Source organism: Pinus tabuliformis, chromosome 3_2, assembly GCF_031772625.1.
Source record: "Pinus tabuliformis cultivar Carrire ecotype Pingquan chromosome 3_2, CPIR1, whole genome shotgun sequence".
NCBI lineage: Eukaryota > Viridiplantae > Streptophyta > Pinopsida > Pinales > Pinaceae > Pinus > Pinus tabuliformis.
This window is the reverse complement of record NC_142302.1, coordinates 805731969-805804057: the sequence shown is the minus strand read 5'-3', so window position 1 is coordinate 805804057 and position 72089 is coordinate 805731969. Positions and strand designations below refer to the sequence as shown.

General features: G+C 37.0%; 2 protein-coding genes across 11 annotated transcripts; both read right to left on the bottom strand.

Annotated features, from left to right (window-relative positions):
- Window positions 1-37165: 37165 nt before the first annotated feature.
- On the bottom strand, window positions 37166-40490 carry LOC149183044 (cysteine-rich receptor-like protein kinase 2). Of its 5 annotated transcripts, none has more exons than XM_089417040.1 (7): window positions 39652-40489; window positions 39302-39490; window positions 39080-39207; window positions 38781-38997; window positions 38355-38586; window positions 38176-38263; window positions 37166-38009 (listed from the first exon to the last, which is right to left on the bottom strand). In XM_089417040.1, the coding sequence occupies exons 1-7, from the start codon at window positions 40403-40405 to the stop codon at window positions 37692-37694; spliced, it is 1926 nt and encodes a 641-aa protein (XP_089273166.1). In that variant the 5' UTR covers window positions 40406-40489; the 3' UTR covers window positions 37166-37691. The 5 variants fall into 5 exon arrangements, 4 of the variants coding, with proteins under 4 accessions (XP_089273166.1, XP_089273164.1, XP_089273165.1 ...); XM_089417038.1 differs by having other exon boundaries at window positions 37169-38009; window positions 38113-38263; window positions 39652-40488; XM_089417039.1 differs by having other exon boundaries at window positions 37170-38009; window positions 38113-38263; window positions 39302-39454; window positions 39652-40487.
- A 15156-nt stretch (window positions 40491-55646) lies between these two features.
- On the bottom strand, window positions 55647-59026 carry LOC149183043 (cysteine-rich receptor-like protein kinase 2). 6 transcript variants are annotated; one of them, XM_089417032.1, is made up of 7 exons: window positions 58192-59026; window positions 57842-58030; window positions 57620-57747; window positions 57321-57537; window positions 56882-57113; window positions 56703-56790; window positions 55647-56536 (listed from the first exon to the last, which is right to left on the bottom strand). In XM_089417032.1, the coding sequence occupies exons 1-7, from the start codon at window positions 58943-58945 to the stop codon at window positions 56219-56221; spliced, it is 1926 nt and encodes a 641-aa protein (XP_089273158.1). In that variant the 5' UTR covers window positions 58946-59026; the 3' UTR covers window positions 55647-56218. The 6 variants fall into 6 exon arrangements, 5 of the variants coding, with proteins under 5 accessions (XP_089273158.1, XP_089273156.1, XP_089273157.1 ...); XM_089417030.1 differs by having other exon boundaries at window positions 55649-56536; window positions 56640-56790; XM_089417031.1 differs by having other exon boundaries at window positions 55650-56536; window positions 56640-56790; window positions 57842-57994.
- Between the last annotated feature and the right edge of the window lie 13063 nt (window positions 59027-72089).

Below are 72089 nucleotides of genomic sequence, written 5' to 3'. Positions count from 1 at the left end.
AGTCATGAAAATATTTCTTATCAGGTGTGGCATGGAATGAGACCCTTGAATCTACCACCCAGGAATCGGTAATATTTTCGAAAGAAAGAATTAAAGCATATTGTAACACGTCACCTGTCACATTTGCTTCATGATTGTTTTCTTGCTGTGCATCTCCTTCTTTTCCCTTCTGAGATCTACACTCTTTCTTTAGGTGTCCTTTCTTTCCGCATTTCTGGCACACTATCCCCGATCTAGACTTGGATCTGCCTTTCCTTGATTTACTGCGATATCCTGAGCTCTTTCCTCTTTCCATTTTTCTTCCCTTAGACTCTGCACTTAAAGGATTACCCAATGTCCCACCAGAGCCTTTCCATTGCATTTCCTCACTAAGGATAGCACCGACAACATCATCAAACTTAAAAGTACTAGATCCAAAAATAGAGTTACTAATGGCCATTACTAAACCATTCCAACTTTCTGGCAATGAGCACAAGAATAACAAAGCTCTAACTTTATCATCAAAGTTTACCCCTACAGAACTTAACTGACTTGTAACTGTATTAAAATCATTTAAATGGTCTACAATAGATCCACCTTCCGACATCTTCATATTAAATAATCGTTTCATAAGAAATACCTTGTTTGAGGCCGAGGGTTTTTCATATAGTTTCGCCAACGCATGAATCAAACTCTCTATCGTTGTTTCCTTTGAAATGTTGAGAGTGACCAACACTAGGAGGCACAACCGTACTATTCTGAGTGCCTTTCTATCGAGAACGTTCCATTCTTCATCTGTCATAGTTGTCGGCATCTTTGTTTTTCTACTCAATGGTAGGTACAGATCTTTATGTTACAGATAATATTCCATCTGCATTTTCCACAGTGGGAAGTTTTGGCAGTTAAATTTCTCGACCCTAAACTTACCATCTTCCACCATTGCTCCCACTCGAACGAGAAACCCTTCTTTCTTGCGAGTTTATCAGCCAAATAGACCTTCGGCTCTGATACCAGTTGTTAGAAAAATATTATATATGACAGAGAAATGCAAGACATATAATATGCGGAAAAACACAAACACATAAAACCAGAGAGACACAGATATACGTGGTTCACCCAATTTGGGCTACGTCCACCCCGAATAGCCAATCCTTCCTTTCTATTATCCAACAAAATGAAGAGACACAACCTACAATAGATCCACTATAATATCCTCTGTTTTCTCCCACAGTCTCACCTCTCTGTTTCTCACTCTGAGAATACACATATATTCAACAGCCTCAATACAATACCCTCATAAAAATAGAGGGGTTTCCTTCTAAACTAAACATAAATTCTACTGTGAGATCATCTGCCTAATGAACGACCCAGATTGACAATCTTCCTGGGGCAGACATCTGGCTGAAACAAAGACCTTTAAATTAGGATGATAATCATGCTCCACACCCAACTACTCTAACATTCATTTAGAGATTATGATGTGTTCATTGGGCTTTAGGTGGAGGTTACGTTTGAATAGGTTTCTAGTATGGTTTGGAATATTCTCATAAACTAACCAAGAGTTAGAACATAATAACATTGACTGGATTTGAGTATACATGAATCAGGGATGGATGGAGTTGTTAGGAGTCACAAGCTCACATAAAGAATTAGTCAGATCAAAACTAATGTTGATGTCATTTATTTATCTTTTATACACCAAAGAACTATTTTTTAGTTCCTAGGAACGAGATCATAGGTTGTCCAGAAGAGGTTAATAAGCTCTATTTTATTCATAGAGCCAGTCATTACATTATGAATCTAGGGGACTGAGTTTTCAAGGAACTCACAACATTAAGGATTTAGAGCTATACTGTTGCAATCAATGACATTGGGATATAGTCAGAACTTGATGTTTTTTCCTTGAGATCTAGTTCCTTCATCCTCAGTCTGGTTTTCTTCTGTTTCTCTCGGTGGGATCGGTTTTCACGATTTTTTTTTTTTGGTTTCCTTTACTAGTCACTTTGTTTTGGTGAGAAGTTACTATTTAGAGGCGTTGTAAATTATTAGATGGGACCTTTCTTGAGAGGTTGTACTACCCTCATATAAACTCGGGGGTCATTGTGTACCTCTAAGATGTCTATCTCCTCTTCCCTTTCCACCACCTACAGAGGAGTCTTAAGTGTAATTTTACACTTTTACTACCTATCCATTAAGATTTCGGCTTTTGATCTAAGGTGGCACTATTTTCTTGGTGACATTCTGACTGATGCTAGGTTAGCTCACTTTTCTCTAACATCTGTCGTGGTCAATTATGGTACCTCAACGCATGTCCATCATGTAGCTGCCCTCCTCTCCATATCCTAAGGCCCTCATCACCATTATGATTGAAACAGAAAATCGGGTCCAGACTTACCGACAAAGTGACATTTCTCGAGGTATTGGGACTAATCGAATCTCTCGCAATTCTCTTGAGGTTCTTGTGGTTGATTACAACACAATAAAATCATCGAGGAAAGGTGGTGGTAAGTCCTCTAAATCCTTTAAGGTGATTTATTCTTTGAATCACTTAACTTTGAGAACTGAGTCCATTTGGGATAGCATAAAACATTTGAGGTTACATGCCCTCCTTGGGCATTGGAACTTCACTCATATAATAGGAGATCAGAATAAACAATAGATGTCAAAATTTTGGATTCCTAAGATTGGTTACCAGCCAAGGATAGGTATGATGCAAAATGGTTGGGTTTGTTTCCATTTTCTCTACCCAGAAGATTGATCTGGTGGATCAAAATAGTGCTCAAAATTCAAAGTGTGTGACAGAACTCGAAACTTGAATGACTGGATAGATCTCGACGACTTGAATCTAACACAACTTATTTCACTCAAATCCAACGTCAGATGCTCCCAGAATCACGTTCTGTTAGTTTTGGGAAACAACAAAAAAAATTGAAATTTGGGTTGCAGGGATGCCCGTCAGTAGTCTGTACGGTGACTAGGCCATGAATTGGCAAGTTGACTAGTCCTCCATCATCCAATGAATGGTCGACACTTGGCACAACATGGTTAGTTCCATTTGGTTATTTTCTATTGGTTGATGATTTGGTGTGGTGGCCCAATGAGGGAGTGCCACATGGGCCAACTAGTGGCTACCATGTGGCCTCCTCATGGCTGACCAAAATTTTGTTATGAGGTTGAGTTGTCCCTATGGGGTTCAAAAATGATACCTCACACATATTAACCAAGGCTAGCACCACCACACCACTATGTTCCTTATTTAAATAAGATTGAATGGTTCTATTTAAATTGTATGAACACTCATATGGGGGAGGGGCTCAACTAAGCCCTAGCCACTGGCCACCTGTGCGCCACAAGACCACGGATGGGGGGCTAAGGGTGAAGGCCTAGCCCAGCCCTCACGACCCTTTGCATACTCATATTCCCGCAACCATAACCGGGAGCGAAAAAGAGACAGGGGCCAACCCCAAGGAGCCTTAATGTGACCAAAAATGCATGTGGAGGAGGGGCTGGCGCATGGTCATCACATGTCGTAGAAGACTAGTGGTGCATGTGGAGATAGGGGTTAGAAAGAGCCCCCAATTTTCAGAACATTTTGCAATCATATGGCCGCCATGCGATTAGGAATTTTAGGAATGGGGGCTTAATGACGCCCTTAACAGTCCTACAAATTTACCCACCAAGCAGGAATGTAGGCCAGGTTTGCATACCGGTTTCGTGTTTGGGGCGCTCAAGCTAGGTTTAGGCCGAATTGGAGGATGGTTAGTTGCATAATTTGAGAAAATGAAGAAACAAGCATAACTTTCATAGTTTTTGGCCAAATTAGGTGCAGAAAGAACCAAAATGGGGGTTTTTGACTGCTTTGGAGCCATTGCAGACATTGTTTTAGCATTATTAGCACTGTAACTTGATTTAAACACACATTTTTTTTATAATAATGAAAGATGCCCAACATTGGAAGCTAGACGAGGAGATGTAGCCTAGGAGGGGTGAACTCCTTTATCATTTGTTGTCTTGTGTATGTTGTTATGCTACTAATATCTTATTTATTTTCTGCAAAACTGAGATGAAAATCATCTTTTAGGTGTTTAGTAAATTTATCCTCTACCCAAAACACATATAATTTACACTTGCAAAATTGTTTAAAAAAATCTTCAAGTTTTACATTCATATCATTTTGGTATCAGAGCCCAAGTTATTGTGAAGATTTGATTTGTTTGCAAGTATTTTTCTGATGCTTACAAGGTTGAAGCTCAAAAGAGGAGAAGGAGAGCCAAGATCTCAAATTGTTTCAAGGAGAGAAAACACACCTGAAGCTTCAATAGTCATGGCACATGAAGAAGGTCCTTAAGTGATCTAGGCGGATGTTGGTTGCCACCCACGTATCCCATTTGGACCCCCACAAATGTTTCTTTTAGTTTTCTAGTTTCCTTATTTGTAGCACAATTTACTATTTTTGGCAGTTTTTTGGGTCCTGAACTTCCGGAGCTGTTTTGGGGTCCTAAACGACATTTTTTGGGAAAACTGGGACCAACTTGGGACATACGTTGATGTTGGTCACTCAAAAGTTGTATTCCTCGGATAGATATTTATAATGAGGTATGGTGCGTGTCAAACAGAGATCGTATTCCAAAGTTACGACCCCGGAAGTTGATATACCAATTTATCCAAACAGGGCCCATAGTTTGGCGCTTCATCTCCTAGGGTTAGTTATTTAGATGTTTATAGTTTTCCATTGTTTCTCAACAGTAAATAGGCCTTTGAGCCTCATTGTAACATAGTTCAGAGGCATGTAGCTGCCACATCTCTCCTCAAAGATAGGCTAACATCGCCCGAGCTAGTTTGTTTCTATTTTAGTTTGTAACCATATTTCAGTATTTTACATTAATGAAATGAAGTATTATTTCTACTGCATCTTTGTATTTATGGTTATTTCTATACTTTATTGCGTTCCTTCATAAATCCATATCAGTGGTATCAGAGCGGTCTTCTCTTTCTCTATTTTTCTTTGCATGTCCCAAACGAGGTAAGGATATAAGGAGTTAGGGCTTGAACTTGGTTGAACCTTTGCAATACCAGCCTCGCAAATCCTGACGGCCTCCCATGTTGGAAGAAAAGAAAGATGAGGGGGCAGGGTATCCTATCAAAATCTTGCTCGAAGAATCCCTCTAGCGACAGAGGAATTCTATGATGGACAAATTTTCCCAAATCCTCCAGAGGCTACCCAGGGGTGATGCATCTACTTCCAGCAGCCACTATGGAAACACCACATCCTGTAAGGTACAAGTTAACTTTGAAATCCCCATATTCGACGGTCAGATAGATGCAGATGTCATAGATAAATGGTTAAATCTGCTAGAAGGGTATTTTTTTGTTCATGATTTTTCCAGCCAGGAAAATATTACGTTTGCTCTTCTCAAAGTCATCCACCACGTTAAGGACTGGTGGGAAACCTACTCTGAGTAGAAGGATGAAAGTACAACCTCACTATTTTTGGCCGCACCCACTTGGAATTCATTCCAGGATGCCATCAAGCAGTAATACTACCCTATCGGAAGCCATGGGGATAAATATATAAAGTGGACCACGCTACGACAGGAAAAGGACCAAGACGTGCCAAAGTTTACCAATATTTTTCATACCCTTCGCACAAATTTGGGTATCAAGGATTCTGAGTGGCATTTGGTACTCAAATACCACGGCTTCGTACACAGGTACATCTAGGATGAGATGGGGTTCCTCTACATCTCCTCACTTGGCACGGTGTACTAATACGTTGTCAAGATCGAGAACAAGTTTAAACAAAAGAAGTGAGACTTTGGATCCGTGAATCCGAAGCAAGGGAAAGGCTTCCCCAAACCGCAGAACCAAGGAAAAAGCCAATACGGTGTGACCCAAGACAACTCGTCAAAGCTGCAAGAAAATAACAACACCACGAAGTCAAAGAAGGACACAGGAAAGTGGTGTGAGTTCCATAAGAGCCCCACTCACAACACAAGTGAGTGTCAAACCAAGCAGTCACTGGTGGCCGAGTTGAAGGCTTCAGAATTAGATGCATGTTTTGACCCTGAGTCAGAACCTGACAAGAGGAATGACAAAGGGAAGCAGATCATTGATGCGGAGCCTAGCGCCACTGTTGCCACTACCAAGATCCAGAAGAATGAGCCTGAAGATCTAGAGGAGGGGGAGCATCTTTTCCACTCACAAATGTGGGTGAAGGGTTCGCCGCTGCAATTCATTGTCGATAGTGGCAGCCAAAAGAACCTCATTTCAGTAGAGGTCGTGAAACAGTTGGGCCTGCCGACTACACCACACCCGCAACCATACAGTATCGGGTGGCTTCACCAAGGATGAGATCTCCGAGTCTGCCAACAATGCTGCCTTCCCTACAACATCAAGCCCTTCACAAATGAGGTATTGTGTGATGTTGCACCTCTTGATGTTTGTGATGTATTATTAGGCCAACCATACTTGTGGAAGTGACATGTTGTGTATGAATCAAGGCCTCACGTTGTTATTATTTCTTTGAGAAATGTATTATACACGATACTGGAGGTAGCCCCACTTATCTTCACCTCTTTGATCTCTGCTAAGAAATGCAGTAAGATTGTCTCCCAGACTAGGAAATTCATTTTCTTTCTGGTTCGCTCTCATAGTAAGGGGAAGATCATAGCCACATCCATGGTCCCCAAGAAGGGTTCCTCCACGCAACAGAAGTAGGGGGGATGCAATTATGAAAGAATACAAGAACATCTTCTCCTCACCCATAGGGGTACTATTGCACTATCAACTCAAGCATTCATTCAATTTGACTCACGAAGCACCTCTACCCAACATGCCGATATATCACCACTCCATTGTGGAAAATGTCAAGTACAAGCAGCGACATGATCAACATCAGGTGTCACATAAGTTACAGGTGGGTGACAAAGTCTGGTTGCATTTGTAGAAAGAATGCCTTACAAGAGCCCATTGGAAGCTCAAACCCCTCCGATATGGTCCTTACACCATTACCAAGGCTATGGGAAACAATGCTTTGGAGCACAACATTCCCCCATTCCTTGGCTTGCACCGAGCGTCGATCACCCTCAACCATGCTTCCCACCATTGCTGGACACATCAGAGATTTGCATAATAGCTCACCAGGGACCAAGTTTAGCAAAAGTTTCCCCAGCTCATGGAGGATCTCAGCGCAATGGGGACCATTTCTTCCTAAGGTGGGAGGAATGATTCAGGTGGATCTTGCTGGCCACTCGCCTATCCCATTTGGACCCCCACAATTGTTCCTTTCTTTATTTCAGTTTCCTTATTTGTAGCACAATTTACTATTTTCAGCAGTTTTTCGGGTCCTGAACTTCCGGAGTCGTTTTGAGGCCCTAAACGACTTTTTTTGGGAAAACAAGGACCAACATGGGTCGTACATTAATATTGGTCACTCAAAAGTTGTAGTCCTTGGATAGATCTTTCTAACGAGGTATGGTGTGTGTTGTGTTGTGTTATATTTTTTCCACGATTAGCCCACGTAGTTAACTGGGGGTTTAGAGGGGGGGCAAAGGCCCCCCTTCGTTCCGCCGATTGCGTAGTGAGGGGGTCACAGGGGGTTTAAGGGGTGTAGGTAACCCCACTCTACGGGGTCTAGGGCAGTGCCCCAGAAAATTTTGGTTTTGGAACCTATGTTAGGTTGGGTAGGCCCACCTATGGTTTTGTGCATGATTTTCACACATGTTTTTGGACGCGATGGTTTTTGGTCCATGATATTGGATGCTTCAGCATGTATAAATATGTATTATAACATTGAAAGGAACATAATGAAAAATCAAGCTGGTAGTCCCGATTTTGGGATCCAAGGGAAAATCTCTGTGTATATGTGTTTTGTGTTATGCTGTCGCATTTTTTATTTTATGTGTTTTAGAATTCATATGCAGGTAATTTCTGTACGGGGTTAAAACCTACATTTTGGTATCAGAGCTATTTTGGCTTCAAGGGGATGCCTTTGTTGCTAAGGGGTTTCACTCGGGCCTGTGGTAGACCCTGTTCAATGGGATATCTGTGAGATCGATTCTAGTGGTGAAAGAAGATGGCGAGCAGTGGAAGGATAGAGATCGAGAAATTTAATGGTCATAGTTTTGAGTTGTGGAAACTCAAGATAGAGGATCTATTGGTGGATAAAGATCATTGGATTGTGGTAGATTCGGGTACTAAACCAACGGGAGTGTCCAATGAAGAATGGAAGAAGTTGGATCGGAAGTCAAAGAGCACAATATGATTGTGTGTCTCAGATTCATTACTGCTGAATGTATCAGGAGAAGCTACGACAAAGGCTTTGTGGGACAAGTTAGAGACTTTGTACCAATCTAAGTCTTTGGTGAATAAACTGTTCCTGCGGAAAACACTGTATAACCTAAGGATGAAAGATGGAGACTCGGTGACAGAGCATCTGAACACATTTAATACTGTGGTAAGTCAGTTAGCATCTGTTGATATTAAAATTTTAGATGAAGATAAGTGCATCATTTTGTTGTGTTCTCTACCAGATTCGTGGGATAGTCTGGTTATTACAATAGGTAGCAATGCAACTGCCTTGCAGTTTGATGAAATAGTCTCATCCTTGCTAATGGCAGAGATGAGACGAAAAAATATGGAGAGCCAGAATGGTGATGCCTTGTCTATATGAGGATGGTCCCAGGATAGAAACAAAAATAAGTCATTGAATGGGAGATCTAAATCTAGAGGGAGATCTAAATCTCTAGAAAAACCTGTAAAGGTGGCGTGCTGGAAATGCAGAAAGGAAGGGCACTACAAAAGGGACTGTAAATCTAAAGCTCCTGGTAAAGGAAAGGGATCCGATGATGCTCCTTCTGCAAAGGCGAAAACCATCTCAGATGAAGGTGGGGATGTGTACTTGGCTTCTTCAAGTACACATGTAGATCATGAGGTATGGTTGATTAACTCAAGTGCATCTTTTCACTTCACTCGCCATAGAGAGTGGTTCTGCAAGTATGAGAAATATGATGGTGGTGATGTCTTCTTAGGGGATGATAGGAGGGCTAGAATCATTGGTCGTGGAAAAGTAAAGTTGAAGTTGCAAGGTGGAAGGGTTAGAACACTTTCGGGTGTTTTGCATATTCCTACATTGGTCAGAAATCTGATTTCTGTAAGCAAGCTGGATGATGCAGGCATAAAAACAGTGTTCGAGAAGGATACCTGCAAGATGGTTCGGGGAGCACCAGTATTAATGTGGGGAGTTTGGATTGGAACTCTGTACAAGCTGCAAGGTAGCACGGTTGTTGATGGGTGCAACAGTTCTGTGGTTCCTGAAAGTGGAGCAGAAAATCTAGTGGTCTCTGGAGAGAAGACCATGTCGTGGCATCAAAGGCTTGGACATATTGGAGAGAAGGGCCTTCGAATACTTCATGGTAAAGGTATGGTAGAAGGTATGAGTAATATCTCTCTAGATTTTGATTTTTGTGAAAATTGTGTATATGGGAATCAGAATCGGGTGAGTTTCCCCTCTGGTGGTAAGAGGGCAAAACATATATTAGAGCTTGTGCATAGTGATGTGTTTGGACCTGTGAAGGTTCCATCACTGGGTAAGTCTGTGTACTATGTATTATTTATAGATGACTTCTCAAGGAATACATGGATATATTTCCTTAAGAATAAATCTGAAGTCTTTGACAAGTTTAAAGAATTCAAGGCTTTGGTGGAAAATCAGACAGAGAAGAAGATAAAGGTGCTGAGGACAGATAACGGTGGAGAGTTTTGCAGTAAGGAATTTGAAAAATTCTGTAAGAAGTGTGGCATAGCACAGAATAAGACTACTCCGTATACACCTTAGCAAAATGGAGTTGCAGAAAGAATGAACAAGACATTGATGGAAAGGGCAAGAAGCATGCTTAGTGGTGTCGGGTTAGGACAGGAATTCTAGGCAGAGGCGGTGGAGACAACATGTTACCTGGTCAACAGATCACCTTCATTAGCGTTGTAGGATAAAACTCCACAAGAGGTATGGACTGGTAAGAAACCATCTCTTTTAGATCTAAGGGTATTTGGATGTGATGCATATGTCAATGTTCCAAAGGAGAAACGAACCAAGTTGGATAGTAAATCTGAAAAGTGCATCTTTATTGGGTCTAAGGATGGTTTAAAGGGTTATAAGCTTTGGAACCTAATAACAAGGAAGGTTGTGTATAACCGAGATGTGGTGTTTAGAGAGGTGAAAGATGTTATTAAACATGAAGTCCAACCAAAGCAACCTGAGAAGATAGAGTTTGAGGTAGGAAGAAGAATCAGACTCTATAGTAGAGGAGGAATCAGAAGATGAAGAGCCATAAACTCCAGGTGTGAGAAGATCAGTTCGAGAAAGAAGGTAGCCAGAAAGGTATAGTCCATCTGCTTTCTGTTCAAATTTTGCTTTATCTATTACTGATGATGATCCCAGAACTATGAAGGAAGCAGTAGATTTAGAGGATGGAAAACTCTGGAAAGAGGCCATGGTTGATGAAATGGCATCTTTGCACAAAAATGAGGCTTGGGATCTAGTGGAGTTGCCGACTAGAAGGAAACCCATTGGCAGCAAATGGGTGTTCAAGAAGAAGACAAATGTAGAAGGAAAGGTGGAGAAATACAAAGCTTGGTTGGTAGCAAAAGGTTATTCGTAGGTGCCAAGAATTGATTTTGGTGATATTTTTTCTCCTGCTGTCAAGGTAACTTCTATTATATTACTTTTATCTATTGCTGTTGCTTTTAATTTTGAGGTAGAATAGATGGATGTGAAGACAACATTTCTTCACTGGGATCTGGAAGAGGAAATCTACATGAAGCAACCTAAAGGCTTTGCGGTGAAGGGTAAGAAAGAACTGGTATGCAAGTTAAATAAGTCTTTGTATGGGTTAAAACAGTCACCAAGGATGTGGTATCAGAAATTTGATACATTTATATGGGGACTTGGCCTCACCAGAAGCAAAGCAGATCACTGTGTGTATTTTAAATTAATTGGTGACTATGTTATTTATTTGGTCTTATATGTGGATGATATGTTGCTGGTTGGAAATGACAAAGAAATTATCAAGGATTTGAAGAACCAATTGTCCTCCAAATTTGACATGAAAGATCTTGGTGCTGCAAACTATATTTTGGGCATGGAAATTAAAAGAGATCGGGTAAAGAGGAAGCTCGGGTTAAACCAGAGGAAGTATGTCGAGACAATATTGCAGAGATTTAATATGTAGGATAGTAAACCGGTGAAGGTTCCTATTCCTGTAGGTGTGAAATTATCTGTTGAACAGTGTCCCAAGACACAAGAAGAAGAAGAAGACATGTCTCGTGTTCCATATGTCAGTGCAATTGATAGCCTAATGTATGCAATGGTCTATACTAGACCAGACATTGCACATGCAGTTGGAGTATTGAGCAGGTTTATGTCAAAACCAGGAAAGGAGCATTAGACAACAGTGAAGCAGGTTTTCAGGTATTTGCGTCGCACTAGTGATTATGGTTTTTGCTACCAAGGAAGACTAGGATTGGACAGAGTGTTGGATATTCATGGCTTTGTTGATGCAAACTGGGATAGAGATCTGGATTAGAGAAGATCTACAATTGGATATGTGTTTAACCTATTTGGAGGTGTAGTTAGTTGGATGAGTAAGAAACAATCTGTAGTGGCACTATCAACTACAGAGGCAGAATACATGGCAGCCACTCGTGCAAGCAAGGAAGTAGTTTGGTTGCAGAGATTGTTTTCAAGTATGGGGTTAGTACAGGGAGCTATAAGGATAGACTGTGAGAACCAAAGTGCAATTTTCTTGGCAAAGAACCCTGCATATCATTCAAAGACAAAGCACATTGATGTTCAATATCACTTTGTGAGGGATATGATAGAAGACAAAATGGTGTTGCTGGTAAAGGTGGACACTTTGAAGAATACTACAGATGCATTGACAAAATTTGTGAGCTCTGAGAAGTTCTCTTGGTGTAGAGAAACAATGGGCATTGCAGGGATGGATAAATGACTAAGCTCTCTTGTGGGCCCCTGTGGAAAGAAAACAAGAAGTGGGAGAATGTTGGGTTGTGTTATATTCTTTCCACGATTAGCCCACATAGTTAACCGAGAGGTTAGAGGGGGGGTGGAGCCCCACGTTCATTGCGCTAATTGCGTAGCGAGGGGGTCACAGGGGGTTTGAGGGGTGTAGGTAACCCCACTCTATGGGGTCCAGGGCAGTGCCCCAGAAAATTTTGGTTTTGGAACCTATGTTAGGTTGGGTGGACCCACCTCAACCCATCAAAAAGTGATTCCACCTCATGGCCGGACATCACAAAACCATCATCATACTCATCTCTATACAAGACTTCTAGGGCTCTAGAGTGTTTGTTCCAACCAAGGCCTATGGTTTTGTGCATGATTTTCGCACATGTTTTTGGACGCGGTGGTTTTCGGTCCATGGTTTTAGACGCGATGGCTTTCGGTCCATGGTATTGGATGCTTCGGCATGTATAAATATGTATTATAACATTGAAAGGAACATAATGAAAAATCAAGCTGGTAGTCTCAGTTTTGGGATCCAGGGGAAAATATCTGTGTATATGTGTTTTATGTGCTATGCTCTCGCATTTTATATTTTATGTGTTTTAGAATTCGTATGCAAGTAATTTCTGTACGGGGTTAAAACCTACAGTGCTCATCAAGCGGAGATCGTATGCCAATGTTACGACCCCGGGAAGTTGATGTACCAATTTACCCAAATGGGGCCCATAGTTTGGTGCTTCATCTCCTAGGGTTAGGTTTTTAGATGTTTAGGGTTTTCCATTGTTTCTCAATAGTAGATAGTCCTTTGAGCCTCATTGTAACACAGTTCAAAGGCATGTAGCTGCCACTTCTCTCCTCAGAGATAAGCTACCATCGCCCGAGCTAGTTTATTTCCATTTCTCTTTGTAGGCATATTTCAGTGTTTTACATTAATGAAATGAAGTATTATTTCTGTTGCATCTTCGTATTTATGGTTATTTCTGTACTTCATTGCATTCCACATAAATCCAAATCATTAAGGGATGTTTGAATATGACAAGGCTTTAAAAAAATCATTCTTTGAGATGTCTGAGTTGGTTAAGGTTCTGTATGAGAAGAGGAATTCCAGACTATATGGAGAGAGCTCAAAGCCTCCAAAGGGAGATAGAGGAAAAAGAGACAAGCCTCCAAAAAGGAATGGAGGGAATGGTGACAAACCACAACCTTCACCTCCGTCATCATCCTCATCCTCATCTTCAAATTTTTCTACCCTTTCAAAAACACATCCAAATTCCCCAAGGGGTCATGGTAAAACTCCTTTGCTTAAGCTTGACATTAAGCTTTAATTTCCTATGTACAATGGAGAGGTAAATGCAGAAATATTAGAAATTGGATTCGTCAGATTGAAGTTTGAAGTGTATTGCATGATACAAAGGATCAAAGATGTTGAAACCAAGATTCAGCTTGTTTCTCTTAGATTGGAAGGTGCGACACTAATTTGGTGGGAAGCCAAAACTCAAGAAGACATGAAGAAACATGGTAAGGTTTTGTCCTCTTGGAATGATTTTGTTATTGCAATAAGAAAGTAATTTTATCCATTAGCATACATGCAGGAAGCTATTATGGATTGGTAGAACTTTAGGCAAGCTAAAGGGAAAAATATGCAATCTTATACTCAAGAATTTATGAAAAGATCTTTGATTTTGGGTATATATTTGTCCTCACAAGATACTTCGTTGAAATATATTAGAGGACTGCATAGTTATTTGAGATATACCATTTTCATGTTTAAGCCTACAAAACTAGATGAAGTTTGTATTCAGGAAACTCATTTAGAGGCAAGAGGGAAAAATGTTTCTGAAGAAACTAGTGATATTTCCTTTGAGTCTGGAGAAAGAGGGAAGGATAAGTTCAAAGGAAAAGGGAATAAGAATGCTGCCATCAAGATGGAGAAAGAAAAAATTACCAATAGGGGAATGTTTAGATCTAAAATGGGCCTCCTAAGTAAATTATAAAATAGTAGTGGAAATAATAAAATGAGATTAGATTAGATTACATCATCAAATTTTACGGAAAAAAAATAAAAACAATAATAATAATAATAATTCAACTCGTATTTTTAACTTATCTCTCTATGGGTTTTCTCAAATTTCGAGCGGCAACACTCATTGGATGTAGAATTTGATTCCTCATCCAAGGAGTACCCAAGTTGCATACTTTTTATGGAACCTACTACACAAAAAATTATAAATACATGAAAAGCGTGATTGCAATCACATTTTTCATGTATTTATCATTTTTCGTATAGTAGGGTCCATCAAAAGTATGCAACATGGGTACTCCTTGGATGAGGAAATCAATTTTGCATCCAACGAGTACTCCTGCTCGAAATTTGAGTAAAACCTTAAGGAGATAAGTTGAAAATACGAGTTGAAAAAATAGTTTTACTATTTTATTATTTGTTAATCTTTTCACTTTTTTACTCCAAAAATGGTGAATCATCCCCCATGGTTGACATCATCATCTTGAATCCTACTGGTTCTTATAAATTTTATTTTGGCTGTACATTTTTCTTAGCAGGCCCATTTTAGACTTAAAAACTCCCCTAACGATGTAAACATTGTTCCAAAGAGCGCCACGATGAAGATCATTGCTGGAAACTTCATCCAGAAATGAGACCCAAAATGTTTAAGAACAAGGAGAAGGAAAGGACAACTGCAACTACACAACAAGATTTAGATTCAGATTCTGGAGATGAAACAAAGATCACAACCATGGGTTTGAAAGGTAAGGACATTACAAGTACTATTTCTTCAAATTGTCTCAATGAAACTCAAGATGAAAAAACAAGAATAGATTTTTTCCATATTAGAGTTATTTCAAAACATACCAAGATAGATACACTGTTTGATAGTGGTTCACAAACAAATCTTATCTCAAAAGACATTGTCAAGAAGTTGAATTTAGAAACCATTCCTCATCCTAAACCTTATCCTTTAGGTTGGATATGTGACAGTGCAAAATTGCATGTGACAAAAAGATGTAAACTAGAATTTGCAATCACTGGAAACTTTCTAGCTGAGGTAGAGATTGATGTAATTCCAATTGATATATGTGCTATTGTTTTGGGAAGCCCATATCTATATGATAGGAGAGTTATTTTTCATCGCCATGAGAACAAATATCATTTGTTCAAGAATGGGATTGAGTACATTGTTAGAGCACACAACAAGAAGTTGAATACATCTCTTGTCAATGCTCACAAATGAAGAGGATTGTTAACATGAAGGTGTTGAAGAATATAAAGCCTTTCAAGGATATGAATCAAGCTTGAAACCTTATTTCTTGATGTTTCTAATTCATGTGATAAGATGTTTTAGGAGTCTAACATGTTTCCTCCTAAAAGAGGTAAACAAAATGAAGTAAATTTGCAGCAGGATGCATAATTGTTGAACATTGGTGTGAATAAGATGCTAGTGTTAAAGCACACATAGGTCAAATAGCAACTACAAAAGAAAATTGACAAAGAGAACATTGGTTCCAAAACTTCTTCTTGTGGGTTTCGTAATGGGTTGGCTTTGAAAAGGGATGGTGCATAGCAATGGTGATCACATTTGGTCAAGAGTCAAGCCATGTACAAGCCTAGACATGGTAAGCATCATCATGACGACAATGTTCAAGGTGAGAAGAATTTGAGATTGTTTAAGTTTCCTTTTGTTGGAGACCAAGGAGGAAATGTGTTTATTCCTTCAAAGACATTTTGTTGTTCTGCATAATCTAGGAAATTGCAACAAGATGTCATCTATGACAGCAAGATAAGGACTTTTGAATGAAATTCGGATTTTCCACAGTGTTCATGTTTTGAAGTCGACGTTTCGAGTCTGAAACTAGACTCATCATCAGGACAAATTGTGAGGAGAAAAGAAGGAAAATTTAGGTATAAATATGAAAACCCAGGATGTGAAGCTCAATGGCCGACTCTTGTTCTTATTTGATGATTTAATTTATTTGTTTTAAGCTTTTGATTTTTCATTATACCTATATTTAATAACTACCTTGTAATTTATTTTTAATTCTTATATTAATATTATAATTTTATATGTTGTCTTATTGTGTCATTATGCCTTCTAATTAAATTTTTCTTATTAATTAAGGTTTATGCTTATTGATATTTATGCTGCTCTTCTTAATTAATTAAAATGTGATTTAATTATTGTTGATTATGAAAGTTGTTTATTGTGTCTTCTTATAAATACTATATTTGTTATTAACATCTCTTTATTGTACTTCTCTGATTATTTAGTATTATTTTTATTAGTATTTTTAATATTTAATGTTTCTATGTTTATAATTATTATTTGTTATTGTTAATGCTATTTTAATTCTATAATATTATTTTGCTCGTATTATCTATATTATTATTGATGATATTTACTATGCTATGCTCTTAGTTAAAGCTCCTCTTTATGTTAGCCTTATCATTTGATTAATATTAATGTTATTAATGATTTTATAAACTGCCTCCATTAATGCTTTTTATGTCTTTCTTATTAGATGCTTAATGCTTATTGCGCATCCATTAATGGTTTGGACGCTTAATGTTGAGTCTCCATTAATGGTTTATGGTTTATTTATTATATTAATGTTACACTTTTATATTTTGTCTCATTTTGACATTATGCCTCATAATTAAATTTTGCTTATTGATTATGGTTAATGTTTGCTGAAATTTATGATGCTATTCTTAATTGATTATAATGAGATTTCATTATTATTGTTATGTAAGTAATTTATTATGTCTATATATACCTAAATTATTTGTTATTAAAATCTTTTTTTGTAATTCTTAAAAATATTTAGTATTATTTTTATTAGTATTATAATATTTAATGTTTTTTTGTAAATATTTATTATTTGTTCTTGTTAATGCTATTTAATTCTATATTATTATTTTGCTCCTTATTATCTATATTATTATTAATGATATTTATTATGGTATTAGTTAAAGTTCCTCTGTATATACTTATTGTTATCTATAATTGATATTTATTAATGCTCTACTATGTATACTTAATATTTTATCTATTATTTATCTATTATAATGGATGTTTGCTTATTGATAGTAGTTAATTTATTTTATTCTATATGTTATTTTCTAGGATATTTAAACATGTTCTCATGTACAGGCTTACTATATCTATTATACTTCATATTTGCTTTTTTATTTGCTTTTAATATTAAGATGGTAGGTTAGGAATTCCTAACATTGTTATTAAGATCATTAGCGGGGGTTAGCACGGGGTTCCAATTCTTGCTAATTTCCATGCCACCATCCCTATTGAGGTTTCTAGGATGTTTAATGATTTCAATGGCTTCCCTAACTTTACGCTTGAATTGGTGTTCTACATTAGCAATGACTTTTGTTTCTTCTAAGCAAATATGATGATTAGTTTTACCTACATGCTCGGCTAGGGCTGAGGTCTTGGTTCTTTCGTTACGAATGTCTGCACTATGCTCTTTGAGTCTAATCCTAACCGATCTACCAGTTTCTCCTATGTATTGATCCCCACACGAACATTTGATGATGTAAACTCCTTTTTGCTGAAGCAGCTCTTGGTTATCCTTAACCGATCTCATTCTTTGCTTAATGGTAGACAAGGGTTTGAAAGCAGTTCTTATATTTTTCTTATTGAGGATTTTGGCTATTTTGTCAGTGACTCCTTGGATGTAAGGAAGGCAGGTATTGGAGGTTGGGTTGTCTTTAGTTTTGTTTTTGTTGTTATCAGTTTTTGCTTTTTGAATGGCTTTGTATATGTTTTCCTTGCTGTACCCTAGGTTGGCAAAGGTTCTTTTGAGGTAGGAAATTTCTTCATCAGTATGGTTTATATCAGAGATTCTATACGCTCTAGTGAAGAGGGTTTGTAGAACCCCCATTTTTTGGGCGGGGTGGTGATGAGAGTCGGCATGCAGGTAGTTATCTGTATGGGCTTTTTTTCTAAAAACTTTGTGGCCAATGGAACCATCCTTCCTTCTAATGAGGAGCATGTCTAAGAAAGGAATGCAATTATTTTCTTCAACTTCCATGGTGAATTTGATGTCTTCAGACTGGCTATTGAGGTGATCTAGGAACTTGTTTAGCTCTTCCTCGCCATGAGGCCAATTGACACTGGTGTCATCCACAAACCTAACCCAGGATTTGGGTTTTAGTGGATATGAGTCTAGTGCCTTCTTCTCGAATTTTTCCATGAAAAGGTTTGCCACGATTGGGGAGAGAGGTGATCCCATAGCAACACCTGAAGTTTGTTCAAATATTTCACCCTGGAAGGAAAAGAAGGTAGAGCGGAGACAGATTTCTGCTAATTTAGCGGTCTGGGGATCTGCTACATCTTTGACTACCTGAATAGCGTCATCTAGGGGAATTTTGGTGAAGAGCTGGACAACGTCAAAACTTACGATTTTGTCTCCTGGTTCTAGCTTGGTGTTTTTTATGTGATTTACAAATTGATTGGAGTCTTTAATGAAAGAGCTAGTCTTACCTACAAGAGGGGACAGAATGCTAGCGACGTACTTGGCTAACTCATAAGTGGGAGACCCTATGGTGTTGACTATGGGTCTTAGGGGGACATCTTTTTTATGAATTTTAGGGGCTCCATAGATTCTGGGGGTGATTTCGCTGTTAGGTGTCAGTCTCTTTTTTATTTTATCATCAAGGTTAGTTTCTTTAATGGCTTTCTTTACGAGGTTTGTGATTTTGGAGATGGGGTTTTTCTCTAGCTTTTTGTAGCTACCACTGTTGTATAGGTGGTCTTTCATTTTGCTTATGTAATCAACATAATCCATAACGACAGTGGCGCCACCTTTGTCGGCTTTTAAAATGACAATGTCCTTATTATTTCTAAGGTTTTTTAGGGCTTTAAGTTGATCAGGGTTTAGGTTTTTCCTGGGCGGCTTGGCTTTTCTAAGGATAACAGCGACTTCCTGCCTGATGAGTTCTTTGTCATCATCCTTGAGAGACTTAATTCCATCTTCAAGGTTGCAAATGATTTCTTCATTGGGGATTTTGTTAGGGGCTAAAGCAAAGTTAAGACCTTTGTTGAGGACTTCCATTTCTTCTGTTTTCAGCTCATAAGAGGATATGTTGACTACTTTTCTATTATTCATGTTACTGTTCATAGGGTTATTTTCTATGTTCCCATTATCTATGATGTTCTCTTGACTTGTGCTGGGACATTTGTTTTCTATGCTAATATTATTAATTTCATTACTAATAAAATGTTTATTAACATCAGATTCACATGAAATGGTATTCAGAGCGTACCTGTGTTTATGGGCGCTTTCCACGTTACTTGCTCCCACCTCTGATGCGGCTTTATCATCTTCGTTCCAGCGGTTGTTACCTACAGGGTTGTCACGTTGCGAAGTGGTCACGACTGTTTTTATTGGTTGCTGATCCAACATATTGCTGGGGTCATTGGTCTGAGGGTTTATAATCGAGCTGGCCGTCTTTATGATGCTGCTTTCGCCATTGACTCCGCAGTCTACCTTGCCTCCAGTCGTATGTGATGCTTCCTCTGAAGCGATAACCTCAATGCTGCCGTGATTATCAGACTGTGCTGCGGTTATTTTAGCGTCGCTGATTATGTTTATTAATTGTTTTTCTCCCTTGCTGCCGTGTATTTCATTATTCAAATCGAAAGCAGACAGCGAATGCACCGTAGAGTTATCAATTTTGATGCGTAGCCGTGTTGAACTTCGCTCTGTCCACGTTCTTCCTTGAGTCCTCTGCGCGTGCGAATTCGATTGCTTGGTGGCTGGGGTAGAATCACTTGGGTTGTGCGTTTCTTTGCTTCTCTCACGTTTTACCATGTTATTTAGTTTTCTCTGGTGCTTAGATTCTGCGTTTTCTTTCATTTTATTGGCATTCAGGGCTGCGGATGCATCGATTACCTTCCATAGGTCCTGCTCTATTGACGCTGCTAGTTTCAGGTGCGATTTGAAGGCGGCTGAGGATAATTTCGCCAAGGAGGTTCTGGTTTTTCGAATTTCAAGGCGGACCAGAGTTTTGCTGAATCTTTCAAAAATTCTGTGATATTTTTGGTTATGTAACCTGTGTTTTATGTATGCAAAATTAGGTGTGAGATTTGAGTCTCTGCATTGCTTCAGAAAATTTAGATCAGCTTCTTTTCTCCTTATTTTAACCCTCGCTTTTTCGAGATTACGAATCTCTTTCCAAGTCTCCCCTCCGTGCAGGGTAACTATTTTAGTTTGCAAATTACTGTGGTGTGATTTTTGAATGAAATTCGGATTTTCCACAGTGTTCATGTTTTGAAGTCGACGTTTCGAGTCTGAAACTAGACTCATCATCAGGACAAATTGTGAGGAGAAAAGAAGGAAAATTTAGGTATAAATATGAAAACCCAGGATGTGAAGCTCAATGGCCGACTCTTGTTCTTATTTGATGATTTAATTTATTTGTTTTAAGCTTTTGATTTTTCATTATACCTATATTTAATAACTACCTTGTAATTTATTTTTAATTCTTATATTAATATTATAATTTTATATTTTGTCTTATTGTGTCATTATGCCTTCTAATTAAATTTTTCTTATTAATTAAGGTTTATGCTTATTGATATTTATGCTGCTCTTCTTAATTAATTAAAATGTGATTTAATTATTGTTGATTATGAAAGTTGTTTATTGTGTCTTCTTATAAATACTATATTTGTTATTAACATCTCTTTATTGTACTTCTCTGATTATTTAGTATTATTTTTATTAGTATTTTTAATATTTAATGTTTCTATGTTTATAATTATTATTTGTTATTGTTAATGCTATTTTAATTCTATAATATTATTTTGCTCGTATTATCTATATTATTATTGATGATATTTACTATGCTATGCTCTTAGTTAAAGCTCCTCTTTATGTTAGCCTTATCATTTGATTAATATTAATGTTATTAATGATTTTATAAACTGCCTCCATTAATGCTTTTTATGTCTTTCTTATTAGATGCTTAATGCTTATTGCGCATCCATTAATGGTTTGGACGCTTAATGTTGAGTCTCCATTAATGGTTTATGGTTTATTTATTATATTAATGTTACACTTTTATATTTTGTCTCATTTTGACATTATGCCTCATAATTAAATTTTGCTTATTGATTATGGTTAATGTTTGCTGAAATTTATGATGCTATTCTTAATTGTTTATAATGAGATTTCATTATTATTGTTATGTAAGTAATTTATTATGTCTATATATACCTAAATTATTTGTTATTAAAATCTTTTTTTGTAATTCTTAAAAATATTTAGTATTATTTTTATTAGTATTATAATATTTAATGTTTTTTTGTAAATATTTATTATTTGTTCTTGTTAATGCTATTTAATCAGGGAAAATGATGTATTTTGATGAAAAGCTCAAAATGACAAATTCAAGAAAAGTTCAATGGATTGAGACTGGAAGGGTGAGGGAACTATACCCTCATCTATTTTTTGAATGATAAAGAGCTTTTGGAGGTCCAAAAGCTTCCAATGGGGAGGAGTGATCTGTTGGATCAAAATAGTGCTCAAAATTCAAAGTGTTCAATAGAGCTCAAAACCTAAATGACTAGATAGATCTCGGTGACCTAAATCCAACACAACTCATTTCACTCAAATCCGACATCAAATGATCCCAAAATCATGTTCTATTCGTTTTGGGAAACAACTAAAAAAATTGATACTTGGGTTGTAGGGATGCCCAATCAACAGTCCGTACGTTGACTGATCCATGAATTGGCACACTGAATAGTCCTCCATCAACCAATGAACGGTCGAAACTTGGCTCAGCATGGTTGCTTCCATTTGGTGGTTTTCTATTGGTTGACGATTTGGTGTGGTGGCTCAATGAGGGAGTGCCACATGGGCCAACCAGTGGCTTCCATGTGGCCTCCTCATGGCCGACCACAATTTTTTTATGAGGCTGAGCTACCTCTATGGAGTTCAAAACCAAAACCTCACACATATTAACCAAGGTCGGCACCACCACACCACCATGTTCCTTATTTAAACAAGGTTGAATGGTTTTATTTAAAGTGTATGAACATGCATATGGGGGAGGGGTCGGGCTAAGCCCTAGCCCCCTTTGCCACCCCTGCACCATAGGACCATGGGTGGGGGGCCAAGGGCTAGGGCATAGCCCAACCCTCACGACCCTTTGCACAGTCGTATGCCCACAGCCATAACCGAGAACACAAAAGAGATGGGGGCCAGCCACAAGGGGACAACCCCAAGACATATGGTTCCTCAATGTGACCAACAACCCACATGGAGGAGGGGCCAACCCATAGTCATCAGATGCACCACAAGACTAGGGGTGCGTGTGGAGACAAGGGCTAGATAAAGCCCCCAAATTTCGGCACTTTTTGCAGTCATATGGCCGCCATGCGACCAAGAATTTCAAGACTGGGGGATTAATGGTGCCCTTAATGATCCTACAAATTCACCCAATGAGCGAGAATGTAGGCCAGGTTTGCATGCCGGTTCTGTGTTTTGGGCACTCAAGCCAAGTTTAGGCCGAATTAGAGGATTGTTAGCTATAGAATTTCGGAAAATGAAGAAACAAGCATAAATTTCTCAGTTTTTGGCCAAATGAGGTGCAGAAAGAACCAAAATGGGGGTTTTTTACTGTTTTGGAGCCATTAGAGACATTGTTTTAGCATTTTGAGCACTATAACTTGATGTAAACACATATTTTTGAGCATAATGAAAGAGGCCCAACATTGGAAGCTGGACCAGGAGATGTAGCCTAGGAGGGGTGAACTCCTTTATCATTTTTTGTCTTGTGTATGCTGTTATGGTACTGATGTCTTCTTTATTTTCTACAAAACTGAGATAAAATTCATCTTTTATGTGTTTAGTAAATTTATCATCTACCCAAAACACATATAATTTACAATTGCAAAATTGTTTTAAAAACTCTTCAAGTTTTACATTCACATCAAAGATGTTGAGCTCATCCTTGGCATGCCTTGGGTAAAAGGAAGGGGCTACCTTATATTACAGAAATGACATGCCAAATTTAACCCTCACAAGGAATCCGCTCGTCGGCAGATTGTTTGGGCAAAATTGTTGGGCCTCCCTCTTGAGCTATGGAACTTCTTGGTGATAAATGGCATTGCCAATTCAATCAGTAATTTATACTATTGTGTTGAGGGGAACATCGGTCAGATGGATAAGAAAATTTCCTAGGTGCCCATCAAAGTCAATTTCAGAGGTGGTCTTATGTCGATGCTAGATTTTTCTTGGTGCTTCTCACACAAACTAAACATTGATTACTGGGGGATCCCATACACGTGTTTGTCTTGTCACTCAACGAGTCACCTCCTAGAAACCTGTCCGAATCACCATCTGCATGGTCGACATATATCAATGTGGAGATGTTCTTATTCACTTTTAGCTGAGGCCCGCAAAGGGTTGGATGAAAATAATTTGTATGTTCTAGGTAATTCAAGTCCTCCTTCTGCTAATTTTTCGACCCCTAATATTGTATCTTCTCCTGATTTATCCTCTGGAGTCCCCCTTAATAGGGATTCACTAGGTGGGGACTCATTACACCATCCCCCTGAATCTAGTGCTCTTTCCCCTTTGTTGGTTTTTGACCCGATTCCCCCATCTCCTCCTTTGCACCATTCTCCTTTGAGGACTCCCGCTCCCCCCTCATCTTATTTTCAGTTTGTATCTGCTTCCCTAGATACTAAGAGTTGGAAGCCTTTTCCTTCTATGATTCTATTGGCATGGACCCCCTGTCCATCAAGAAGTCATTTTCCCATCTGAGGGAGGTGCCAAGGAAAGTCACTTCCCCTTCTGCGTTTGCTTTCGATAAATCTTCGCTTCCACAGAAAAAGAAATCCACAAAATACAAAAAACTCACATCTTGTATGACCTCAACTTTGCTTGTGAATGATTGTGCTTCTCTTTCTTCTCTTGGTAGATTATTGACTGCAGATTCTCTAGATACTCGGGTCCTTAGAGAGGACAAGCTCGATTCTTTGGTTTCCACATGATTGTTATGTCCCTTATCATAAGGGGGTTGGGGGTTGGAAACAAATCTCGCTCTCTAAGAGGTCTTATTCTCACACAAAATCGGGACGCCATTCTTCTTCAAGAAACTATGATTCCTAAGGAGAGATATTGGGAAATCCTACTTAGAATCTACCTGGGTGGTTCGTCTGTGACACTAGTTCATGTGGTCTCTCTGGAGGTTTAGTGGTGGCCTAGAAGCCTTCTAGTCTCAACTTTCTTATTTCCTTGATACCTGCAAGTATTCTCTTATCTGTGAATTTGTAGGGCTCTACCTCTCAGCTCTACATCATTAATATATATGCTCCATATATAGGCATAAGATATTTCTGGAATCGAGTCATTTACCTTGGGTTGTTGGAGTTGACTTCCCTCATTGTGGCTGGGGATCTTAATTAAACTCTTGATTGCAATGAGAATTGGGGTGATAAGGCCAAGTCTGACAATCTGGAGACTCATTTTTCTTATCTTTTCAACTCTTTGTCTTTCCGTGATATCACCCCATCTAAGATTGTTCCTACCTTGAACAATGATGAGACAGGGATTGAATGCATTTCAAAGCGTCTGGACAATTTTTTGGTGAAAGATCACCTCGTTGTGGGTCTAGTGGATCTTAAATCCTAGATCATCCCTTCTTTCACTTCAGATCACATCTCGATTCTAATCACTTGGGTTGGGGAATCTTGTCTCAAGGCTCTCCCCTTCAAATTCAACGACTCATGGTTGGCCCATAAGGAATTTTTTGATATTGTTCATCAGGTTTGGAAGGATCCCAATATACAACTGAGTACAAATAATATTTATAATATTTGCAACAAACTTAAAAGTATGAAGCGAGAGGTCTGAAAGTGGGTTTCAACTCAGAAAAAAGTTGAATCATAGACCTTGGAATCTATTGAAGTTTCTCTGAGTGTTCTCTTCGATTCAAACGATCCATCTTTTTCCTCTGAAGTCTGCAAAAACTAGATTCTAGATCTGGAAGCCAAGAAAAGAATAATTTGTAAAGCTCAAGAAGAGGCTTCGTGACTTAAAAGCTGGGCTACGTGGGTAGCGGCTTGAGATAAGAATTCCCAATTTTTCCATGGATTTTCCTCTATGAAGAGGAAAGAAAATGACATTTGGAATATCTGTGATGAAGGGGACATATTATACACTTCTCAGACAAACATTGAATAGGCTGATTTTCGATATTTTAAGGGTCTCGACTTTGGCAAAAATCCCTCCTTCCACACACAAATAGACTTCATCAATAAATTGCCTCTGATGTTCCAAGAGTCCAAGAATGATGATTTGGGTAGACCAGTGACAATTAAGGAATTACATAGTGTCCTTCTTGCATGTGCTAAGGAAAAGAGCCACAGAGTTGATGGGTGGGGGGTTAAATTGCATATACATTTCTTTGAGCTTATGTCCTCGGATCTCCTGGCAGTGGCAGAAGAATCCAGGGTCAAGGTATTCATATCTAGACACATTAATGCAACTTTCATCGCATTAATTCTTAAAAATAAGCATCCTATTTACCCCATATCCCTTTCCAAATCTGTCTATAAAATGATCTCTAAGCTTATTGCTTGTAGACTCAATTTTTTTTGATGGATCACATTTCACTTGAGAAATTTGGGTTTCTAGAGGGGAGACAGATACACGATGCAGTGGCCATTGTGCAGGAATACCTCCATTCCATTAAGATGAGGAGTCTCAAAGCACGTCTTATGAATATTGATTTAAATAAAACATTTGATAGCGTTGACTGGGAACTCTTGAGACTGATCCTACATAAAATCGGTCTCACCATCAAAACATCAATTGGATTATGGCATGTATGAATACTACCAAATTTGTTGTTATTATCAGTGGACTCCCAACTTCCTTTTTCAAAGCTTCCAGAGGTCTTGGTCAAGGATGCGCTTTGTCTCCCATAGTCTTTCTTCTCGTCATGGGAGCACTTAGTAGAAAGATAGTTGAATACAAAGATAGAGGATTGATTGAGGGCATCAAGATGACTTGACAAATCAATGTCTCCCATGTGATGTTTCTTGATGAAATCTTATTTGGTGGAGTGTCTTCTATTCCCGAATGGACCTATTTCCACCACATCGTTACATCCTTCGGCTTTGCTTGCTGACTTATCATGAATATGAGGCAATCTAAACTGATTTTTGTCCACTTGGAAGATGAATTTACAACGCAGATTTGTGACCTTTTCGGGATCACTACTTTGCCATTGGATTCTAGATTTGTGTACTTAGGTTTCAACATAAAACCGAACCATTAATTGAATGCGGACTGGGGTTGGATTATTCAAAAATTTGAACACAAATTGGCGCATTGGTCGTTCAGGTGGCTTTCCATAGGAGGTAGAATTATTTTGATCAGATTTGTCTTATTGTCCCTATTGATCTATTGAATGCACTTATATATGTTTTCGATGGAAATCATACACAAGATAGATGCTATCCTGGCCAGAACACTGTGAACTGGCAATAATTAATCTTAGAAAATACATTTGGTTCGCCAGCCCCTTATTGCCAAAGCTGTAGATGAGGGGGGATGGGGGATTTTGGACATACTGTTTTTCAACCGGGCACTAATTTGCAAGAGTTTATGGGGAAGTTTGTCTGGTTGGGGCATCTGGTCACAAATCATTAGAGGTAAGTATTTGGATTATAAGGAATATGATGTCTGGATCAAAGATGATGCAAGATATGTACATTCCTCCTCCTGCATTTTGTGTAGTATGATGAGGAACAAACATTGGTTATTTGGGGGCCTTTGTTGGGAGGTAGGTAATGGTACTAGAATCGAAGTAGGTTTGGATACCATTAGGGTTCTACAAGGAAATCATACTTTATCTGTTCCTCTCCTACAACATCTTCACGGAAGAGGTATCGTTCATTTTTCTCATATTGTTTCTTTTCGGGATCATTTTCCTAATTTATAGTCATGGCTCAGGGAAGAAGATATTGGAATTTCTGGGTATTAGGCCAAAGAGTGGGAACAATATATTATGCAGGTAAAGGCTGCAAGGATCTTTATTTCAGACGAGATGGATCGGATGTGCTGGGCTGGTCAAACACATAAGAGTCAGATCGTTGTCAGTGAAATATACAAGTATATTTCCAAATCTTCACCTTCAGGTGAGGATCATATTTGCCTACAAAAGTCTTGGACTTGGGAGTTTCCACATAAACTCAAGTGTTTTGGCTCGCTTTCCTGCCACAATAAAATCCTCACTTGAGAGAACCTTTCTCGAAGTGGCTTTATTGGCCCTAGAATATGCATTACTCAGAGGATGTGCTTCACCTTTTATTGAGGTGCCCAATTGCTTCTGAAGTCTAGAACACAGTCCTTCACACCTTAGAGATTGAGGCAGTTTGGAATAACGTTTCACTAGAGACATGTCTTAAACATTGGTTTGAGACACATAAGGATTCATGTACATTACCCTTTTACATCTTCTTGGGCATTTGGCGATGTAGGAATCAAAATATATTTGAACATATAAGGGTGGATGTAAGGACTACAATGTTGGGATTGTGGCCTATTTCTCAGAAATTGGTTCCAAGAAAATCAGAAACCGGGGAAGGTAAAATGACTGGATGTGTGGCAAAAGTTCCTGGTTGGTTTTCTTGATGGTGCCTCCTCTAATAAACAATGCTGTTGTGGCAATCTCATAGTCACCCAGCTTGTCTCCTACTATCATATTGGGAGGGAGGTAGGGGAACCAACAACCAGGCAAAAATCATAGCATTATAGGGCATCCTCCTTACTGCAAAATGGCTCAACATCAACAATATAAGTTTACAGGATTCAAAAGATGATCAACTTTATTCAAAAATAAATATCTATAAATAGAAAGGCAAACGCGGTGATCAACTTTATTCAAAAATAAATATGTATAAATAGAAAGGCAAGCGCTTAATCAAATAATTAACGATAATAATAAAAGCAACGCTTAATCAATTAATTAACGATAATAATAAAAGCAAAAACTATGCTACGTTGCGGCTATTAATTTTTTTCCTTTCAATGATTTAAAAAAGACCATCCGCCGATATTTCCAGAGGCGTAAGCTAAAGCCAACGATTTTACCCTTTCCTGGCGGCTGCATGTTTCTTCAACAACAGCACAACGAACAGTGTGAGCCAAACCGCTGTTAGGACCGCTTACATCTCCGCAGAACTGTGTGGTTAGGATTTTTAACTAAATGGTATTTAAAGAACGCCAATCGATTAGCTTTAACTAAATAATTAATCAATGTAAGTAATTTAGTCGTAGTTGTCATTTAGTATTGTGTAAATGAAGCTCCATTACAATCTTATATATCTATTTGAATGGCCGCTCTACTTACCACCAAAGAGGTTGAAATTCTAGAACCAATTGAACAATGAACTAGTTTTCCACCATAATGGTATTTGATGCAGTAGCATATACCCTCTTGAAAATAAACGCCTTGAATGCGTTCACAATTGTTTTTATGTAAGAAATAACAGTCGTGTTGTCTATCTAGTCTGTGCAAATGTCTGTAAAATTTATGCACAGGACTTATGTCACTCCTCACTAAGAGTAGGATGTGAGATAAAGGCGTTATGTAATTTCTGGAGTTTGAAATTCCGGTTAGGCAATGTCTGAAATAACAGAATAACAGAATAGAGCAACTGTGTTGGTAGAAGTGGTTAGAAAGGTAGAGAGCAACTGTGTTGGCAGAAGTGGTTAGAAAGGTAGAGGAGGTAAAATATAAAGTTCATAAACAAAATGTACCAATTGCTGTTTTTTTTATTGATCATACAAAAATTTGATTATTACAGTGAATAAAGTATTTAAATTTTTTTTGGACTAATTAATAACTTAAAATAATTTAATATACAAACACTTAACTCAGTTAAGTTACACTTTAAATATAAACTACACTTGCGGATTTTTTATTGATCACAGAAAAATTTGATTATTACTTTTTTATTGACCATACAAAAACTTGATTATTGATCACGCAAAAACTTTTATTACAATGAATAAAGTAACCAATATTTAAAATTTTTTGGACTAACTAATAGCCTAAAATAATTTAATATGCACACACTTAACTCAATTAAGTCACAGTCTAAATATGAACTACACTAAACTTTTAATTCATCATTGAACTTCACTTAATAAAAAACGGATTTATTAACTAAATGACTAAATATGAACTACACTAAACTCTTAATTCATCACTGAACTTCACTTAATAAAAAACAGATTTATTAACTAAATGAGTAAACGACTCTCCACGGAAGATACTTAGAAAGTGTACAAACACTCACACAATCTATTACATTCAATCAAGAGAACAACCTAATACATATAGACTTTCTCACAATCAAGTAGTTTGAACCACTCCCTAATAAGTAGGATCTCAATCCTATCTAAAAAATAAACACCTAAACAGTAAACTAAATTTCGCTTTCTCTATTAATTCTAACAATATTTAGGTAACTGACACTTTAATTTTAACTAACTCTGACCTACCATAATATTTACAGTTTCTAACCCAAAAAAATGACCCTCTAGCTTATGCCCTTGCGGTGCCATGTCACTCGCTACAATAGTCCTCGTGCCCTCGTGTACACAGCCTGAACAACCACTTGCAATCATTTTAAGGGGAATATGATATTTGTTTGCTCGATAGGAAGAATATTGCAACCTAGACTTTCATGTTCGAAAACATCCTCCGTTTCTTTCCTCGAATTATTACGCTTTAGAGCAGTAAACTCAATATATATTTTTTTAAAGAGGACTTTTCTAAACATGATATTTGAAAGATTGGCCAGAGCACACAACGCTCCGATACCAATTGAAGGTTCAGAGTAACCAGCTACGGTTGTTGAATAACAAAAGAAAACATTAAAATAAAATCACAGCACAACCAAATCTCCAAGCAAAGAAACCATTAACATAAAATCACAGAACAACCAAATGTCCAACTAGCTACAGCTGCATACAATTAGGACTGTGCGTCCCGACTCTGCATTCTTCTATCCCAGCTCAACTGTCTTTATACAAAACTAAAGTCGGTTACGTCCCCTTCAATTCAAAAGGGTTATGGCGGCGTTGGGTTGTTGGGTATTTTTCATGGGAAAAGTACCAAAAACCAAACAAACAAACACCACAGAGCCAATGCTCTATTTCATTCCTTCCAGGACCTTTGCACAGGGAAGCTATTAAAAAAAAATCTCAGAACAGAGTATTACACAGCCACAGAAACATTTCTATTCATTAAAATATAAAGCCTGAAACAACATTCATCCTCTTTGCTGAGAGGGATTCACCACAAAAATACACTCAACAAAACACTACTCTGTTTTCACCCTGAGAATTTACTGAGCTGGGTTTACTGCTGTAAAACCCTTTTCTTACATTACTGCTATAAAAACAAATTTACATATGAATCTCAAAAACATTAAGAGTCTGCTTCACTACCCGCACTGCTGTGCATTTCCTTTTTGCAAAAAGAAACAAAGTTCACCTCATGAAAATACATGCGCTCCACCCTCTGTCTTCATGCACTACTGTGCAAAACTATATATATATCTTCAGAAAAGTCAACACACATCCCTTTCGCTTCAGCCACACACCTTTTGTTTCTTTGTTGAAACAAAAATTACAGAGCACATTTTTCACTGCTCCTTCATTCCATTTACAATGGTCAACTCCATAAAAAAATTACACACGGCCCCCTGTTCTTTTTCTACACACTACTGTGTGTTTCATCGCAGATCCATGAGCAAAAACCCACGAGCATATATTTCATGGCTCGTAATAAAAAAATATAACACCCATCGTGCGCAGCCACCATGCCCATAAAACTATATCACTTAGTCTTTACACTACAACGTATATCACAATACACAAAAAAAAACATATATAATAATGCGCCCATAACCATATTAAACGTCTCCACCAAAAACTACGAACAACCACCAACTCCATTAAATTCTCTTCTACGGCGGTCAACGGGAATCCTCACACGCCATGCAAACCATTGATTTGCCGCAGGCCGTATGCAGCTTCGGAGATCGACGATGGAGAGCACGGGAGCAGATCTGACGGTGGAGGAAAATATCGGAAGGTCGTTTGTCACAGAACTTTAGCTTCCGATATGTCAGAGTTGATGACGTATGGTGAGAGCCACGCGTCTGCACCATATCGTATCGGAGGCAAATATACAGAAACAACTTTTCGCTGGAAGGCGGTGCGATATGCTCTGGGCGGTTTTGTGGTTTCAATCTGGCGGTTTTGGAGATATGCGCACGGCTGCGTTGAAATTACGACTTCAACACTCCCCTTTAATTTCAACTGCTGGGCATTCAATCTTACCCAAACACTTCCTCACATAGAGGGATTCACCAACTGCTTCTGATGCAGTTCACAAACAAACAAAGTTGTCTTCCTCTTAACAGAGGGATTAACCTAAAACTGTGCTGAAGAGCACCTTCCTCATGACAGAGGGATTCACCATAACAATGTGCTGAAGAGCACCTTCCTCTTGACAGAGGGATTCACCTGTGACTATGCTGAAAAGCATCATCCTCTTGATAGAGGGATTTACCACACTATGCTGAAAAGCATCTTCCTCTTGACTGAGGGATTCACCAAATGACTGTGCTGAAAAGCACTTTCCTCATTAACAGAGGGATTACAAATAGACACTGCTTTACATGCAGTTTCAAAAACAAACAATCATTGCACTGTTCTTTTATGCTGCTGCATATTCTCCGCTGCACTGTTGTGCCATCTTCTTTGCTACGTCTACCCCACACTGCTGTGTCTACACTTGCACTGCTTGTGCATTTTTCAAAGACAAAATACTCTGTCTTTTCTGGAACAATTACTCTGTCCCACCTTACAAATTTACACTGCTGTGTGTAAACATTTCTTACATTCACTGCTGTTGCATATGTTGCATTTCAATTCAATGAACAACAAATTCATTACATTTACCTTTACTGCTGTAAGGAAGATTTCTTTTGCATGTGCTGCTGTTCAAAACTTCTTGCTGCTGCATTTTTCACATTTGCATTGCTGTGTGCTTCTCCTTCTTGCCATCATGCTGCTGTCCATAACTTCTTGCTGCTGCATTTTTCATATTCACTACTGTCCATACCCATAACCATAGACTGTCATCCCTGGGTTTTTATTTGCTGCTGCGTTGCCTCTGCAATTTGCACTGTGGCTGCCGTTTGTTTCATCATACTGCTGTGCCCATATTCTTGGCACTTCATTCTCCACAAAAAAAATAACACAGGCTACTGCCTTTTCTCATGCACCCTTGCTTCACACAATCTTAGTCTTCATTTTTTTACACAATGCACTACTGTGCAATTCCTTTGGCTTTCTGCTACCACACACATTCTTATACATCCAGTGTGCATTAAAAATCTGCTGTCCTTGTTTTTCTTTATGCATTTCTTTGCATGCTGCATTGCATAAAAAAACATTACATTTTTTTTTACTGCTGTGTGAAAGAATTTCATTGCATTCTCAGCCACTGGGCATTTACGTTCTGCTGCGTTTTGCCTTCTTCTCATTTTCTTCTCACCGTTTGCATTTTCATTCCCAATACAAAACATTTCCATCTGCTGTGTATTATACTCACTCTGCTGTGAGTATATTCTCTCACTTTACATAAAAGGAAAACTACATTCCATTGCTATGCATTTTAATGCATGTGCACCACAAAAAAATTTCAAACTGCTGTTCATTCTAATCTATGTGCTCCAAAAAAAAATTTTCCAAACTGCTGTTTTATGTTCTGTCTTCCCACTGCTGTGAGGGTTTCCATGCTTTGCATTTTTCTCTTATCTCGCTGCTGCTCTTTACATTTCAGCGCTGCCATCTTTTCTTCTTTATGCATTTCTGTGCATATTGCATAAACACAAAGCAAAAACATTGCTGATTTCATCACTGCTGCATATTACCTTTCAGAGGGATTAACAAAGATTTCATTTGCAACTGCTGCGCTGCAATACATCCTCCATCAACAAATGACTGTTAATACAGTTCAGCAAACAAAAAATTACAAGCTCCCCTTTAGTGTGTGCTTGTCTTCTTTTGGCAGACTCTTCTCAAAATAAATTTAGATCAGTTGGGGAGTTCAAGGGGTTTTCAGATTGTATTTCCTTCCTTCTCCATACTTGTGTAACTTTCTTCTTTTGCATGGGTCTAGCTTCTGTAAGAGCCCATGTCAAGTTACAATCTCGTGCCATATGCCCAATGTTATGACACTTGAAGCATTCAACTTTATTCATGAATAAGAATTCATGATTTCTTCTTGTGAAATTATTTCTTGGAGATTGTCGGGGACCACAACATCTATCTCCATGAAATGCTCTACAGTCTTTTGCCATATGACCAAAGTTTGAGCAAGCATAACAATAACCATAAAATGAACTTTGGTACCTGGGAGATGGAGGTTTCCTTGATGTACTTTTGAAGCCTTGCTGCCTTGAGATCCTTTGATGATCACCATTGCCTCTTGCCTCTTTGACATCAGCTACATTTCTTCTTGGAGCTGGTTTTCTGCTTGGAGCAGGATTTCTTCTATTGCTGCCTTCATTTTTCTCCTTGCCTTTGCTGGAACTAGGAGCATCACCATCTCTTTCTGGCTTCTTCACATCTCCTTTGCTTAAAGCATCCTCATCCTTGTTTGAGGGTTCAGCTACATACCCAAGTCCTGATTTATCAAATGGAGATCTGTGATAGCTGAGCATGTCATCCAAAGCTTGAGAGCTCTTCATGATCTTGTTCATCCCTTCAACCTTCTTCCTGAGGAGGACAATCTCTTCTTCCAACTTTTCACACTCATTATTCTTCTTTGTAAGCTGTTCCTCTGTTTCTTCTTTGCTACGAGTAGCTTCAGCTACTACTATTTTGAAGGAGTTAAAGTCTGTCTTCATTTTGGAGATTTCTGCTTGACTGCTCTCCATTTTCTTCTCAGCTTCTTGTGCCTGCTTCCTGGCCTCTTGTAGTTCGGACTTAAGGGAGGAGACCTCTACCTTGTACTGTCCAATCTCTTCTACAAGCTTGTTCACTCTCTTGTGCCTTTGTTCAAGTTGACTTGACAAGGCGTCTTCCTACTTCTTTGCTTCATTCAGTTGATTTGTCATGGATATGACTTCTTCATGATGTTTCCTCTTGCTTTCATCAAATTCCTTCTTAAGCCTGATGAACTCTTCATCCCTTTCTTTTACTTGAAGCTTGATGAGGTCAACCTTCTCACATTCAGCTTCTATGATGGGTTCAGAATTTTCTTCTTCACTGATGATCATGGTCAGTGCTCCCTTTGTATGAAGGTCATGCAGTCTGTCCCATATATCCTTTGCTGATGTGTATTTTCCTAGATTCCTCTTCACAGAATCAGGGAGTCCATCCAAGATAGTCTTTGCTGCTTGTGCATCATACTCCATGGATTCTTTATCCTTCTTGCTATCATCAATCACTGATTCCCAGACTTCAATCCCTTGACACTATAAGACAACCCTCATTTTTATTTTCCACATATCAAAATCTCCATTAAACTTTGAAGCCTCAAATAGAATGCTTTCAAATAGACTGTCTTCTATTTTAGTAGAAGAGGGAGACACATTTTTAGCAGGCTTGGAGGCTTTCTTCTTTGACCTTGCCATTCTTAACTAGGCTTTAAATACTTGACTGTGTTTTTTTCTAAAACAACTGACTGTTTTCAATAATAACTCAAAAACTTGAGAAATACCTGAATCCCTTTGGCTGAAACTTCACACTGCTGGAGAAGCTTTTAGTGCTGCAACAAGAATCTTTCCTTCAGCTTCTTTGTCATTTCAAAGAGCCTGAACCTGCTCTGTCACCATCAAAGAGCCTGGACTAGCTCCGATACCACTGTTGGGTATTTTTCATGGGAAAAATACAAAAAACCAAACAAACAAACACCACAGAGCCAATGCTCTGTTTCATTCCTTCCAGGACCTTTGCACAGGGAAGCTATTAAAAAAAAATCTCAGAACAGAGTATTACACAGCCACAGAAACATTTCTATTCATTAAAATATAAAGCCTGAAACAACATTCATCCTCTTTGCTGAGAGGGATTCACCACAAAAATACACTCAACAAAACACTACTCTGTTTTCACCCTGAGAATTTACTGAGCTGGGTTTATTGCTGTAAAACCCTTTTTTTTACATTACTGCTGTAAAAACAAATTTACATATGAATCTCAAAAACATTAAGAGTCTGCTTCACTACCCGCACTGCTGTGCATTTCCTTTTTGCAAAAAGAAACAAAGTTCACCTCATGAAAATACATGCGCTCCACCCTCTGTCTTCATGCACTGCTGTGCAAAACTATATATCTTCAGAAAAGTCAACACACATCCTTTTCGCTTCAGCCACACACCTTTTGTTTCTTTGTTGCAACAAAAATTACAGAGCACATTTTTCACTGCTCCTTCATTCCATTTACAATGGTCAACTCCATAAAAAAATTACACACGGCCCCCTGTTCTTTTTCTACACACCGCTGTGTGTTTCATCGCAGATCCATGAGCAAAAACCCACGAGCATATATTTCATGGCTCGTAATAAAAAAATATAACACCCATCGTGCGCAGCCACCATGCCCATAAAACTATATCACTTAGTCTTTACACTACAACGTATATCACAATACACAAAAAAAAACATATATAATAATGTGCCCATAACCATATTAAACGTCTCCACCAAAAACTACGAACAACCACCAACTCCATTAAATTCTCTTCTACGGCGGTCAACGGGAATCCTCACACGCCACGCAAACCATTGATTTGCCGCAGGCCGTATGCAGCTTCGGAGATCAACGGTGGAGAGCACGGGAGCAGATCTGACGGTGGAGGAAAATATCGGAAGGTCGTTTGTCACAGAACTTTAGCTTCCGATATGTCAGAGTTGATGACGTATGGTGAGAGCCACGCGTCTGCACCATATCGTATCGGAGGCAAATATACGGAAACAGCTTTTCGCTGGAAGGCGGTGCGATATGCTCTGGGCGGTTTTGTGGTTTCAATCTGGCGGTTTTGGAGATATGCGCACGGCTGCGTTGAAATTACGACTTCAACATGGGTCTTCGAAAATCAGGCGGTGTGCAGCGCGGCGATGGCGGTCCGTTGTCGGTGAATTGCCAAGCGGTCATAATTAATCTCCAACAATATTTTGGCTAAATTATAATTTCAGCGACCAACATTATATGCTAAAATATATATATTTTTTAATGAGGACTTTTCTAAACATGGTATTTTAGCCGAATTATAATTTCAGCCACCAACCTTATATGCTATTGTATGGAAAATAAATATTTTTATTTACCCTAAACTTATCTTAGATTTTTGTGTATATACAGATAACCAGTAAATAAACTTATTTATCTCAGAATTAATATAGACAGAATGATATTTTATTCAAAAGGCAAAAGGAAAAACTGAATTACTTCAATCAAAATGTTATATTCGTCAATATCATCACTATTCACAATTTCAAAATTAGCCTTTAAATTGAAAAGTTGTCCCGCAGTTCAAGCAAACCTTATTTTACTACAAGTTGTACTATTCATATTACAAATTTACAGTAAAATTTCAAAATTAACATTTGAATCAAAACGTTGTGCTGCACTTAACCAAAACCTTATTTGTACTGCAAGTTTTGTTACTCATATTACCAATTTGCAATTTTACATTCCGTAGTTCTTTTTTTTTCCAAACATATTTGATGGTGAATAAGATTTTCAAAACTGATAATGGAAAAAAACGAGCTCATAAATTTGAAATCCAATAATTTAAGCCTTATGTGATAATTTTTAATAACTATCTAATGATTTAAGTTATCTCTCATATTGTCAATAGCTAGTTTACAAGTTTAAATGCAGAGGAATCCTTATTCATATGGCTGAACTATATCCAAAATCGTTTGCATATTGGTAGCACTTTATATATATAAGAATTTGTTCTTAAATACAGAGTTTCATAGTGGACAAGTGGTTACTCCCAAATATGAGAATGTGCATTTTCAGATTTTATTCCAGATAAATTTCTTTTTATAGAAGATACAAGCTATCTGTCTTCATGGAAAGAATCTGTGACACAAGAAGTTGTTGTTTACCCTAATTTTAGTAATAAATCGTTCACGGATAAATCCATTTCCCTGCCGTGGCTCCTTACTATTATTTTATGCTGTGCATACACATGCTGGGAACTTGAAGTGCTTGTCTTTTGCATGCATATACTACGAATTTTGACAGTTTTAAACAAAACAAGTTATCATGTTAATATCCTGTAGCTTGCCAAGTTTGAAGTTTTTGGATCTGGTCGAATGTGATCGATCAGCAATTATACACTATTTCTCCAAACATGCTGCATAGCAACGATTCTCCAGATATAAATTATATTTATCCTCAACCCGATACACAGACACCAAAACCGCTGAAACAGTCATGCACTAGAGTAATTTGTTCCCACCGCCAAAACATTTATGTACTACAGCAATTTGCTCTGAAACATTCATCTATTTACAGTAATTTGCCCCGAAATCATGCTTGCGCAAGTAGATCCAGACACTGACGAGGGAACACAGACACGGTCATAGATCCACTAACGAGGAAATAAAGACACGGTCATAGATCCAGAAGATTGAGGAGGTGTGGGAGCAGGAGTTGAGTTTCCGGAGTAGGTTCTGTCGGTGGTACTCACAGGTGGTACAAAACTTGGTTGTGTAGGCTGAACACGAATCTCTATATCGGTGGTTAACATGGAGACAACCTGTGACATCGCCGGCCGCTGTCCCCAAGAACCTTGTGTGCAAAGAAGTGCAATTGTGATCACCCTTAATGCCTGTTCTCTTGGGTACTGCCCCTCTAATTTTGGATCAACAATATCCAAAACATTACCCTGTTTATAGTTATTCCAAGCCTGCAGCATATTAATCGAAGTTTATTCTTTCAATTAATGAGCGTCTAGTTAAAACTATAAACCAAAGTTATCTGAAACATAAATTCTTAAAGAAGAAACGAACCCATTCCAAAAGAATGCGCATAGGTTCCGGCCGTGTTATATCTACACACTTTCTCCCACTCACAATCTCGAGAACCACGATCCCATAACTGTAAACGTCAGCCTTTTCCGTCAATTGCCCATGTACGGCATACTCTGGTGCGGTGTAGCCTCTGCCTTGTAACAAATTCGTGCAAACAATAAATTAACACCAGGATTCTACGCCTAAAAAATATCTATTTTGAGAAGAATTGCACAACTTACATTGTTCCCCCAACTCTGGTAGAAACATGGCTTTCACCTTCTGGGAAGAATCTTGCCATTCCAAAATCTGCTATTTTAGGGTGAAATCTGTCATCTAACAGTATATTTGCGCATTTGATATCTCTATGTATAATGCGCATGTTCGAATCCTCGTGCAGATATGACAGACCTCGAGCTGTGCCCACTATAATGTCTACACGGTTTTCCCAGTTTAGACCATTTCGCATCTCTCCTGCGTACCTCCAACAGTAATAATCAAACCCTCGATACAAGATAAAAGGGGCTAAACACGATATCAGAAATTAAAACTCTTAATGCTGAATTTAGCAGCTCTGATGGGAGCAACCTAGCAAGCAAATGCTTCAATTCAATTAGATACTGGTATACACATGAAACCTGAAATCAAAATTAATGGGATCTACATACCAAACAAATGCTTGTGAAGACCGTTATTTGACATAAATTCATAAACCAGCAAGCGTTGGTTCCCACGCGTGCAACATCCGAGTAGACGAACAAGATTGCGGTGACGGACGCTGGTCAGGAGGTTCACTTCTGTCAGGAACTCCTCCGCGCCTTGAGTATTCTCATGCCTTCCATTCAGTTTCTTGACAGCAACATCCCTTCCATCAGGAAGTCTGCCCTGCTCCCCAAACTCATTAAAGTCGGTGTGCAAACAAGCATATATTTGAACAAACCCATCAAATCCGGGTTCGAAATTATACCTTATAGACTTCACCGAATCCTCCTTTGCCCAGCATGTTGCTTCTGTCAAAGTTTCCGGTAGAGTTTCTCAGAACGTCGTAATCGAAAAGAACGCTATCGAAATTGCCTCTTGCTGTTACATTTTCATCTGCGCAGAGCACCATGACAACAAATTTTCCATAACAATTGAAAGAGACCACGTTAAAGAACTCACCAGAGTGCAGGAAGGAAAATATAATTACCTGTTCGAGCATGGCCCTTTCGATGTCTGATACATCGACGGAACAGTAGCAAACACACTACCGCAATCAGAGCTGTTCCCCCAATGCTTCCTAACAAAATATACACTAGTTTGGATGACGATTTTCTCGAAGACGGTGCCGGATTCATCGATACTGCCATTAAGAGGACAAGAAAACAATCGCCATAGCCTGTATTTTAAGTGATCAACCAAATCTTGCACGAAGTTTTCAACCACAAATCTTGCAACTATATGTCAACGAACTACCCAAGTCCAAATTCTATGAATCGACAAAGATTGCATATGAGAATAAAAGGAAAAAGGTTGCAGCAAAGCTAAGAAATCTCGTACTAGAAGTCTGGTTATCCGAGAAAAATTCGTAAGTTGAGTAGCGCATAAAACAACCCGCCTCGAGACCTCGACCTTCTTGCTGGGGAATACATGCGAGTAAAAGATTCCGAGCTTCTGCCAAGCATGTTTGGCAGCTACTAGTCGTAAGGTAGGGCCAACACTGAGCGAGACCATATAAGGAGCCATCACTGGAACGCCCGACGGCATAACTGTTATTTGCAGCAGCGTCTGATATCAGTTGCGTGGATAAGGCTTCGGCTGTTTTAGAGGTGGTCTGAGGATCGCTGTCATTTGTGGAGGCACAGTAATGGGCAGCCCCTTTATCCACAGGCTTCCTCTCAAAACTACTAGAATTCTCATAGCGGATGAAACAACCGTCAAGATGAATCCGACCACCACTAGATTGCGAACACCGTGATTTTATTAGTTTCGCCGCTTCCATAACGCAATCTGAGCACTCGCCTGTGCTTAAATATTTCCGACACACTGCAATACCAAAGACAGGATCTGTTTTGCCAGATTTGTTTTCAAACGAAATGGCGTAGCCATCTGAGGAGATGTTTGAGTGGAGGGATGCCAAAACACCATTCAGATTTTCCTGAAACGCTGTAGCATTAACATACGTATAACTTTGTTTGTCGCTGCACCCTATCTGATCCGACAGTTCATACTGGGGATTGTCGGTTGCTATAGTTAGAGAAATCATCATAGCCACTGAAATAACCAGAAATGAAAATTTGGCAACTTGAGCCATGCGTTGAGCAAATTATCAATGTGAAATAACCAGAAGTGAAAACCTTGAGCCTTGCACTGAGCGAATAATAAAATTCAATGCATCACTAGTGACGCAATTGTGGAATATATCCCGATGACTAGCCCATTGTATGACTTGTATGTCTAATGAATGACGCCCATGTGTGTTTGAATGGAAATATACATTCAACTTTTTTTTAATAACTTTTTATCATTTTTATTAAATATCTTATTATTATTTCCATCTTATTAAAAAGATAATAAACAAATAGTTAACTTACTATATGTGGTTTATTATTTAGTCATTAATAATAATAATAATAAAGGGCGTCTGTGTCCCGTTTAATATGGGAATTATTTTGGACAGTTAAAAATAGTTGGAATTTGGTTTTTTTGTTTAGAAATTTTTTAAGAACAATGTTTAAATCATGTTTTTTGATGGTGGAAATGGATTCGGCATCATCAAAATTTCTGCCTAATGTTATCAAAATATTGCGGAAATTTCCATGATTTTTAGAGAAAAAACACTCTAAATAAACTAAAACACAATAAAAAGATTAAATACTCATTGATTTCATTTAAGTCTTGTCTAACTATTATACATTTTTAACTTTTTATTAAAAAATTAACTAAACAAATTTTTGTCAAATTATGATAGAATAGTTTTTTAACACAATATATCATTCAACACGTTAAAAAAATATTGGGACATTCCAATTTTGAAAAATTCACAACTTATAATTCGAGTCAATTGAGACTGAATTCGAAATAATTTTGACCTAAAAATACGCTATAAAAATCTCCCAAAACAAGTGAAGTCACTTATAATTCGAACCAATTTAGTCTGATTTCTAAATAAATTTGACCTAAAAATATGCTATAAAAATCTCCCAAAACAAGTGAAGTGAAATATAGTTTAAGTTTAATATAAAAATTTAAAATTTAATGAAAAATTAACAATATAAAATATAAATTTATTAGATTTGTCATATTATTTATGTTATTTTTATCCAATAAATATATGAGGCGAAAATATAATAATATAATAATTAATTTATTATCGGATGCTTATTATTATTCTTATTTATGGTAGAGTATATTATAATTAGTTTTTAAATTAGTGTTTCATTTTTTCTTTATATTAATTTAAATTTTTTAAAGTTTAATCGGATCATATATAAGGTGTGACTAATTTTTTAATTATAGTAATAAAAATTATAAAATTAAATATTTTGAAAAATAAAAAATAATTTTTTATTTTTTATTTTTTGAATTGGTTAATATATAAGATGTGATTAATTTTAGTTATTTTTAGGTATAATTATTAGTAAAAAATATTTACAAAAATCTTGATTTATTAATGGTTAATTTCTCATATTGTAAAAAAAATTCAAAAAATTTCATTGAAAATATTTAAATAATTTTTTTTATAGTAGAGATAAAATCAACATTATCAAAATTCTTTAAAGCACTAAAGTTTCAATGTACTAAAATTAAAAAATTAAAAATAAAAAAAACTTTGTCAAAATCATACCTTAATTTCTATTATTTTCTGGGTCAAGTTATGTTTAAAATAGTAAGTCAACAATCAATTACTTTTTTTTTTGAAGAGAAAAAATCCATATATGACCGCAGCCCTCAGGATTACCAACAATCAATTACTTTATTAATTATGTCTTACTATGATTATTGTTGGTATGGTGTAAAGCCGGCGAATTTGCCTCGTCAAATTATGGCTTTGGAATGACCCAAAAGCTGCCTACAGCTTTTCTTTTCTAGGATGTTGATTGACACAAAAGCTGTAGTAGACGTGGAGTACCAAGGCGAATTTGAGTCGTTAAATTATGGCTTTGGAATGACCCAAAAGCTGAATTTGAGTCGTTAAATTATGGCTTTGGAATGACCTAAAAGCTGTCTACAGCATTTCTTTTCTGGGATGTTGATTGACACAAAAGCTGTAGTAGACGTGGAGTACCAAGGTTGTTTCTTACACCCTTCACCCTCAGCTTACCCTTTATTCTTCTCTAGAGGGATCAGACTATATTGCCCCCTTCCATCAACGTGATGCTCCTGTAATTTTCATTTCCACTATTTCATTGAGACTTTCAACTCAATCTGGTCCATAACATAAAACAAGGTTTAACATAAACCACGTCACGTCACCAACTAACTTTAATCGCAATTAATTCATTACGGACATGCTTAACTTATGCATAACAAGCAATACCTCTGGAAAAGTAATAATACAAACACAACCCATCAAGCTGTAACATGCTCAGCCATCCCACTTTTTTTTTTTTTACTTGTTTTCACATGAATATTTTACCATGTCTACTTACTTATTCATTATTAATGGTGAGTATTATCAACATAGTAAAAAGGAGCATATATTTTTTTTAAATTTTATGAGAACACATATTCATCCGGATGAGAGTCTACTGCTTACTAGTTGGATGAGAGTCTACTGCTTACCAGTTGGTGATATAATCGTTTAATATTTGAGATTATGGAATACCCTTAGTTGATATTTTCTGCAGTTAAACACCAAGCGACTTCTTGTTATAGTTTATGTTCGGTGTGGCCCATCGATATTATCAACCATATTTGTATTTTTTTTACTTTATACTTTTTATGGATATCCCTCCACGCTTTTGAAAACCTTGAGTATTAGTGTGGTTAGAAATAGTAATTATTTCAGCTTGTGGAGTTAGGTAAAATTTAGAGAGTAGTTAACTGAGTATTTGAGTGTTGAGTTAAGTTGAGATAAGTTATTTATGACTTTTAGTGTGTGGTTGCATGTGGATGCATGTCAAGATATTTTAGGCAAGTCTCTAGTTGGAAAAGATTAAATACCCTTCACAGGGTTCATTGTAAAAATCATGTTTAGTGTGATCAGTACAAGAGCCTCAGCTCATGTTTTGTGTATGAATTCATGCTTTGTCTCCTCCTCCTTTCCAACAAGTATTTGTTTTGTGTATGAATTCATGCTTTGTCTCCTCCTTTCCAACAAGTACATATTGACATACTGTTCTTAAAACAATTGGCTCACCCTCAGCCATTGATCTGCCACTGTTGTTAGAAAAATAATTTTACAGGGCAAAGAACTCAAAACGGCAAAGTAGGCAAGGTCCAGGTCAACTTCAGTTGCGGAAAAGTAAATCTTTAGGTTGCGGCAAGGATATCGCAAGGAACTCAGAAAGCAGTTGCAGCAAAGTAGGCAAGGTCACTTCAGTTGCGGAAAGGTAAATCTTTAGGTTGCAGCAAGGATATTGCAACCACACAAAATAACTCATGACAAGATAGAGTAAAACAAAGGAGGATTTACTTGTGAAGGATTAAAATCATAAAGCAACTGACCACACTTTATATTATATGTCAAAACATAAATGGAAAAATAGAGTAAAACAAAGGAGGATTTACTTGTGAAGGATTAAAACCATAACCCAACTACCACACTTTATATTATATGTCAAAATATAAAGAAATTACATTAGTGTGATAAATGGAAGCTCCAACTCCAAGTGAAAATACAAAAAGACTTACTGCAATTTATGCATTACTGAGTAAACTTTTGTAAAAACTTTTGTAAAACTCCGTAAAACTAGTTTTCATGTGCCCACCAATATTTCCTCCACAATTTTCTCCTCACTACCTCTCAAACTCTCTCGCTCTCTAACTTGCCCAATATCCTCAACATTACAAATGACTTTTACATCCATATTTATCTTAAAATACAAATTTGATATTAATTACATGATAGAGAAAATATTTAATACGCAACATGGGCCATTTTACATGGTAAATGATTCTCTGAACTTGCAGGTGTTGTGGAGTGTGGGCAACCATTGAGGAATGAATGTTAGCTCATATCTAATTAATAAACTTCATTAAATGCTTTAACCTTTGTGATGTGTTTCGGAATGGTTCGCCCACTTTTGTTCCGACTTCCGACTTCTATCATTCTCCCTGCAAATAAAGTAGTGGTTGATTGGGAAAACATGATGGCTATTAGTGTGTTAAGGCGGTGGTTGGGATTATTATTTTAAACACCCCCCCTTAATCGCAACTGCCACGATTGACAATTCCCAAACTGTCTCTGAGGTAAACAAAACTTTCATGTGCCAATGACTTTGTGAAAATATTAGCAAGTTGTTCCTGTGACCTGCAATGCTGCAACACAATTTCATCATTGTTAATCAACTCTCTAATAAAATGATATTTAGCATAAATATGCTTGGTCCTCTTGTGAAAAAACGAATTCTTTGACAATGCAATTGTGGATGTGTTATCGCAGAAAATAGTTGTCGCTCACTCTTGGTCGCGACGAAGATCCCCCAATATCCTTCTCATTCAAACTACCTGACACGCTACTGTTGTTGCGAAGACATTTTCAGCTTTTGCTGTTGACAATGAAACTATCGGCTACTTCTTGGAAGCCCATGAAATGGCTTGAGAACCCAAATGAAAAACATAAGCTGACGTGCTCTTTCTATCATCGACACTTCCTTCCCAATCACTGTCAGTGTAACCAACCAGCCTAAAATCATGTGTTGCGGTGTACAAAATGTCGTATTTGTCCCATTAACATACCTTAGCATTCTTTTCACTACTTGCCAATGTGTCTCCTTGGGTGTCTCCATGAACCTTGACACCAAACTCACTGCATACATTATATCCGGCCTAGTGGCGGTCAAATACATCAAGCTGCCTATCATAATTTTGTATAACATCGAATTGACATTGCTGCTACAATCTTCTTTGCTCAACTTCAACCCCATGACAGTTGGAGTTGGTGCGGGCTTGTTGTTCTGCATTTTAAACCTCTCCAAAATGTCTGCCACATACTTTGCTTGAGAGATAAAAATGTCATTTTCTGTTTGCTTTACTTCTATGCCCAAAAAATATCTTAGCAACCCCAAGTTAGTCATTTCAAATTCATTCTTCATGACTTGTTTGAAATCAGTGATGAGAAAATCATCATTGCCTGTAAAAATTAAATCATCTACATATAAGACAACAATGAGAATCTTACCATCATTCTCTTTGATGTAGAGAGTAGGCTCACTGTCACACTTGTCGAAGCCATTATCAAACAAGTAGGCATCTATCCTGTTGTACCATGCACGTCGTGCTTGCTTCAGCCCATAAAGAGTTTTCCTCAACCGATACACTTTGTCTTCTTTGCCTTTTACCTCATAGCCAGGTAGTTGCGCAACATACACTTCCTCTTTCATCACTCCATTCAATAACACTGACTTTACATCCATTTGATACACTTTCCATTTATGTTGCGCGATAATCACCACAACTGTATGCACTGTCTCCATCCTCACGACTGGTGCGAATGTCTCCTCATAATCTCTTCCATGTTGCTGCTTGTATCCTTTGAAAACTAGCCTTGCTTTGTGCCTTTCAATCTTCCCATCGACATTTCTCTTGGTCTTATAGACCCACTTCACTCCAATGACTTCTTTTCCTTGTGGAAGGTTCACTAACTCCCATGTGTCGTTCCTTTCTATTTCTTTTATTTCTTCCTCCATTGCCGCAACCCATTTTTCATCTTTGACTGCATCTTCAAAATGGATTGGGTCATCAACATGACAAAACATAGCAAATAATGAATTCAAACTAGTGCTGCTATCAACTTCATCTTGCTCATATATTTCATTCAAATTTCTGAATTTTAGTCTTCTTATGCTTGCTGAAGATGGGCTTGATATGCCACTTGGTGTTGCGCTTTGCAGCATGCTTGGAGAAGCACTTCCTTGACTACGCAATGTTGTCGTAATATTTGTTGATGGTGTTCCTTGTTGCCTGCTTTGTTGGGCTTGAATACGTGTAGGGAGTAACTATTGGAGAATTACTTGCTGCTGTTAATTCCTCTTTGTCCTCATGCGGTATACATGCTTTCACATTGACTGTCTTCTCTAAACTTCCATCCCATGCTTCCTCTTCTATGAACTGCACATCTCTGTTGATTATGACTTTCTTGGTTGATGGATTGTAGAGCTTGTATGCCTTGGATTCATCACTGTATCCAAAAAATATGCAGTTCTCCCCCTTGCTGTCCAACTTATTTTTCAACTCATCCAGGACATGTGCATATGCCACACATCCAAAAACTCTCATGTGAGTGATGCGATGATTTCTTCCACTCCATGCCTCTTTGAGAACTATGTTCTGGATGCTTTTGGTTGGACATCTATTCAAGATATATGCTGCACAAGCGACAGCTTCAGCCCAATAATCATTTGGCAAATGCTTTTCCTTCAACATTATCCTTGCCATTTCCATAATGGTCATATTCTTCCTTTCCACCACACCATTTTTCTGAGCTGTATATCTTGTGTAAATAGCTTGTGAATTCCATGTTCCTTGCAAAATCAAAGGAAGTCATTTGAGATGTATTCTCCACCTTTGTTAGTCCTAAGGATTTTGATGTAGTGTCCACTTTGCTTCTCAGCAAGAGCCTTGTACTGGAGAAAGTGCTCAAACACTTCACTTTTCTATTTTAGGAGATAAACTCGTGTCTTCCTTGTGTAGTCATCTATGAATGTCAATACATAGTGGCTGCCACCAATTGATGGTGTCTGCATTGGTCCACATAAATATGAGTGGACAATCTGTAAAGGTTCCTTTGCCCTCATTGAATTTCCAGAAATGTCTCTCTATGTTGCTTGCCCAAGATGAATCCTTCACATAGGCTGTTCGATTTTTCTATGAGTGGCAAACCCTTCACCATACCTTTCCTATGCATCAAATTCAAACCTCTAAAGTTGAGATGACCAAATCTCAAATGCCACAACCAATTTTCATCTTTGCCCTCTGGTTGATAGTTTACTTGTATGACAGCTACATCTTTTCTTCCATTATCTTGTGAGTTCATTGATAATTGTGCTTGTGCACCTTCTTCTTTCAAATTTGATCTTATCTTTAGGGGAAACATTCTATTGTTTGTCATCTACACCTTTGCAATCAGTTGTCTACTTGGAGGTCTATCCAAAATTGTGCATACATCATTCCTGAAAAAGACATTGTAGCCCTTTTGCATGGGCTATCCAATGCTTATGAGGTTATGCTTCAGACCGTGGACAAAGTAAACATTCGAGATGTACTCCTTCTCTCCCTTCTTTGTTAGGATATTAACTCTCCCTTTCCCATGAAAAAGACTTGCTATCAATCCCTAATGTCACTTCAGATTTCACACTTTCATCTAGATTGGAAAACATTTTTATGTTCCCTCAGATGTGATTGCTACACCCTGAATCTATATACCATATATCACTTTGTTTTTCTTGTGCTACATTACAAGCTAAAAACATGCTATCATGGTTCTGATTTTCTTTTGTGAAATTTACACTTGGCTTGTTAGTAATGTCATATTGCTTCTTTCTACATTCATTTGCATAATGACCATACTTCTTACAGTAATGACATTGAACTTTAGATTTATCATACCTCTGACCTTGTGCTTGATTTTGGCTTGGGCCTTGACTTGGATTCTTCCTCTACCATATGATCTTCCTCTGCCTCGACCTTGACCAAAGGAAACTTGTGTCTTGAAGGAATGCTCCAATGAGGAGCTTGTTGATCTATTTAGTCTATGTTCATGAGAAACCAGTGATGCATGAAGCTCATCCACTGAGAACTTTGAGAGACCCTTTGTCTCTTCTATGGCCACAATAATGGCATCAAACCTTGTTGGAAAACTTCTCAAGACTTTCTCAACTATTCTTCTTTCTTCAAGTGTCCCACCATAAGACCTGATTTGAGTAACCAACCCAATTACATGTGAAAAAAATGAGTCTACATTCTCAAAAACTTTCATACAAAGTGTTTCAAAATCTCTTCTCAACATTTGTAGTTTTGTTGTCTTGACTTTTTCCATGCCTTGGTAGGCTGTCTGGAAGGTGTTCCATGCTTGCTTGGACTTCGTTCTTGCTGCAACCCCTGGGAAAATACTTTCATGAACTACTTGGAAAATATAAAACATGCCTTTTGAATCCTTCTTCTTGTTGTCCCTTAACAAATCTCTTTCTACTTGAGACAAGGCATTGTATGCGGCTGCATCTGCTGGTTCTGGAAAACCATTCTCCACCAAATCCAAAATTTCTTGAGATGATAACAGGGTGTTCATTGTAATAACCTAATAATCATAATTTTTTCCATTAAATTGAGGTATTTGAGGATTAGTCAAGCTTGTGCTTGATGTTTCCATTTCTGAGTGTAAAAGAAAATTACTGACTGCTGTAAATTTGCTCAAAAACAATCTTCCCTCAAAACAATTTTTAATTGCTAGTAAAATCACTTTTTCTATACTAACAAATTTTAACCCACTCTGATACCATCTTAGAAAAATAATTTTAGGGGGCAGAGGAAATAAAAATAATTTTAGGGGGTAGAGGAAATAAGAAATCAGTTGCTAAAAAGTAGGTAAGATCAACTTTATTTGTGGAAAGGTAAATCTTTAGGTTGCGACAAGGATATCGCAACCACACAAGAACTTGGCAAGGTCAACTTCAGTTGTGGAAAGGTAAATATTTAGGTTGTGGTGAGGATATGGCAACCACACAAGGACTTAATTAAAGGTAGGAAATAACTCATGACAAAACAAAGGAGGGTTGTGGAAATTAACTTCTGAAGGATTAAAACCATAACGAAACTGACGACACTTTATATTATATGTCGAAACATAAAGAAATTACATTCCCGTGATAAAAGTGAAAATACAAAAAGACTTACTGCGATTTACGCATTACTAGGTTGCGGAGTAAACATCTGTAAAACTTAGTAAAATTGGTTTTCACGCGCCCACCAATATTTCCTCAACGATCTTCTTCTCACTACCTCTCAGAGTCTCGCTCTCTAGCTTTCCCAATATGCCCAACATTACAAATGAATTTTACATCCATATTTATCTTAACATACAATTTCGACATTAATTACATGACACTAATATTTCCTCCATGATCTTCTCCCCTCTCAGACTCTCCCTCTCTAACTTTCCCAATATACCCAACATTACAAATGAATTTTACATCCATATTTATCTTAACATACAATTTTGACATTAATTACATGACAGAGAAAATATTTAATACGCAACGAGTGATTTTACATAGTAAATGATTTTCTGAACTTGCAGGTGTTGTGGAGTGTGGGCAACAGTGGCAGAATGAATGTTTGCCCATATATAATTAATAAACTTAATTAAATGCTTTAACCTCTGTGATGTGTTGTGGAATGGTCCGCTTTGAACTTCTTTTCTGACTTCTGTCATTCTACCTGCAATCAAAATCACAACTGTGTAGTGGTTGATTGGGCAAATATGTAGTGGTTCACTGGGGAAACATGATCATTGTTAGTGTCTTTAAGGTGGTGGTTGGGATTATTATTTCGAACAATTGTTTGATCCAACTACGTAGACTATTGTAGGCCAATTAGGGTAACTAACTTCCTCAACTTCCGGGATTCGTTCGCAATTCTATTGCCTCACTGGTGGCTCTCTGGTTTGTATCGCTCCAAGAACGCCATTGTTTGAAAATTTTCCTTGAAAACAGGTATTCTCCTCCTGTGGGAGCTCTCCTCTTTTCCTTTTATTATTTTGTATACTTTCGCACCAGTTGTTTCATATTCTTGTGTGTATTGTACAGGTAGTAACCGACGTCATGGCTCTTTACCGATGGCTAGTCTCAGCTATGAACACCAGGCTAGGTAATTACTATGATGTCGTTACCTCATTTTTCTTTTGATATAACTACATACTTGTTTTGTGCCGACGGTCAAAGGTTGTCCATTTTAGGTTTGAGAATCACACAAGAATCTCTACGATTTCGTCAAGTAGTAACCCCACATTCCCTCTAAATTCATTGCATTTGACATGGGTTGTCTTTTAGCATTAGCTAACTTCATCATCCACTGTCCTACAGGTAGGGTTTCATGTGTTCTTTCTATGGTTCACCAATCTTTCATGGAGGCTTAGACCAAGTTTAGAGAATAATTCCTAGTTATTCTTCTCCTCTCCATGTTCCAATAATTCTCATACTTGATTCATGCGAGGTATTTCTTCATCATTATTTACTCCGCTTATGGTTTTAAGGGTTTGTTCTAATGAAATACTATAAGGGTTTTTCCTCCTTTCCGCTGAGGTCTTAGACAATTCTAAATTGTTTAATATTAGAGATTCCTTTTTATAAATTATTTTGTCTTGGAACACTGTACTATTTTCCTTTATGTAAAATGTAAGTACATCAAGCCTCCTTTCTGATGGCTTCTAAGGATTTTACTATGTAATGTATAGAAACTTGTCATTCCACGATTGTCTTTAACATGAATGTTAGAGTAATACACATTTCTATTTACAATAGTTGGGTTAAATGTTTTCGTTACCCATATGTGTATATAATTTCTTTGTTCTGAACAATTAAAAAAATATTGGTTGTCTTATGGATAATTTGTAGGGTTATTGTTCTGTTAATTGCCTTTATTACAACTCTGGAATGTATTGTGGTTACTATGGTGTTTTCTTGCACCATTCTCATAATTTTCTTAGATTTCTTTAAAATTATGATTGCACTGTTGAAATCAGGTTGAGAACCAATTGGTTCCACAAGTAATGTACTCTTATGGTTTACTCCAGTTATAGTAATTCTTGTTATTTCTCTCTTTTTACTTTTTCTTTTTATTGGCAGTGCCCGACAAAGAGCATGAGCCTTTCACTCGGGGCCTTCTCCCTACCCATGAGGTAGCCTAACTGGAATGTATTATGTCCAACTCTGGATAGTTCCATGCCGAAACCCTTGGTTTCTTAGCTGGAATCTAACTAGATTCATAACCCTGCGTTCTTTTTTAGCTGTTGTTATGATCAATTCAGGTTGGGAAATTATGTTGCAGTCATTATTATCAATGTGTGTTAGTGTGATTATATGTCTGTCCAAACGTTGTTCCCTGTCTCACGGTTATCCTCAATTGTTCATAAATATGGACCACATTACACTTTTATTCATCACAACATACACATGATCGTTACTATCTAACTGAGCCTGAACCCTTAAGAAAGAATTATCCACAGTCGAAGTCGGGGAAAAACCTTTTATTTTTAATTAATAAGAAGGGTACGAACTATTTGGAAAGTTATTAATCACAACATTCCAAAAGCATCTTCTGTTTCACAACAATATTCATATTCACAACATCTCATAACTTAATATTCCTCTAACACACGCAGAGTAATTTTTATGTAACATTTATAGTACTTCTCCTACAATAGTTGCAATAATGCTTTGCATTCCTTTAATATATTTGAATCTACTTGGGAGACAATATAAATACTTATATGTCTAACCTAGACTTGTCCATAAACTCAATTAGGAAAAGATCTCTCCACCCATCCAACGAGAACAAAAATCATGTTTAGTTCTCCCTCCAAGCTCTTAACCTTCCAGGATAGTAATTCGACAGGGACCACTTCAGGTCAGTTCATAGGCATCAAGGTCCAAACCAACCTAGAACTCATAGACTTTTGTCTACATCAGATTTTTCCATTGGCTCAAGTCCAGCTCAAGAAATAATCCTTATGTAGTATCCTTCCATACCCTCACAACATTCTATTCAAGTGTTATCTCTCTCTCTCTCACACATGTTTTCCTCTTCTTTAGAAGAAAAAGAACCCCTTTCCTTTCCCAGTGAGATCTTTTATTTCAAGGGAAAGATGAGAGAGTGATAATTGTCATAAATGTCTGGAATTTTTTAGAATTTGTTTAGGATATTTTCCTAGGAATTTCAAGACTTGTCACTATTTCCTATTAATAAAAATAATAAAAATAAACTTTATCATTTGGAGTTATTTGACTTTTTCTCTAAGACATAACTACCAAAGTTTCACATAGTAAAACAAGTAATTAATAGTAAAATAAAATATTTACAACACTAGGGTGTTACATCTGCCCTCCTTGTGTGAAACACAGTCCTCAGTGTTCTCCCCTCTCTTTTGGTGTAGAAATTCCTTGTAGATTCAAACTACTTATGTATTATGGTAAAAGAAAAGACTTGAATATATTCTACTAATCAGTGGAAATAATTAATCGATCGAGAAACCATGAATCATACAAGAGAAAGAATTAAATCAACACATTACACAATGATTACCTGGGGAAAGCCACAGTTAAAATCCCCTGCTATCTATATATTACATTAGTTAGAAAATATGAGAAGATTACAATGCTTTCCTCAAGCTCTAGCAACCTTCGCACTATCTCTATCTATCGCATAGCTTCCTAGACAAGCATTGGCCAATACTTAATCAATTTTCTACTTACCCAAGTCCCTATTTCCTTGTGATGTTTCCTTGGGAATAAGCCCCTATTAATAAGGAAAATTCCTCAATTGGAATTGTGCATTCCATTATAGTTCTTCCTCTGACCGCATGCACCACCTGTACAATTTGGATGATTATACAACGGAGAGCACACTTATACAACTGATAGCACACTGCCGTTGAACTATAATATCAACTGGGTAACTGATAGATCACCAAAAAGGTTGAAATTCTAGAACCAATTGAACAATGAACTAGTTTTCCACCATAATGGTATTTGATGCAGTAGCATATACGCTCTTGAAAATAAACGCCTTGAATGTGTTCACAATTGTTTTTATGTAACAAATAACAGTCGTGTTGTCTATCTAGTTTGTGCAAATGTCTGTAAAATTTATGCAGAGGACTTATGTCACTCCTCACTAAGAGTAGGATGTGAGATAAAGGCGTTATGTAATTTCTGGAGTTCGAAATTCCGGTTAGCCAATGTCTGAAATAACAGAATAACAGAATAGAGCAACTGTGTTGGTAGAAGTGGTTAGAAAGGTAGAGAGCAACTGTGTTGGTAGAAGTGGTTAGAAAGGTAGAGGAGGTAAAATATAAAGTTCATAAACAAAATGTACCCATTGCTGTGTTTTTATTGATCATACAAAAATTTGATTGTTACAATGAATAAAGTGATCAGTATTTAAATATTTTTGGACTAACTAATAACCTAAAATAATTTAATATGCAGACACTTAACTCAGTTAAGTCACACTTTAAATATGAACTACATTTGCTATTTTTTTAATTGATCACACAAAAATTTGATTATTACTTTTTTATTGATCATACAAAAACTTGATTATTGATCACGCAAAAACTTTTATTACAATGAATAAAGTGACCAGTATTTAAAATTTTTTGGACTAACTAATAGCCTAAAATAATTTAATATGCACACACTTAACTCAGTTAAGTCACACTCTAAATATGAACTACACTAAACTTTTAATTCATCACTGAACTTCACTTAATAAAAAACGGATTTATTAACTAAATGACTAAATATGACTACACTAAACTCTTAATTCATCACTGAACTTCACTTAATAAAAAACGGATTTGATTTATTAACTAAATGAGTAAACGACTCTCCAGGGAAGATACCTAGAGAGTGTACGAACACTCACACAATCTATTATATTCAATCAAGAGAACAACCTAATACATATAAGCTTTCTCACAATCAAGTAGTTTGAACCACTCCCTAATAAGTAGGATCTCAATCCTATCTAAAAAAATAAACACCTAAACAGTAAACTAAATTTGGCTTTCTCTATTAATTCTAACAATATTTAGGTAACTGACTCTTTAATTTTAACTAACTCTGACCTACCGTAATAATTACAGTTTCTAACCAAAAAAATGACCTAGCTTACGGCCTTGCGGTGCCATGTCACTCGCTACAATAGTCCTCGTGCCCCCGTGTACACAGCCTGAACAACCACTTGCAATCATTTTAAGGGGAACTTGATATTTGTTTGCTCGATAGGAAGAATATTGCAACCTAGACTTTCATGTTCGAAAACATCCTCCGTTTCTTTCCTCGAGTTATTACGCTTTAGAGCAGTAAACTCATATATTTTTTTAAAAAGGACTTTTCTAAACATGATATTTGAAAGATTGGCCAGAGCACACAACGCTCCGATACCAATTGAAGGTTCAGAGCAAACAGCTACGGTTGTTGAATAACAAAAAAAAAACATTAAAATAAAATCACAGCACAACCAAATCTCCAAGCAAAGAAACCATTAACATAAAATCACAGAACAACCAAATGTCCAACCAGCTACAGCTGCATACAATTCGGACTGTGCGTCCCGACTCTGCATTCTTCTATCCCAGCTCAACTGTCTTTATACAAAACTAAAGTCGGTTACGTCCCCTTCAATTCAAAAGGGTTATGGCGGCGCTGGGTCTTCGAAAATCAGGCGGTGTGCAGTCCGTTGTCCGTGAATTGCCAGGCGGTCATAGTTAATCTCCAACAATATTTTGGCTGAATTATAATTTCAGCGACCAACATTATATGCTAAAATATATATTTTTTTAATGAGGACTTTTCTAAACATGATATTTTGGCCGAATTATAATTTCAGCCACCAACCTTATATGCTATTGTATGGAAAATAAATATTTTTATTTACCCTAAACTTATCTTAGATTTTTGTGTATATACAGATAACTAGTAAATAAACTTATTTATCTCAGAATTAATATAGACAGAGTGATATTTTATTCCAAGGCAAAAGGAAAAACTGAATTACTTCAATCAAAATGTTATATTCGTCAATATCATTACTATTCACAATTTCAAAATTAACCTTTACATTGAAAAGTTGTCCCGCAGTTCAAGCAAACCTTATTTTTACTACAAGTTGTACTATTCATATTACAAATTTACAGTAAAATTTCAAAATTAACATTTGAATCAAAACGTTGTGGTGCACTTAACCAAAACCCTATTTGTACTGCAAGTTTTGTTACTCATATTACCAATTTGCAATTTTACATTCCGTAGTTTTTTTTTTTTTTTCCAAACATATTTGATGGTGAATAAGATTTTCAAAACTGATAATGGAAAAAAACGAGCTCATAAATTTGAAATCCAATAATTTAAGCCTTATGTGATAATTTTTAATCACTGTCTAATGATTTAAGTTATCTCTCATATTGTCAATAGCTAGTTTACAAGTTTAAATGCAGAGGAATCCTTATTCATATTGCTGAACTATATCCAAAATCGTTTGCATATTGGTAGCACTTTATATATATAAGAATTTGTTCTTAACTACAGAGTTTCATAGTGGACAAGTGGTTACTCCCAAATATGAGAATGTGCATTTTCAGATTTTATTCCATAATTGTGATTTTATTCCAGATAAATTTCTTTTTATAGAAGATACAAGATATCTGTCTTCATGGAAAGAATCTGTGACACAAAAAGTTGTCGTTTACCCTAATTTTACTAATAAATCCTTCACGGATAAATCCATTTCCCTGCCGTGGCTCCTTACGGCACCTTACTATTATTTTATGCTGTGCATACACATGCTGGGAACTTGAAGTGCTTGTCTTTTGCATGCATATACTAAGAATTTTGACAGTTTTAAACAAAACAAGCTATCATGTTAATATCCTGTAGCTTGCCAAGTTTGAAGTTTTTGGATCTGGTCGAATGTGATCGATCAGCAATTATACACTATTTCTCCAAACATGCTGCATAGCAACGATTCTCCAGATATAAATTATATTTATCCTCAACCCGATACACAGACACCAAAACCGCTGAAACAGTCATGCACTACAGTAATTTGTTCCCACCGCCAAAACATTTATGTACTACAGCAATTTGCTCTGAAACATTCATCTATTTACAGTAATTTGCCCCGAAATCATGCTTGCGCAAATAGATCCAGACACTGACGAGGGAACACAGACACGGTCATAGATCCACTAACGAGGAAATAAAGACACGGTCATAGATCCAGAAGATTGAGGAGATGTGGGAGCAGGAGTTGAGTTTCCGGAGTAGGTTCTGTCGGTGGTACTCACAGGTGATACAAAACTTGGTTGTGTAGGCTGAACACGAATCTCTATATCGGTGGTTAACATGGAGACAACCTGTGACATCGCCGGCCGCTGTCCCGAAGAACCTTGTGTGCAAAGAAGTGCAATTGTGATCACCCTTAATGCCTGTTCTCTTGGGTACTGCCCCTCTAATTTTGGATCAACAATATCCAAAACATTACCCTGTTTATAGTTATTCCAAGCCTGCAGCATATTAATCGAAGTTTATTCTTTCAATTAATGAGCGTCTAGTTAAAACTATAAACCAAAGTTATCTGAAACATAAATTCTTAAAGAAGAAACGAACCCATTCCAAAAGAATGCGCATAGGTTCCGGCCGTGTTATATCTACACACTTTCTCCCACTCACAATCTCGAGAACCACGATCCCATAACTGTAAACGTCAGCCTTTTCCGTCAATTGCCCATGTACGGCATACTCTGGTGCGGTGTAGCCTCTGCCTTGTAACAAATTCGTGCAAACAATAAATTAACACCAGGATTCTACGCCTAAAAAATATCTATTTTGAGAAGAATTGCACAACTTACATTGTTCCCCCAACTCTGGTAGAAACATGGCTTTCACCTTCTGGGAAGAATCTTGCTATTCCAAAATCTGCTATTTTAGGGTGAAATCTGTCATCTAACAGTATATTTGCGCATTTGATATCTCTATGTATAATGCGCATGTTCGAATCCTCGTGCAGATATGACAGACCTCGAGCTGTGCCCACTATAATGTCTACACGGTTTTCCCAGTTTAGACCATTTCGCATCTCTCCTGCGTACCTCCAACAGTAATAATCAAACCCTCGATACAAGATAAAAGGGGCTAAACACGATATCAGAAATTAAAACTCTTAATGCTGAATTTAGCAGCTCTGATGGGAGCAACCTAGCAAGCAAATGCTTCAATTCAATTAGATACTGGTATACACACAAATAAAAAACATGAAACCTGAAATCAAAATTAATGGGATCTACATACCAAACAAATGCTTGTGAAGACCGTTATTTGACATAAATTCATAAACCAGCAAGCGTTGGTTCCCACGCGTGCAACATCCGAGTAGACGAACAAGATTGCGGTGACGGACGCTGGTCAGGAGGTTCACTTCTGTCAGGAACTCCTCCGCGCCTTGAGTATTCTCATGCCTTCCATTCAGTTTCTTGACAGCAACATCCCTTCCATCAGGAAGTCTGCCCTGCTCCCCAAACTCATTAAAGTCGGTGTGCAAACAAGCATATATTTGAACAAACCCATCAAATCCGGGTTCGAAATTATACCTTATAGACTTCACCGAATCCTCCTTTGCCCAGCATGTTGCTTCTGTCAAAGTTTCCGGTAGAGTTTCTCAGAACGTCGTAATCGAAAAGAACGCTATCGAAATTGCCTCTTGCTGTTACATTTTCATCTGCGCAGAGCACCATGACAACAAATTTTCCATAACAATTGAAAGAGACCACGTTAAAGAACTCACCAGAGTGCAGGAAGGAAAATATAATTACCTGTTCGAGCATGGCCCTTTCGATGTCTGATACATCGACGGAACAGTAGCAAACACACTACCGCAATCAGAGCTGTTCCCCCAATGCTTCCTAACAAAATATACACTAGTTTGGATGACGATTTTCTCGAAGACGGTGCCGGATTCATCGATACTGCCATTAAGAGGACAAGAAAACAATCGCCATAGCCTGTATTTTAAGTGATCAACCAAATCTTGCACGAAGTTTTCAACCACAAATCTTGCAACTATATGTCAACGAACTACCCAAGTCCAAATTCTATGAATCGACAAAGATTGCATATGAGAATAAAAGGAAAAAGGTTGCAGCAAGGCTAAGAAATCTCGTACTAGAAGTCTGGTTATCCGAGAAAAATTCGTAAGTTGAGTAACGCATAAAACAACCCGCCTCGAGACCTCGACCTTCTTGCTGGGGAATACATGCGAGTAAAAGATTCCGAGCTTCTGCCAAGCATGTTTGGCAGCTACTAGTCGTAAGGTAGGGCCAACACTGAGCGAGACCATATAAGGAGCCATCACTGGAACGCCCGACGGCATAACTGTTATTTGCAGCAGCCTCTGATATCAGTTGCGTGGATAAGGCTTCGGCTGTTTTAGAGAAGGTCTGAGGATCGCTGTCATTTGTGGAGGCACAGTAATGGGCAGCCCCTTTATCCACAGGCTTCCTCTCAAAACTACTAGAATTCTCATAGCGGATGAAACAACCGTCAAGATGAATCCGACCACCACTAGATTGGGAACACAGTGATTTTATTAGTTTCGCCGCTTCCATAACGCAATCTGAGCACTCGCCTGTGCTTAAATATTTCCGACACACTGCAATACCAAAGACAGGATCTGTTTTGCCAGATTTGTTTTCAAACGAAATGGCGTAGCCATCTGAGGAGATGTTTGAGTGGAGGGATGCCAAAACACCATTCAGATTTTCCTGAAACGCTGTAGCATTAACATACGTATAACTTTGTTTGTCGCTGCACCCTATCTGATCCGACAGTTCATACTGGGGATTGTCGGTTGCTATAGTTAGAGAAATCATCATAGCCACTGAAATAACCACAAATGAAGATTTGGCAACTTGAGCCATGCGCTGAGCAAATTATCAATGTGAAATGACCAGAACTGAAAACCTTGAGCCTTGCACTCGGCGAATAATAAAATTGAATGCATCACTAGTAACGCAATCGTGGAATATATCCCGATGACTAGCCCATTGTATGACTTGTATGTTTAATGAATGACGCCCATGTGTCTAATGAATGACGCCCATGTGTGTTTGAATGGAAATATACATTCAACTTTTTTTTAATAACTTTTATCATTTTTATTAAATATCTTATTATTATTTCCATCCTATTAAAAAAGATAATAACAAATAATTTTTTTTAATGGGGAGGGGAGGTCCCCTTAAGAAGCTGTATTAGGTTCAATAAGCTGTATTAGGTTCAATATACAATATACATTATGTACAAGTGTCTCCATCACATCACAATCAAATCCATATACAAGCTCAATTAATACATTATATGCTGCCCCGACAGCGCTACAAATGGGGTTCCAACACGGACCGGGTGCGAGAAAACCGGCATCGCCGACCCCTGACCATGCACTCAAGTGCAAACAAATAGTTAACTTATTATATGTGGTTTATTATTTATTTAGTCAATAATAGTAATAAAGGGTGTCTTGTTTAGGAGGGGAATTGTTTTGGAGGGTTAAAAGTGGTTGGAATTTAGGTATTTTTTTTTTTTAAATCTTACAAGAACAACGTTTGAATTATGTTTTTTTATAATGGAAAGATTCGACACCATCAAAATTTCTGTGTAATTTTATCAAAATATTGCGAAAATTTCTATAATTTTTAGAGAAAAACACTCTGAATAAACTAAAGCACAATAAAATAATTAAATATCCATTGGTTTCATTTAAGCCTTATATAACTATTATAATTTTTTTAATTTTTATTAAAAATTGACTAAACAATTTTTTGTAAAATTATAATATTTTATTGTTTGGAATAGATTTTTAACTCAAGATTCAACCCGTTAAAAAAGATTTGGAAATTCCAATTATGAAAAGTTCACAACTTATAATTCGAACTAATTTAGACGGAATTCTAAATAAATTTGACCTAAAAATATGCTATAAAAATCTCCCAAAACAAGTGAAGTGAAATATAGTTTTAGTTTAATATAAAAATTTAAAGTTTAATGAAAAATTAAGAAACAACAATATAAATTTAATAGATTTATCCTATTATTTATGTTCAATAAACATATATTATTTTTATCCAATAAATATATGAGGCGAAAACATAATAAATTTAATAATTAATTTATTATCTGAAGTTTATTATAATTAATTTAATAATTAATTTATTATCTGAAGTTTATTATAATTAATTTAATAATTAATTTATTATCTGAAGTTTATTATTATTCTTATTTAGGGCAGAGTATATTGTAATTAGTTTTTAAATTAGTGTTTCACTTTTTTTTATATTAATTTAAATTTTTTAAAGTTTAATTGGATCATATATAAGATGTGACTAATTTTACTTACTTTTAATTATTAGTAATAAAAATTATAAAATTCAATATTTTGAAAAAAAAAAAAAAAATTATTTTTATTTTTTATTTTTGAATTGGTTAATATATAAGATGTGATTAATTTTAATTACTATTAAATATAATTATTAAGAAAAAAATATTTACAAAAATCTCTATTTATTAATAGTTAATTTCTCATATGGTTTAAAAAACATTAAAAAAATTGACTAAGAATATTTAAATATTTTTTTTATGGTGGAAATAGATTCAATACCATCAAAATTTTTTACAACACCAAAATCTTGAAACTTAACCAATTAAAATAAAAAATAAAAAATAAAAAATAAAAAACTTTTTCGAAATCATACCTATTATTTTCGATATCCAATTATGTTTAAAATAATAAATCAACAATCCATTACTTTATTATTTAAGTCTTACTATGATTATTGTTGGTATGGTGTAAAGCCAGCGAATTTGACTCCTTAAATTACGGCTTTGGAATGACCCAAAAGCTGTCTACAGCTTTTCTTTTCTTTTCTGAGATGTTGATTGACACAAAAGCTGTAGTAGACGTGGAGGGGTACGAAGGGTGTTGCTTACACCCTTCACCCTCAGCTTACCCTTTATCCTTCTCTACACGGATCAGACTATATTCCCCGCTTCCATCACCGTGATGCTCCTGTAATTTTCATTACCACTATTTCATTGAGACTTTTAACTCAATGTGGTCCATAAATAAAACAACGTTTAACATAAACCACGTCACCAAGTAACTTTAATCGCAATTAATTCATGACCGACCTGGTTAACTTATGCATAACAAGCAATACCTTAATACAAACACAACCCAGCGAGTTGTAACATGCTCCGTATTTTTTTTTTTACTTGTTTTCACACGAATATTGTACCATGTCTACTTACCTATTCATTATTAATGGTGAGTATAATCAACATGGTAAAAAAGAGCATATGTTTTTTTAAAATTTTATGAGAACACATATTCATCAACATGATAGACTACTCCTTACTAGTTGGCGATATAATCGTTTAATATTTGAGATTAGGGAATACCTTTAGTTGATATTTTCTGAAGTTAAACACCAAGTGATTTGTTAGGAGTCGTCTACTGAGGCGGAGGAATTGCTTGAATGGGGAAAACTGGCCGGAATCCAGGTAAAAAATTTCAAAAAATCTTGTAGAGTCAGTGTTTGAATCGTGTTTTTGATGGTGGAAATGGATTCAGCACCATCGAAAACGTCTAGGACACCTAAAATTTTGAAGTTTAACAAATATAACTTGGATTTACAAAAATCCTTGCCGGATTTTCTCTAAATATGATCGGAATTCCCATAACTTTGCGGGCAACTCCTCTGCCTCGTTAGACCACGCGGACTTGTTATAGTTAATGTTCGGCGTGGGCCATCAATATTATCAGCCATATTTGTATTTTTTTTACTTTATACTGTTTATGGTTATCTCTCAACGCTTCTCAAAACCTTGAGTATGAGCACGATTAGAAATAGTAATTACTCCCGCCTGTGGAGTTAGCTAAAACTTAGAGATTCAATTAATTAAGTGTTTAAGTGACTCAATATTTGAGTGTTGAGTTAAGTCGAGATAAGTGATAGACTACTTTTAGTGTGTGGGTGCATGTCAAAATATTTTAGGCAAGTCGCTAGTTGGAAAAGGTTAAATACACTTCACTGGATTAATTGTAAAAATCATATTTTATGTGATCAATACAAAAGTCGCAGCTGGTGTTTTGTGTATAAATTCATGCTTTGTCTCCTCCTCCTTTCTAACAAGTACATATTGACCTACAGTTGACCTACGGTTCTTAAAACAATTGGCTCACTCTGCGCCATTGATCTGCCAGTGTTTGATCCAACGACGTAGACTATGGTAGGTTAGTTAGGGTAACGAACTTCCTCAGCTTCCAGGGTTCGTTCAAAATTCTACCACCTCGCTGATGGCTCTTTGGTTTGTATCGCGCCAAGAACGTCGGTGTTTGAAAGTTTTCCTCGAAAATAGGTATTCTCCTCCTCTGGAACAATCAATGATCTCTCTTATTTTCCTTTTATTATTTTGTATACTTCGGTGCCAATAGTTTCATATTCTTGTGTGTCTTGTACCGGGAGTGAGCGGCGTCATGGCTCTTTACAGACAGTTAGTCTCAGCTATGAACACCAGGCTAGGTAATTACTATGATGTCGTTACCTCATTCTTCTTTCTTGGAAATTTTCTGTTTAATTCCAAACAAAAATTACTTGAACAGAGAAAAATGCTCTGTTTTAACACACAGGGAAGCTAAAAATTTGTTTGCTGGAGACAGAGTTTTACACATACACAAAGAACACTTGGATTCATTAATAAAATTGTTGTTACATAAATTTCTTCCTCTCTCAGAGGTATTACAACCAGACACTGTTTCTGATGCAGTTCCAAAACAAAAAAATTCACTCTATCTCTCCAGAAAATTACTCTGTCTCAGCTGTAAATTCTACTCTGCTGTGTAAAATAAATTCTTTTACATAGGCTGCTGTGTATTACATTCCATCACTTGAACAAAAAAAAACGAGCCAAGATATCCTCTTGAAGATTAACACACCATTGTGTGTGTAAAAACCATTTTTCATTCACGCACTGCGTGCTGGGTATTACATTGCATATACACAACCAAAACAAAAAACATCACCATGCGTTTTACTTGTCCCGTAAAAAAAAAATTACATCTGTGGAAAAAAAAATAATAAACTTAAAAAACTTCACCTATATCTACCCACCACAGTACATTTATATTAATTTCATTTAATTGCTTTACGGACAAAAACTGCGGTCAACGAAACTTTTACTTCACATCAAGTAATAAGGAGATCTATGGTGTAGGCCTATACAATCAATCGGACGGCTGCCATTCCATATCACACGGTCCATTCTTACGAACTTTAAGCTCCGGGGAAAAACTGCTCTGACAAAACTGCTGTGCACGTGGCAGCCGATGATTGTGATCGCTGCCTCCTCCAAAAATACCGACGTTTAGCAAAAGCGGTGCGGGGGATACGTTGGTGGTTTTCTGCAATAAATGCCGCAGTACAGCAGTTGAAAATAATATTTCAACACTCCCCTTTAATTTCAACTGCTGGGTTATCAGTCATACCCAGACATTTCCTCAAAAATTCAAAACTTTTCTGCCCCAATGGTTTGGTTAGAATGTCTGCAACCTGCTCCTGAGTTCTGCAGTGGACTAAAACAATTTCACCACTGTTTATCAATTCCCTGATGTAATGAAACTTTGTGTCAATGTGTTTCGTTCTCTTATGAAACACAACATTCTTGGATAATACAATAGCTGAGCTATTGTCACAAAAGATCATAGTTCCTTTTGCTTGCTCTTGGAATAAATTCCTTAACATCCTTCTCATCCAAACTGCTTGACATGCTGCTTCTGTAGCTGCCACATATTCTGCCTCTGCTGTAGACAACGCTACAATACGCTGTTTTTTAGAAGCCCATGAAATGGCTCCTGAACCCATGTGAAAAACATAACCGGATGTGCTTTTCCGATCATCTACACTTCCAGCCCAATCACTATCACTGTAACATATTAAATCTGAACATTTTGAAGCAGTATATAAAATGCCAAACCTTTTAGTACCTTTAACATACCTCAGAATTCTTTTTGCTACCTGCCAATGTGCTTCTTTTGGCCTCTCCATGAATTTGGAAATTAAACTAACAGCATACATTATATATGGCCTAGTTGCAGTCAAATACATGAGGCTGCCAACTATGCTCTTGTACAGACTATGATCAAAATCCTTGATGCTATCCTCTTTGCCGAGTTTTAATCCCATCACTGTGGGAGTGATTGCTACTTTACTGTCCTGCATATTAAATCTTTCCAACATTTCATTAACATATTTCGCTTGTGAGATAAAAATCCCATTTCCATTTTGTTCTACTTCTATTCCTAAGAAGTATCTCAGCAAACCCATGTCAGTCATTTCAAATTCTTCTTTCATGACTGTTTTGAAATTTTCAATGAGATAATCATCATTACCTGTGAAAATAACATCTTCAACATATAACACAATAATTAGCATTTTACCATCCTTTTCTTTGATGTAGAGGGTGGGTTCTCCCTCACACTTTTCAAATCCATTTTCCAGTAGATAGGAATCTATCTTACTCTACCACGCTCTTGATGCTTGCTTCAGCCCATAAAGAGCTTTCTTCAATCTGCACACATTGTGCTCTTGGACTTTCTTTTCATAGCCTAGAGGTTGTTCAATGTAGACGTCTTCCTTTAACACTCCATTTAGGAATGCTGACTTCACGTCCATTTGGTAAACTTTCCACTTGTTTTGTGCTGCTATGGACAGCACTGCTCTCACTGTTTCCATTCTAGCAACCGATGCAAAAGTTTCCTCATAGTCTCTCCCATACTGCTGCTTATATCCTTTGACAACCAGTCTTGCCTTGTGTCTTTCTATTTTGCCTTCAGCATTACTCTTGGTCTTGTAGACCCATTTAACTCCAATGAATTCCTTTCCTTTTGGTAGTTCAACTAAATCCCATGTCTTGTTTCTTTCTATGGCATTGATCTCCTCATCCATAGCTTCTATCCATTTCCTATCCTTAATTGCATCTTCGAAATGAATAGGATCATCAACATGACAATATAAAGCAAACAAAGAATTCATACCTTCATTTGCTGCCTCTTGTTCATAAATGTCACTTAAATTTATGAACTTCTTACCTCTTTCATTTGGTGTACAAGTGCTTGAAGAAGCACTTGAATTTCCTCCTTGTGGTGTGCTTGGAGAAGCACTCTCATTTCTCCTCAAGGGTGTCTCTTGCTGTCCTTGTGTTGGTGTTGCTGTTTGGGGATGTATCTCAGCCATCTCCTCATTATCTTCATCATGTGACAAAGAGGTTTTAACATTCATTGTTTTCTCTATGCTTCCATCCCAAGCTTCCTCCTCAATGAACTGAACATCTCTACTCACAATAAGGTTCTTAGTAAATGGGTTATACAACCTGTAAGCTTTGGATTCCTCACTGTATCCAATGAAAATGCATTTCTCCCCTTTGCTGTCCAACTTCTTCCTTAGCTGATCTGGAATGTGTGCATAAGCCACACATCCAAAAACTTTCATGTGGGTGACTCCTTGCTTTGTCCCACTCCATGCTTCTTTTGCTACTCTGTTCATGACTGCTTTTGTAGGGCATCTATTCAAAATGTATGTTGCACAGTGTATAGCTTCAGCCCAATAATCATTTGGAAAATGCTTTGCCTTTAACAAACTCCTCGCCATATCCATGATTGTCCTATTCTTCCTTTCGGCAACTCCATTTTGTTGCGGAGTGTACCTAGTGGTAAATTGCTTCTGAATTCCATTTTCTCTACAGAAACGTAGAAATTCTTTGGAGATATACTCACCTCCTCTATCAGTTCTTAGAAATTTGATATGCAGCCCACTTTGGTTTTCTACAAGTGCCTTGAAATTGCAAAATTTTTCAAACACTTCACTTTTCTTCTTCAAGAAATAAACCCAAGTTTTTCTAGTAAAATCATCAATAAATGTTAGTATATAGTGGTTGCCTGCAAGTGATGGAGTTTGCATCGGTCCACATAAATCTGAGTGGACAATTTCTAAGGGTGCTTTTGCCCTTATGCTTTTCCCTGATGGAAAACTTTCTCTGTTTTGTTTCCCCAAGATTCAACCTTCACAAAGGTTGTCCGGTTTCTCTATCAATGGTAATCCTCTTACCATTCATTTTTTGTTCAATAAGTTAAGACCTCCAAAGTTCAGATGTCCAAATCTCAAGTGCCACAACCAATTTTCATCCTTTGATTTGCTTTGGAAAGCCTCTTATGTCACTGCTGCTATTATTCCTTTATTTTTCAAATCTACCTTCATTTTGAGAGGGAACATCCTGTTCCTTGTCATCTTCACTTTAGCAATATATCGTTTGCTGGGTGCTCTATCCATGATGGTGCATACATCATTCTCAAAGAAAACATTGTACCCCTTTTGAACAAGTTTTCCAATACTTAAGAGGTTACACTTCATTCCAGGAACATAATAGACATATGCTATGGTCCTCTTTTCACCTCTCTTTGTTAAAACATTTACTTCTCCTTTTCCCATAACAGAAACTTTATTATCAATCCCTAGTGTGACTTGTGACTTCACACTTTGATCTAACATAGAAAATAGGGCTATGTTTCCTGTCATATGGTTGCTGCAACCGGAGTCTAGAAACCATACATCTTCACTCTTTTCCTCAGCCATATTACAAGCTAAGAACAAGTTATTTTGGCTGATATTTTCTCTAATGAAATTTGCATTAGTTCTATTACACATATCATGCTGCTTCTTCCTACATTCATTTGCATAATGCCCATATTTTTTACAGTAGTGACATTGGACATTAGATTTATCATACCTTTGTTCTTGAGCATGATGTTGTCCACTTTGTTGGCTGCTGCCTTGGCCTTGGTTTTGATTTGGATTGCTGCCTCTTCCTTGAGCATTTGCTGGACTGTTTCTTCCACATCTGTTTTGGCTTCCGCCTCTTCCTCTCTTGTTTCCTCTGCCTTGACCTCTTCCTTTTCCAAAGAACATCTGGGTATTAAAGGCATGTTCTAGAGATGAGTTTTTATTTCTACTCAACCTCTACTCATGTGTTATCAGTGATGCATGTAGTTCATCAACTGAGATGTTTGTGAGATCCTTTGTCTCTTCTATGGTGGTGACAATCACATCAAACCTTGAGGGTAGGATCCTCAATAGTTTCTCCACAATCCTCCTTTCTTCAAGAATTTCTCCATGAGACCTTATCTGTGTGACCAGACCAATCACATGTGTGAAGAATGAGTCAATATTATCTGACTCCTTCATGCATAGATTCTCAAAATCTCTCCTCAACAATTGTAGTTTTGTTGTCTTCACTTTCTCCATACCCTGATAGGTTGTCTTGAGAGTTTCCCATGCTTCTTTGGATCTCTTAGTTGTTGCTATCCTTGGAAACACACTCTCATGCACTGCTTGATCCAAAAAGTAGAGGGCTTTGGAATCCTTCTTCTTATAGCTCTTCAACAGTTCTTTTTCTGCCTGAGTCAAATTATTAAACTCATCTTCATCTGCTGGTTCTTCAAAACCATCTTCAACAAATTCCCATAAGTCTTGAGAAGCAAGCAAAGCTTTCATAGTTATTTCCCAATAGTCATAGTTTTTTCCATTAAATAGTGGGATCTGAGTATTACAGATACCCATGCTAGTGCTGGCTCCAGCCATTCTTGCACTCTTAACTATGCTTCAAAATACTTGACTATGTTTCTAAAATAACAGATTGTCCTCAACAGTAACACAAAAACTAGCTTGAGAGATACCTTGGATTTTTTTGACTGAGTCTTCACTTTGCTGGAGAAGCTGCTGCAACAAGAAATCCTTCCTTCAGGTTCTTTGATACCTTCAAAGAGCCTGGACAAGCTCTGATACCACTGTTGGAAATTTTCTGTTTAATTCCAAACAAAAACTACTGAACAAAGAAAAATGCTCTGTTTTAACACACAGGGAAGCTAAAAATTTGTTTGCTGGAGACAAAGTTTTACACATACACAAAGAACACTTGGATTCATTAATAAAATTGATGTTACATAAATTTCTTCCTCTCTCAGAGGTATTACAACCAGACACTGCTTCTGATGCAGTTCCAAAAAAAAAAAACTCACTTTGTCTCTCCAGAAAATTACTCTGTCTCAGTTGTAAACTCTACACTGTTGTGTAAAATAAATTCTTTTACATACGCTGCTGTGTATTACATTCCATCACTTGAACAAAAAAAAAAACGAGCCAAGATATCCTCTTGAAGATTAACACACCACTATGTGTGTAAAAACCCTTTTTCATTCACGCACTGCGTGCTGGGTATTACATTGCATATACACAACCAAAACAAAAAACATCACCATGCATTTTACTTGTCCCGTAAAAACAAAAATTACATCCGTGAAACAAAAAATAAACTTAAAAAACTTCACCTATATCTACCCACCATTGTACATTTATATTAATTTCATTTAATTGCTTTACAGACAAAAACTGCGGTCAACGAAACTTTTACTTCACATCAAGTAATAAGGAGATCTACAGTGTAGGCCTATATAATCAATCGGACGGCTACCATTCCATATCGTATGGTCCATTCTTACGAACTTTAAGCTCCGGGGTAAAACGACTCTGACAAAACTACTGTGTACGTGGCAGCCGATGATTATGATCGCTGCCTCCTCCAGAAATACCGGTGTTTAGCAAAAGTGGTGCGGGGGATATGTTGGTGGTTTTCTACAATAAATGCTACAGTACAACAGTTGAAAATATTATTTCAACATTCTTTTGGTATATCTACATACTTGTTTTGTGCTGACAGTCAAAGGTTGTCCATTTTAGGTTCGGGAATCGACACAAGCATCTCAACGATTTCATCAAGTAGTAGCCCCACATTCCCTGTAAATTCATTGCATTCGTCATGGGTTGTTCTTTTAGCATTAGCTAACTTCATCACCCACTGTCCTACAGATAGGGTTTCATGGGTTCTTTCTGAGGTTCACCAATCTTTCATGGAGGCTCACGACCAAGTGCAGAGAATAATTCCTAGTCATTCTTCTCCTCTCCATGTTCCAATCATTCTCATACTTGATTCACCTGAGGTATTTCTCCATCATTCTTTACTCCGCTTAGGGCTTTAAGAGTTTGTTCTAATGAAATGCTATAAGGGTTTTGCCTCTGTTCTGCGGAGGCCCTAGACTATTCTAAATTGTTTAGGGTTGGAGATTCTTTTTTATAAATTATTGTCTTGGAACATGATACTATTTTCCTTTATGTAAAATGTAAGTACCTCAAGCCTCCTTTCCGCTGGCTTCTAAGGATTTTACTATGTAATGTATATAAACTTTTCGGTCCACGACTGTCTTTACCATGAATATTAGAGTAATACACATCTCTGTTTACAATAGTTGCACTAAATGTTTTCGTTACCCATATGTACATATAATTTCTTAGTTCTGAACCATTAAAATAATAATGATTGTCTTATGGATAAATTGTAGGGTTATAGTTCTGTTAATTGGCTTTATGACAACTCTGGAATGTATTGTGGTTACTATAGTATTTTCTTGCACCATTCTCATCATATTTCTTGGATTTCTTTAAAATTATGATTGCACTGTTGAACTCGGGTTGAGAACCGATTTGTTCCAAAACTAATGTAATCTTGTGGTTTACTCTAGTTATAGTAATTCTTGTTATTTATTCTCTTTTAACTTTTCCTTTTTATTGGCGGTGCTCGACAAAGAGCATGAATCTTTCACTCGGGACCTTCTCCCTGCCCATGAGGTAGCCTAACTAGAATGTATTATGTCCAACTATGGACAGTTCCATACCGAAACCTTGAATTTCCTCGCTAGAATCTAACCAGAGTCATAACCTTGCGTTCTTTTTTAGCTGTTGTTATGATCAGTTCAGGTTGGGAAATTATGTTTCAATTGTTATTATCAGTGTGTGTTAGTGTGATTATATGTTTGTCCAAAGGTTGTTCCCAGTCTCATGGTTATCCTCAATTGTTCATAAATATGGACCACATTACTTGTTTATTCATCAGAACATACACAGGATCATTATTGTCTAACTGAGCCCGAACCCTTAAGAAATAATTATCCACAGTGGAAGTCGGGGAAAGACCTTTTCTTTTTAATCAATAAGAAGGGTACGAGCTGTTTGGAAAGTTATTAATCACAACATTTCAAAAACATCTTATGTTTCACTACAATATTCATATTCACAACATCTCATAAGTTAATATTCCTCTAATGCACACAATAAGTTTTATGTAACATTTATAGTACTTTTCCTTATAGTAGTTGCAATAATGCATTACATTCTTTTCATATATTTGAATTTGCTTGGCAGACGATGTAAATTCCACTGGCTCAAGTCCAGCTCAAGATTTTTTTTTTAATGTAGTATCCTTCCATACCTTCCCAGCGCCCTCTTCAAGTATTCAAAGTGTTTTTATCTTATTTAGAAGCAAAGAACCCCTTACTTTTCCCAATGAGATATTTTATCTCGAGGGAAAGATGAGAGAGTGATAATTGTCATAACTGTCTGGAAGTTTTTAGAATTTGTGTAGGATCTTTTCCTGGAAGTTTTTAGAATTTGTTTATGATCTTTTCATGGAAATTTCAAGACTTGTCATTATTTCCTATTAATAAAAATAATAAAAATAAACTTTATCATTTGGAGTTTACTGGGCTTTTTCTCTAAGCCATAGTTACCAGAGTTCCACATAGTAAAAAAAGTAATTGATAGTAAAATAAAATATTTACAACACTGGGGTGTTACATCTCGCCCCCTTGTGTGAAACACCGTCCTCGGTGTTCTTTCCTTCACTTTAGTGTAGAAATTCCTTGCAGATTCAAATTGCTTATGTATTATGCTAAAAGAAAAGACTTCAATCTATTCTACTAATAAATAGAAACAATTAATTGATCGAGAAATCATGAATCATATAAGAGAAATAATTAAATCAACACATTACACAATGATTTCCCGGGGAAAGCCACAGCGAAATATCCCTACTATTTGTATATTGCATTAGTCAGAAAATGAGAAGATTACAATGCTTTTCTGAAGCCTGAGAAACCTCTACATTATCTCTATCTGTCTCACAGCTTCCTAGATAAGCCTTTGTCAATACTTAATCAACTTTCTACTTACCCAAGTCCCTATTTCCTTGTCATTTTTCCTTCGAAATAAGCCCCCATTAATGAGGAAAATTCCTCAATTGGAATTGTGCAATCCATTATAGTCCTTCCTCTGACTGCATGCACCACCTGTACAATTTGGATGATTATACAACTGATAGCACACTGCCCTTGAACTCCAATCTCAATTGGGTAACGAATAGATCACACATGCATGAGTTATTTATGGTTGAATTATCAGTTAACTAGTTGAACACTGAAGATGCATCCCACTCCTAGACCCCCTACTAGTTCCTCCAAGAGTTGTTTAACAGATCTTAACTCACTTAAATTGAATTATTTGATTACAACTCAAAATAAACTCAAACGGGGATCCTATAAAGTATGAGACACTCTACATGACTCAAGTTAAACCCTCAACTTGTATTAATTGAACCAACTAATTCAAATTAACTTAGTTAACTTGTACAAGTCTTCTTGTGATGTGGAATTACAATTTTTGTCCTAATTTAATTCAAGGGAAAATTAAATCAAGATTTTCTTGTTGGATTTTCAACATTTGGAACAGGTCAGGATATGCTTGTCACATAAATCCTTCATATTACGAGGTGGCCTCTTCTAGGGTAAAGTGTCTGCGCTACACTTTAAATTGGGTGATATCTCGCATTTGTAACAATATTTCTCTCTGATCGAGAATACACAAAGGCTTTACCAGAATCTCTCCATTTAGTTCGACCTGTCGCACAACCACAATTCTATTTTCAGTTCTTGAAATTACTAAATTAAACTCATATCTATATAAAATATTTAATTCATATTCTGCCTGTACATCTTGCCAATCAACAACATGTGTAGAGTCTTACACATATTTCTTTAGAAACAACACATGAAATACATTATGAACTCGA

Bases quoted from the DNA above. Each gene is read 5' to 3' on its own strand.
- LOC149183044 (XM_089417038.1), bottom strand. From the start codon at position 40,405: ATGGCTCAAGTTGCCAAATTTTCATTTCTGGTTATTTCAGTGGCTATG. The intron at 39,208-39,301 runs GTAATTATATTT...TGCTCTGCGCAG, and splicing joins AAAGGGCCATGCTCGAACAG to ATGAAAATGTAACAGCAAGA. The intron at 38,010-38,112 runs GTTCGTTTCTTC...AATATGCTGCAG, and splicing joins TGCGCATTCTTTTGGAATGG to GCTTGGAATAACTATAAACA.
- LOC149183043 (XM_089417030.1), bottom strand. From the start codon at position 58,945: ATGGCTCAAGTTGCCAAATCTTCATTTGTGGTTATTTCAGTGGCTATG. The intron at 58,031-58,191 runs GTACGAGATTTC...CTTAAAATACAG, and splicing joins CTCGGATAACCAGACTTCTA to GCTATGGCGATTGTTTTCTT. The intron at 56,537-56,639 runs GTTCGTTTCTTC...AATATGCTGCAG, and splicing joins TGCGCATTCTTTTGGAATGG to GCTTGGAATAACTATAAACA.